The sequence below is a fragment of the Raphanus sativus genome, chromosome 4, assembly GCF_000801105.2.
Source record: "Raphanus sativus cultivar WK10039 chromosome 4, ASM80110v3, whole genome shotgun sequence".
NCBI lineage: Eukaryota > Viridiplantae > Streptophyta > Magnoliopsida > Brassicales > Brassicaceae > Raphanus > Raphanus sativus.
The window spans coordinates 1,067,574-1,138,074 of record NC_079514.1 but is presented as its reverse complement, the minus strand read 5'-3'; the positions used below and the strand labels follow the sequence as shown (position 1 = coordinate 1,138,074).

Sequence of the window (70,501 nt, the reverse complement as noted above, 5' to 3'; positions counted from 1 at the left end):
TATAGTAAGAAGTTGTGAAGAAATTTAGAGAAAATAAGAACATTTTAGTTTACTCTTTTCCTGACCAGTTAACTGACATTCTTGAGTCGCGATCTAGCAACTTTTTCTGACACATTCCAGATTATATTTTTCCAAAACAATCCTCTATAGAGTATTAGCTACACCGTCTTTTGGAATCCCTATCATCCTAAATTCCTAATCAAACATAAGAAGAAACATAAATGAAATAAGAAATCTAACGATTGGTGGGTCAGAGTCAGGACTACGTATAAGTTAAGGAGCCACACACCAACGTGTCATCTAACCATGAGAAGTCGTAGATGGTCGGTGTCCGCCGCCCATGTTCCACGGGCACTTAAGGGTTGAGAATTTAATAAAGTTTAATCAGAATCATTACCTGCAAAAAGAAAATGAAATTGATCCTGAATAGTAGTAACAGAAACGTTTAATCATATTTGTCTTTATTGTTCAAAACAAAATGTGAGCACTGGACAACTAATACTTGAATACGTGGTCATGACACATGCCGTATTGAGTCCGGTGAATATAGTATTTGTCGGAACGTGTACTTAGTTCTTCTCAGGTCTACTTACACACTGTGATCTTTTCGCATTAAAAATATATCAACTTAGGTCAATTATCAGAAGAATTTACTTCACATTTACATTCCAAGTCAATGCCTCACCTAAAGTAGTAGGGTGGAACATAAGTTTGGAATTGGGATCATTATGAATTGTTCAATGGGAAGTATATATACTGTTACCTAATATTAGACCACACTGCTGCAACCCGCTAATACAACTCGTTTATCTTATCACTATACATAATATATGTATTTGATTATCTGTACTTTATAAAATTAAGGAAAAAAATTTCTCAGCTACACCAAGTATGGTGTAATATGGTGCAAAACATTCGAAATATCAAAATATGTCAATAACATCACCAACTATATGATAATACATACCACATGTACCAACTAAATAATTATATGGTGTAAACTACATGAATGGTTTCAATTGATTTTATGACTTATTAATGGGGTCAATCTGTAATTAACAAAAATTCAATTAAAAACCTAAAAACCCAACCCAAAATAAGTCTACAAACCCGACCAAACAGAAAGAACATGGCTTAACCCGAAAATAAGAGGACTGACAATTTTAGGGTTTGTAAAAGACAATCGATTTGGGGATTTTGTGACACAGAGGGAGAGGAAGAGACGGGGAGACCAGGAGAAAGAGATCGACAAAGATTACTACTAAACATATATTCAACTCTTTGGAGTCCTTTGCTTAGTTCAACGTCTGGTTCGGTTAGGAAACAGAGAACACATGGCCTCACCATAACATAGTGACTATTTACCAATAATTAAAAAAAAAAGAAAGGAATTGATTGCACCGTGTATTAAAGAATCAAGGAAATGAAGTGAGTTAATGTTTCTTTTTGGTTTGAGAAACAGCGCCTCTGTTTTTCAATGGAGACGAGAGAGAGACAAACAAACACTCTTGTGTTCCAAGATTTTTTTATTATTCTAAAGAAAGAAATAAACATTTAAAACAACAAATGTAATAGATTAACAACGACCTCGGAAATTTTTAAGACTCTCTTTTTCGTATGCTTCTTGTTAATGGTGTTTCAAAACTTTGTTTCAAGCAAATGTATGTTCTGTCTTCTTGTTTCTCTGTCTCTACGAACAAGAAAACGAAATGATGTTGTTAGGGTTCGTAATCTCTGTCGATCTTTTTCTCTTGTTCTCTCTGACTCTTTTTCTCCCTCTGTGCTCGATTGAAATTATCAGTCCTCTCATTTTCTAGGTTAAGCCATGTTTTTTTATGTTTGGTCGGGTTTTTAGGTTTTTAATTGAGTTTTTGTTAATTACCGATTGACCCCCTTAATAAGTCATAAAATCAATTGAAACCATTCATGTAGTTTACACCATATAATTATTTAGTTGGTACATGTGGTATGTATTATCATACTAGGTGTTTCCTGCACCATGTGCAGTAAAAAAATTTTAAAATATTTTCTAACAGATAAATATAAATTATATTTATTTTTTTATTAATATTATAAATTTTCTTTTTCTTATTAATATTTTAATTTAAATTGATTTAACTGAACATTAAAATTAAGATAAAAACAATTTTGTTTATTTTGAAATATATTTAAGAATGTGCATGTATATATTTAAAATTATAATCTTAGGTAGATTTTTCAATCTATTTATTTTAATTAAATATGTAAAATTGCATAATTGTCAAATATTAAAATTAAACAATATTTATAAAATCTGTAGATATATATATAAGAAACTAATGATTTTACTATTTAATTTGATTTTATGATTTAATTTTTATAATTTTCTAAAAATATGTATATATTTTTGAAATATTTTTAATTTAAATGATATTTCAAAATTTGAAATGCCATAATTGAATATATTTATTTTAATGATGATTTATGAGTTATTACCGTATTTTTAAAAAGTCCAAAAATATAAATCGACAATAAATTTAATACATGAGTTATACCATATTTAAAAAGTTTACCAAAAATATAAATTAACATTAAATATAATTGTCCATGTCACATTAATCTATAAGACATGTCATCAATTTTAGTAGCCATGTCATATTATTTTTGTGAAAATGATTGTAGAAGACATGTGGCAAAATCACTTCTCAAATATAGTCTAGGGGATGAAAATTTCATAATTTTCAAAAATTAAAGTTAAAAAATATTTATAAAATCTGTAGATATATATAAGAAACTACTGATTTTACGATTTAATTTGATTTTATGATTTTAATTTTGTAATTTTCTAAAAATATGTATATATTTTTGAAATATTTTTAATTTAAATGATATTTCGAAATTTGAAATGCCATAATTGAATATATTTATTTTAATGATGATTTATGAGTTATTAACATATTTTAAAAAAGTCCAAAAATATAAATCGAAAATAAATGTAATATATGAGGTATTACCATATTTTAAAAAGTTTACCAAAAATATAAATTAACATTAAGTATAATTGTCCATGTCATATTAATCTATAAGACATGTCATCAATTTTATTAGTTATGTCATATTGTTTTTGTGAGAATGATTGTAGAGAAGACATGTGGCAAAAATTGTCCATGTCATATTAATCTATAAGACATATCATCAATTTTAGTAGCCATGTCATATTATTTTTGTGAGAATGATTGTAGAGAAGACATGTGGCAAAATCACTTCTCAAATATAGTCTAGGGGATAGTTGGTGATGTTATTGACATATATTTTGATACTTCAGATGTTTTACACCGTATTACACCATACTTGGTGTAGTTGAGAAACTTTTTTCCTAAAATTAATTATTCATTGTTTTGTACTGATTCTTTTTAAGTTTTAAACTAGTACCAATCGTTAATACTAATATATTGTTTTGGTAATCTATGTTTTTGTGGATTTATGTATCTTCTTTAGTGGTCTAGAAACAAAGTTACTGAAACATTTGTTATTCGAGTAAACAAAAAAAAATACATTTATTAGTCTCGTCGTATTTTTCCGACAGTGTTTGTGTTTAAATGATTTTTATAAAAATTCATTATGGTAAAAGAATAATAACAAAGAGGTTTCCATGTGCTCAGCCTAAGTCAAATAACGAGACCAAACTGTTTACATAAACGCCTAAGAGTCCAAATTCATACATGTTTTCCTTTTTGTCTTTCTATTATGAGGGTATGACGTGGGAGCATATAAAATTCTACAAAAAAATATCAGCAAATGATAAGTATTAAGATTGATCTTTACAAAAATGTAACAAATTTAACAAGGTTACAAGAAATGTAACAAATTTCCAAGGTTACAAGATTGATCTTCAAAAACAGGCTTAGACCGGTAACTGTAACTTGGATTTCGTCGAGCCTCTTTGGGCTTATCTCTTGAATGAATGGGTTAGAATTTGATATGGGTTTCGCCCAAGGTTTGGTCTTGTAATAGGAGACTCATTTGCTCTATTATGCCATGAAATGTTCAACCAAAATGTAACAATATATGAGTACTCTAGTTATTAAATTATAGAGAATTATTTAACTTACTCGTACAGAACGACTTGGTGTTTGCCAATAATTTTCTTTCATATTATTGTTGTTCTACTGTAGGATTATGAACGACTTCTGAACTCTTTCTTCAACTGATGAGCACATAAATGATAAACACACAGAAAAATAAAGAAAAATGGTTAAGTTATTAGTTATTACTATTGGACTATTTGGAACTTATTGAGTTACTGTGTATATATATTATGATTTGGATTGTATTATATTATGAATTATTGTATTGGAATTGACTAGAGGTTAATCAGCGAGTGCTTATAATAATTGAGATAAGTGGTTGTTATGGAGGTTTCAGATGAATAAACGAGTAATGATGTGTTAGATATATACACTCACTCACTATTGATGGTATATGAAAGCTGCGAGGGAAAACCAAATCACTTTTCATTTTCTAGTTTCATATACTGTACCCAGTTTGTTGGCTTTACTTAAGTGGATTCACAAAGTTAAGAAAAGTCTAATCATATAAGTAAATTAAAAAATAAATCTCTACAAAGTTAAAGAGACCGTATCCGAGGAATGAAATATTGAGGATGGGTCCAACTTTTATCGTTGCATTTGATATATATATATATAACCCAATCTAATACGCTAAAAGCATCTCCAACCGATTGCTATTTTCACTTTTATAATAACATTTACAGGTGAAATTACTCCAACCCACCTCTATTTCTTCCTCTATAATAAAGATCTCTATTTTTTTTGTTCAAACAAATCTCTATTTTTTCCTCTATTTATAAAGAAAGAAATAGCATTTTTCTATTTTTTACTCTATATTTTAGAAATTGCTACTTTAGAGGAATATATTGGAGCATATTTCACCTCTATTATAGAATTTCTCTATTTTAGAGGTGAAAATAGCAAAATACATTGGAGATGGTAGGCCTGGGCATTTTATCCAGACCCGAAGATCCGACCCGAAACCGACCCGAAAAATCACGGTTTTGGTAGGAACCGAACCAATCATTTTACCCGATTGAGTCTTGTTTTGGAAGATCTGCGGGTCTTAGACCCGACCCAAAACCCGATAGGGTATCCGAAATATCCGCAACTTCTAGTATATAATATATATATATAGGTATTGTAATATATTTTTGGTATCATGGATATTTTTTTAAGTTTTAGATTTGAGTTTTTAGGTAAAATTTTGGATTTTCAAAAATATAATTCGGATAATCAGATAAAATTTTGGTATTTTTCATGTATTCCGGTTAGATTTGGATAAAATTTAAGATATTTTCAAGAATTTTTGTGTTTTTGGATATTTTTTAAGCTAGATCCGACTCGAACCCGACTTAAAACCGAACCAAACCCGGACTAATTATTCTATTGGATCTAACTATCTAAGACCCGAACCGACTCGGATCCGGCAGGATTTGAACCGACTCGGATCCGGCAGGATTCGAACCGAATCTGAACCGATAAATTCTAAATACCCGATTGGGTCTAAATATCTAAGATCCGAAAAATCCGGACTCGACAAGATCTGATCCGAACCCGACCCGAGAATCCGAATGTCCAGGCCTAGGAGATGGTCTAAGAATCGCATTAAAATGATAATTGCACTTATGTCCAAGTTTTGTTTTTATTTATTTATCCACCAGATTTGGTCGGTGGTCAGAGCTCTCATAGAAAAAGCCAGTGTAATCTCTCACCGTCCATCTGACATAAGATCGGACGTCTCTCGTGATATCACGTAACGGAGTTAGATCACCAGCTAGACCCCATTCAAGAGATTAGCGTCTGCGACGTGTACCATTTTGACTTGTCTTTGAAGAAGACCGTTCTTTGGAGCCACTATGACTCAAAGCTTCCTCTCTTTTTCCTTTTCTTACACTGTTGTTTTTTTATCATACAAGTTTTATGGGTGAATTAATCAGTTTTGTCATGTTAACATGTATTATTTTATATTTTTCTAAAAATATATAAATGGTCTAAAAATATAAAAATGTTAATTAAACCAATTTTCTTGGGTTACTTGCATATTCATTTAACTTTTCTTTCACAAATTAAATCATTAATTTATTAGATTGTTTAGAAAAGAGTCCGTTTAGCAATGGTTGAATTAGTTCACGAGTTATGTTTGTTTCTTGTTTCTTCTCTTCATTTTTCATAAAGCCAAACCAGTTTTGTTGTTAAAAAGTTGTAACCGTAGTTTTAAAAAATTGAAACAGTGTCCACAATTTTGTTACAAGATTATATAAAAATAGTTTTGTTTAAACTAGATTTATTTTTTTGTTAAACTAGATTTATTTAGGCTCCGTTAGTATAGTTTTGCTTCTTCTTTTTTCATTTTTTGCCTATTTGATCTTTCACTCTACTCCAAGGGAAGTACACTGGCACATAAAACCTCGAAGTCGTGTGTTGTGCTGGAATGAGTTCCTGTTAAAGAACATTGTCCCACATATAATCCATCGGATGGATTAAGGTTAATGTGGTAGTAATGCTTATGAATGTATAATATCTGAGGTTAGAGTTTTTGTTGCTATCAAACATTCATTATGCTTTTATATGGACTATAATACATGGATCTATTCTATTAAAACAATATCAATGTCCAATTGATAAATATTTGGTACAATTGATAAATGTTTGGTCTAATTATTTATATTTTACGTATTTATTGCACAACATAAATTATATAACCGTAACTACCTTTTACTAATAAAATAATATTGTAACTTCCACTTTTCCATAAGTCGACAATTACAAAAATTAAATATTATTATTTTTGATGTCAAAAAAATATATTATTATTTCTTTTGGTGTATGTACCAAATGCAGATGGTTAACATATTATACTAAAAGTAATTAGTTAATCTTTGTGATTGGTATGTTACCTTCGGGTATAATTTTTAATATGTAAATATATTATATATACATAAATAAAATTAGTTAAGATATAAAAAATTTAGTCTAACCAAAATTTACCCAGTATATTTTTGGGATAAATTTATGATTATGAAATAAAATTTAAAAACAAAAAATATTTCCAAAAATGCGGGTCAGAATCTAGTTTCTAATAATATTGCAGATTTATAATAATAGAAAGGTAGATCTCAAGTTGAAGTTGACAAAAAATGAAAGAAATTTAGATCTGAAAAGTTAAAACATTTTCTTGAGTATGCAAGTAAATTGATAATTTTTCAAGATCTTCAATTGTATATTAATCTAATATGGTAAGTGATTTCACAATTATTGTATATATATTTTAATTATTGTAGTTTAATTGATTTATCTTCAATAAGTATTTTAATATAACTACACCACGCCCGTATATATAGGAATTTTGACTTCAAATGGTATAGTAGTATTGATATGTTTCCATATATGTTTGTTGTGAATATTTATTTTTGTGGTTCGCCGTCTATAAAAAAAACCGTCGAAGGAACCGTTACTTCTCAATCTCAACATTCCCCATCTTGTTTCTCTATCCTCTCTTCTCATCTCTCTCCATCTCTTTCTTTCCCCTCTTCTCTCTCAATATATTATTGAAACGAAACGAATCATTTGCGATCTCTTTGGTACATTTCAAGTTTGATCTTTTGCCTAATTTTCATTTGATCACCTTCGATAGATTTTGAATTAGTTCACTGTACGATCCATTTACAAAGATGTTCGTGAAGAAGCTGGTCGAGAAAGCAGCGAAGAAGGTGACATACTCGTCTCTTTTTATCGAACTGTTCATCTTCTTCTTCTTTAATTGGTCTTTTCAGATTCAGTGTGATAGGAAAAAAAATCGAAACTCTGAAAATATACAGAAATCGATGTTAGATCGACTGTTAGAATAATATTTTGTTTTTCTTATTAAAAAAGTAGAATTTTCCTTGGCTCCGTTATTATTACATATATTTTCTTTATGTCGATTAAGTTCGTACTTGTGTCGGATTAGTAACACAGATCATACTACTTGTGAACGTGACTGTTACTCTGTGTCCGTTCGTGGTTAGCCCAGATGTTAATCGATATTTTAATTAAAAAATAAAAAACATTTATGACGTAAGATGTTTTTGTCGACACGCATGTTTCGTGTCCTAAATTTTTGAAAAGTCGAATTAAATGCGTATCCAATCTAGTTACTAACTATCTGTTGACTTTTTGACTTATCCATACAATAAGAACCGAACCGATATATGTTTAGTGTCTCCCAACCGAACCAGCCGGTTTAGTTATAGCCAGAAAAAACAGAACACAATCATTCAATTTTTTTACCATTTTCCTCTCCATTGTTGCAGCCTGGAGGAAGCTCATCAGAAGGATTAAGAGCTAATGACGTTGAGCCACGTATCGTATTACACTATGGAATCCCATCAGCAGCTCACTTGTTTGCTTATGATCCGGTTCAGAAGATCCTCGCAGTCTCCACCAAGTAAAGAGCTGTAAAGAAAGTTTTTTTCCTTTTCAAGTTGTTTCACTTTGTTGTGACATCATATTGTTTTTGATTCTCAGGGATGGTAGAATCAAGTTGTTTGGGAAAGATCAGACTCAGGCTTTACTAGTGTCAGAAGAAGCATCCACAAGCAAGTTTCTTGAGGTGCTACTCACTTGCATTATCTTCTTCTTCTCTCTTTTTATTACATTGACATAGCTTGACACATTATTGTTTTTGATTCTCTAGTTTGTTCAGAACCAAGGAGTTCTTCTCAATGTGAACTCCAAATATCAGATTGAAGTAAGACATTTTCTTTAATCACCCAAGTAGTACTATAGTAGTAGCCATTTTGAGCTTTTGTCTGAAATCTAAAACTCACTCCAGGTTTGGGATTTAGAGAAGAAGCTTATATCTCATGTTCATGTTTTCAACGGCGAGATAACATCTCTGAGGGTTATGCAACAACATACACCTTACTTGTACGCTTTCATCCTCAAAATCTTCTTACCATAGTTTCTTGAGTTCTTGATAATGAAAGCAATTGTGGATTCTAATTTGCAGTTATGTCGGAGACTCTTCTGGTAATGTATCCGTAATGAAGATCGATCAAGACTCTAATCAAGTGATACAAATGGAGTACACTATACCTTATCTAGCATCAAATGGTAAAAAAAAAAAAATACTAAAAAAAATAAATAAAACAAATATCTCTTTGGATTCTTGAAACATCTTCTTGTTTTGTGTTAAGGCTCACCAGTTGAAGCCACTGAGGATACCTCAGTTGTGAGCATTCTACCACAGCCAACAGCCGAAACCAAAAGGATCCTACTGGTGTTTAGTAGCGGGTTCATCACGTTATGGGACATCAAAGAAAGCAAACCGGTTCTCAAAACAGGAGGCAACGGTATTATGGTAAAGCAGGAAGCAAAGAAAGCCACTTGTGCTTGTTGGGTTTGCCCTTCAGGAAGCAAAGTAGCGGTCGGCTACAGCAACGGAGACATTCTGATATGGAGCACGACAGAGACTTCTTCCACGGTCTGCAAGCTGAACCTCGGATACAAAGCCGAGAAGACACCTATAGCTTCTCTAAAATGGGTCTACGCTGAAGGGAAAGCAAGCAGAGTTTACGCCACCGGATCATCCTCAAACTCCTTGCAAGTGGTTTTGCTCAACGACCAAACCGAAGTAAAGATGGTTAAGCTGGGGCTTCACGTCTCTGAGACTTGTCTTACCATGGAGATGATTGTAGCTGATGGTAAACAGGACTCTCTACTGCTTGTTCTTGGAAAGTCTGGACGTTTGTATGCTTACGATGATCACATGATCGAGAAGTATCTAATCCAATCTCAATCAAAATCACCTCCTTCTCTCCCTAAGGAGAGTGTGGTCAAGCTTCCGTTTTCAGATTCTTGCGGTGGTGGTGTCACAGTAGGAAAGTTCCTCACAAACCCTTCACACCACCTGCTGAACCTCTCTGACGAGGATTATGCTCAGCTTGCGAGAGATGCTGGTGCAGTACCGTTTCTTCCTTCTCAGATATCTCCAAAGGAAGGTTACTTCCCTGGTTTCACAAAGGTTAAGAATGTTTACATCACTGGACATAGTGATGGAACCATTGGTGTGTGGGACATGTCCTGTCCTTTTCTCATTCCTCTCTTGTTCCTGAAAGAACAGGTAAAGAGTTTCATAGACTATTTAATAAATAGTAAATAGTATATATTAACACGTAACTAGTCTGGATCACTTCTGTACTTTCTGCTTCTGATGTTGTGAGATTAATTATTTAGCAGGCAGATACTGCTGCATTGACAGCTTTGCATTTCGACAGCAACGCAAGGCTTCTTGCCTCTGGTGATCAGAACGGAATGGTTCGTCTTTATAGGTTCAAACCTGAGCCATACGTAACAGAAAACAGTTTCATCCCTTTCCAAGGTAATGTTAGAAAGTTGTTCTTTTACTATTGTCTTCTTGTTGTTTGTTGTGTCTTCTCATACATTTGATTACTCTTTTTTTTTGTGTTGCTAGGAAGCTCAAAGAAAGGGAATAACCATATCGTTCATAGTGTTAAGCACATAAAGCTCACTGGCTCCATAACATGTATCCAGAAAAGCCAAAACCCCAAGCATCTTGTTGTTGGATCAGATCAAGGACATGTTTCTCTGGTTGACATTGAGGAAGCAGCTGTGTTGTACACGAAACACATTGCTAGCGAGATATGTCCAGGGATCATCTCCTTGCAGTTTGAGAGCTGCAGTGTGCAAGGCTTCGAGAAGAATGTGTTGGTGGTTGCTATGAAGGACTCGTCTGTTTTTGCTTTGGATAGTGACACAGGAAACATGATTGGAACCAACATGATTAAGCCCAAAAAGCCATTCAAAGCTCTGTTCATGCAGATTCTAGGTATATATATATATATACCTCTCTTTTAAAAAGTAGTTAAAAAGGATTAAAGATCTATTAAATGCAGATGGAAAACAAGACTCTTCAGCAAATGGGGAGAGCATAGTTGAGGATGTTTCGACAAGGCAGCCTTTGGTTTTGCTTTGTTCTGAGAAAGCTATATACATCTACTCATTGTCTCAAGTTGTCCAGGGAGTGAAGAAGGTTCTTCACAAGAAGAAGTTTAGTTCTCCATTTATTTGCTCAGCTTCTACCTTCTATGGAACCACCTCTGGTGTTGTTGGTCTAACACTTGTTTTCTCTGATGGAACTGTTGAGATAAGGTGAAAACATCTCTCTTGTATTTTTTTTGTTTCTTTCTTCATATTCAAGGTGGTCTCACTGATGCTTTTGAATTGTTTTCAGGTCTTTGCCAGAACTCTCTCTTCTAAAACAAATCTCTATCAGAGGCTTCACATACTCTTCACCAAAACAAAACTCATTACCAGAGATTACCATATCTGCCTCATGTGATGGAGATCTTGTCATGGTAACACACACTCTGCAAGTTACTAGTAGTGAGTATTTTAGTTGATCATCATCATCATCATCTTTATCTTGATGCAGGTGAATGGAGATAACGAACTTATTGTCAGCTCAGTCTTACCTCACAAGGAAACATTTAGGCTAGTGGAGTCTTTGAGCAGAGTTTACAAGAAAGATAACCCGGTTTCTCACGATGGAACCATTGCTGCATCAGCGGTTGCGTCATCTCCAAAGGAAAAGAAGGTGAAGAAGCAACATTTTTCTCTCTCTCTAAAGCTATATATAAACACACAAATGAGTTATAACTAATAATCCATGTTGGATTGTTAACAGGGTATGTTTGGTTCTGTGTTCAAGACTAAACCCAAGCGTGCAGCTGAGACAGAAACAACAGAAAGCACCAAGGAAACTATTGAGGAGATTTCTAAGATCTTCACCACAGCTAATTTCCCTTGGAACAACGACAACAACAACGTTGAGCATAGTAGTAGAGAGAGCAGTACGGTGGTTACTAGAGTTGACGATGAAGAAGAGTTGGACATAGGTAAATAATAGGTCTAACATATCCTTAGTGATGTAAATGAGTCTCTTGTGTATGTTTTCTGATCTTTTTTTCCTTGTAGATGACATTGACATCGAGGATGATGATCATCAGCAAGAGCAGCCTAAAGAACAAGGGATATTGTCAGGGATTAGTAAACAGAAGCTGGCGAGTAAGTTCACGAGCTTCAAAGGTAAGCTGAAGCAGATGACGGCTAAGAATAATGAGAAGAGTGTTGTGACCAATGAAGAGAAACATGAGGAGAAGAGTGGTGCCACGGTTGACCAGATCAAGAAGAAGTACGGTTTTGCTTCGTCCGAGGTAAGCTTCTCTAGTAGATAAATTTATGTAGCTTGGCTCGGTGGTTTTTTATATTGCGGTGGTGTTGTGTAGGAAATGGGTGCTGCCAAAATGGCTCAGAGCAAACTTCAAGACAACCTGAAGAAGCTACAGGTACTCACTCAACTAAATATGCATAAACTTGGATTGTTTTTCAGAGACTTAATATCTGTTTTGTAATCTGTGCAGGGAATCGGCATGAAGACGACAGAGATGGAAGATACTGCAAAGTCTTTCTCCTCTACGGCTAAGGAACTGTTGAATGCTGTGGAGTTCAACAAACAGAGCAGTTCAAAATCATAGCACTATGTTGATTTCTTTGTTTGAATTAATATTTGTTTCAACACAATTAATTATCTTAAAGAACTCAGAATGTGATTTGTTGTTGTAGATAGCTTCTCTAAAAGTTTTATACTGACACTTTCGATGAGCTTTTCAAACTTTCTTTCCTACTTAAACCCAAAAATTCAACCTGTAAGCCCGCAAAAGGATAACTAACTTTGTAGAAAAGTCTATTCGACTATTCACCAATCGATAGAGAGGAAAGATAGAGTTTGAAGCAAACACAGTGATACCATATCTCATAAAACTAGAAACAAAGTTCAAAGCTAAATCCAAAGTTATGATGAGGAGTTGAAGTAAGAGATGTGAATTAAATCCCAGTTAACAACATAAAAGAGGGGAAAACATAGAAATAGAGTAAAACTATTCTTCTCCCTAACACTAGTAGAGCTAACACATAAGAAGAGAAGATACTCCATTAAACAAACAGCTGCTGATCCATCTCTTAATCATCATCTTCCTCCTGTAACAACATAAATCAAGAAAAAAAATTCAACAATAGTATAAGAAGAAGAGAATGGAGGGAATTTTTTTAAAAATCGTAGTAGAAGAAGAAACAAACCTCATCACTAGCAGCATCATTCTCATCGTTGACTTCAGACTTGGACTTGTCAGAGTCATCATCTCCAGCTGTACTCGTTCCATTAGCCTTGCAAAAAAAATAAAAAAAAATATCGAGATTTTACATTTGTTGTCCAACAGTAGAAGAAAATGACAAAAAAAAAGTAAAAGAAAATACCAATTTCATGTTGTATTTTTGCATAGTCTTGGCGTATTCAGTCTTTTTGGTCTCAGCCTTTTCTACATAAGGAGCTTTATCCTGTTTCATTTGATTTTGAAAATTTTAAAAACAAAAACAATTGAGAGTAGTAACCAGATCTAAAGGTATTTAAAACTCACATCAGCAGTCATGGATTTCCATTTGGCTCCAGCAGCTTTACCAACCTTTACACATATATATATTCAATAAGAACCATATATATGCTGCTGCTATATAGTTTGTTAGTGGTTGTAGATAGATCTCAGATTACTACTACTACTTACAGCTCCGACGGATTTGTTGTTAGGGTTAGCTACATTGAACTCCTTCCGGAATCCCTCCCTTAATTCGTTCATCGATAGCAATAATCAGCAACAACACTGTTAAATAATCAATTAAGGAGAAAATCGATTGCGGAGACTTACAGGAAGACGAAGAAAGCACTTGGTGGCCTCTTTGGCTTGTTTGGATCCTTCACTTTCTTCCCCGCTTTCTTCCCTCTCGTTTTCAATCTGTTTTTTGAAAATCGGAGGTTTCAGATTCACGATAAGAGACATGCGAGTGTGTGCGATTTAGAAGGAAGATATAACCTCTCGTCGGTGCTCTTCGCTTGAGCCTTGGTTTCACCACCTTTCATCTCTCGAGATCTGCAATAGAGTAGAAAATGAGAACGAAGAGTGACTTGGGGGGACTCTCAGAAGAAGAAGACGCGGTGAGAGCAAAGCTTTTACCTGTGAACGAACGAACGTTAGGGTTTTCTTTTTTTCCTTCTTTTTGTTTTTTGACGACGATTCAGATCTTTTTCTCCGCTTCTTTGCTAAATCTGATGTGCTGTTTAATTTATTTATTTTAAATCAATTCCAGATTTCTTTTCCAAAAATAACTATATTTAGTGATGTGGCGGGGGATTTGCCGGGTAAGATAACTTTGATGCTGTTACTTTGGATCTTGACCGTCCATCTGATTATCTTTGGTAATCTGATTTCATTTTCTTTCCGCCACGCAAGTAACCATTGGCGCCAACCATTTAATATTCTCTTTTTTTTCTGACAGAATTGAGTTTTTTTCTATAAAAAAAAATACTACCCCCCCTATCCACCATTTGCATTTAATATATATATTACTCCCTCTGTTTTTTAAAGATCCATGTTCTAGAAAAAAAATTTGTTTTAAAAAGATACATTTTTTATTTTTTCAATGTATAATTTAATGAAAATCTGTTAACTTCAAGAAAATTAATTGTGTTTATTGGATTTTTATTAGTTAAATATTATGGAAAATTGTTATTCACAAAAATCAATGCATTTTTAATGTGATTTCTTAATATACGTGAAAAGTCTAGAATATGTATCTTAAAAAAACAGAAGGAGTAGTTAATAATTGATGACTCACTCCTATTTTCTACATACTATTTTAATCATTGATTATGCAGATGACCGTTTTCAATTTTCAGCTAAAATATCTATGCATGAATAGTTGAACAACTCACACTTACACTCACTCTCCTGATATTGATTACAAGAATTACTATTGTTTTCTCATTTCTGTAAACTTTTACACTTTTGTTTGGCCTGAATACACAAAAAATTATATATTTTTATCAAATATAATTGGTAGATCTAAAACAGTTTTTTACATAATCAAACAAACAATAGGAACAAGACAAAGTTCAAAAAAAAAAAGGAACAAAACAACAGAGCCTTTGACATTACAGCAAAATATGTCAAGGTCCCAGACTCCATCTTAATTATCTTCTTCTCTTACAAACGGGAAAGATTCGAACCTACTGGGAAATAAGACACTATAATCGGAGCTCTTGAAGAATCAGATTTTCTTTTTGGTTTCTCCAGAGACATGACTTTTGAGTTACTAGTACTACCATCGATTGAGCTAATCTTTGAGCCGGATTTTGGAACGAAGCAGCCAAAGAAGGACGCGAAGAGAGACATGATCGGAGTTTTTTTTTTAAGTATGTAGTCTTTAGGCGATGGCTAATTATGTTGTTTATATGTTTATGTTTAGTTTCAAGTTATACTATGGGAGAAGGCTACCTATGTATTTATAACACATATTAGCTTTGAATATTCTTGGACACGTTTCCTGGATGTTACCTCTTATTATCTTGCTAGGCAAGCTTTGCCCTGTTCTCAAGTAAATTTGACAATTTGTACATACTAGTGGCCAACGTGGAAAAGAATAGTGATATTCTCTTTTTGTCGAGATTCTATGATTGGGGTGTGTCTTCATGTCAAGATCCTATCATTTTTTCTAAAAATAATATCTTGACTCGACATTAATTTGGGCCTCATAAACTATAGAAAAAAATAAATCAAACCAGAATGCAACCCATCAATACTATTAATTTTGGAACATGACCTATTGATTTTAGTTGGATCTATTTAAAAAAATATGAAACCTAAAAAAAATCCTTACATGCGTGTGTTATATAACTGTTATAATCTAAACTAGATCTTGACCCGCCCAACCGGGCGGGTATTTATTTTATGTTTTTAGTTTTTTTATTTATAAATGATATATTTGTAATATTTAAACATAAATTTAGATTTAAAATTAACATTTGTAGTTATAATAAAAATTAAAAGTTAAAAAAAATATTTTGATATAAATTTTAAATTCCTAATTAAAATAATATAGAGATGGGTCATAATTTTTTTCAATTCCAAAATCTTAGCATTATTAATAAAAAATAAAATAATTTATAAATAAATAAAATATGTAAACATATTTGAAATTAAAATAAATTTGTTAAAAAAAAAATCTTACGCCATTGTTATTTATTTCTATAGTTTGACCCGTGGCCGTAAAATATTTGCTTTCACTTCAATGTTTTTCTTTGTTTTAATGATATATATATATATATATATATATATATATGTATTTCTATGTGTGTAAATTAATATGTATTACATAACTGTTAGTATAACATTTTAAAACAAAATTTTTATTTATTACTTTAAATAATTATATTATGTGATTTAAATCGTCTATTATATCAGATTGTATCATATAAAATCTAATATTTATAACTAATTGGACTTATATTATAAAAGTTTTATACTAACAATTTATAAATAAAATATTTTATATTTTATTTATATGATATATAAATTGATTTTGATGTGTGATTTTTATTTTATTATTTTATTAATAAATATTGAAAAATATTTAATGTTAACAAAAAATCTATAAGGAAATTTATTTTGGTTAAGGAAATCTATTATTTAAATTAGGAAAAGACATTAAATACTTAAATGTATCATTTAAATAAGGAAAATACAAAATTCTCTACTATCTTTGTTACCAAACAAAAGTAATTTTTTTTAAAGACTCCTATCTCTATTACCAAACAAAAGCTTAAAGTACTTCTACTTTAATAAGATAGATAACTGCTTATGTTCTATGCGTGTATACCATGGGTGTTTCACTGTTTGTCGGGATTATAGCAGTTATAGAGAGAAAACCTTAGATCAGGGAATCATTACAAAAAAATATTAATTTTTGAATATTAGTTTTTAAAAGTTAATTCTTCAAATATCTACACAAACAATCTAACAAAATTTTGAAAATTGATTCATTTTCTTTCAAATATGTATCTAAACAAACTATATCTATACTACTAAAAGAAAATCATTAAAAAAAATCTGCTTAAAAAAATTGTTGGACCCTTTCACTAACTAATTATTTTTGATCCAAGTATTTTAAAATACAGAAATTGAAAAATAATAATTTAAAATTTAAATCATGTATAATTTTTTATTATATATACTTTATAGTAATTAAATTAAATAATGATTATTAAAATATGTATATAACCCGAGGATAACCACAAAATTAAGCGGAACGGATGCGGATACAAAATTATTTGTTTGCGGGTTGTACGGGTCATATTTTTTAACCAAAAACAAAATTTAAACCCCGTGGATTGGCGGGTCAGTGGGCGAGTTCGACCCGTAATCCAGCCTTAACCGTGTGTATAACAGATTAATTTTTAAATTGCTATTATTTAATAAAATATATTTTGATTAAAATTTATACACAAATAAAATTACAAAAATACAAATATAATCAGAAAGAAAAACAAATATCAAAAGTTAAATTTAAAATAAAAAATATACCCGCCCTTAAAAAGGCGGATCAAAATCTAGTTGGTAATTATTTTCCATTAAAAACTATTTTGGGTTCGGCCTAGCAAAAGTCATATGAACCACCGCAAAACATAAAACTAGCGCAGCGCATGACTTTAGAAGCAGAAAAGAAAAGCCCAAATACGGAAAGCGAAAAGCACGTCGTATCGACAGTATATGGGTATCCGTCGGTGTTCAACAAGGAAAATTCCATTTTCTGCTTGAAGCAGTGGCTAACTCGGTTTGATTATTTTGGACTACGAAGACCTCGGTCGTGCTTCTGGTTTCCATTCCCATTAGAACATTGATGCCGGATCAGATTTTTTTGGATTTTGCTTCTATTCTACACAGTGCCGTGCGAACACTTAAAAAGGCCTAAGGCGAATGATAAAAAGTAATTTTTTTTTATAAATTTTAAGCTAATACTAGTTTAAAGTTTTATAACACATACTTTGTAGTAAAACTATAGATAAAAACTCTTATGTAAATGTTATTTTTCTTCATACACAAATTTTCTTATAAATTTTAGAACAAATCAAAAAATCATAGAAAAAATTGTGGCATGAAAACATAAACTGAAAGAAGCTAATACTCCCTCCGTTTCATAATACTTGATGTTTTACCATAATGCACAAAGATTAAGAAAATTGTATTTTTTAATAAAAAATATTTTAAAGATATAATTTTAAAATCAATTAACCAATAATAAAAAAGATTGTGAAAACTAATTGGTTAAACAGTTTCCTATAAAATTAAAGTAACCTTAAAATCTCAAAATTTCAACTAATTTGAAACAAAATTATATTTCTAAAACATCAAGTATTATGAAACGGAGGGAGTATATAAAAATAGCAAAGTCTTAATGATAGCACATAGGAGAGTCAAACTAATGTACATAAACGTAACTAGAAGAACACTGTAACCACTATGCCATAAGGTAATTGATGTATTTTGGAGGCTCTAAAATTAATATATTTTAGGGGGCCTGAGGCAAATGTCTTTTTAATAACACCATAAGCACGGCTCTGATTCTACAATCCCTCGTAGATTTTATTCTAACAATTTGCATGTATAGATCATGTTCAGATTTAACACATAGGTTTATATCGGTTTTCTGTCACATCCTATTATCCGTATAGTAATCATATATCATTCGAGTTATATAGGATCGTTCTGATATACCCCGAGATAAAATCTAAAATTTAAAAGCAAAATCTAAAAATATATACTTATTTATAAGTAATTGAGTATTTATGGTATTTATTTAAATTTTAAATATTTATTGTTAAATATCATATAAATTTAAATATGAAATTGAATATTTAAAATATATATTTATGTTACATATATTTAAATTATATATTAATTTGGAAGTTCAAATCGGTTTCTTTGGATATTTTTCATATTTTTTGGATTTTTGGATTTTCGAATTTTTCGGATTATCAATTCGGATTCGATCAATAACACTTCGGAGACAGATATGTTTAATACCACCTTACAAAATCTATTCAGTATTTTTTACATTTCAGATCGAATACATATTAGATTTTTCGGTTGAGGTTTAGTTTGAATTACGGTTATGGATTTTATGTCCAGTCCTACATGTATCAGAATTTTCCAGAAGCCTAATATTTCTCTAATTAATTTATCAAATTCAACCTCTAGGAAACCAAAAGATTCAGACAACTTCAAAGAAGGACAGATAATTTCCAGAGCTAGGAAGAACAAGAATCTCTTATATCTCTCTCTTCCACTTAAATATTTTAGGTCTTTTTCTTAAAGGAGATTCAAAGTCTTTAATCAAACATAATGTTATTTAGGACTTATGTTAAGTCTTTTGGTATCTAGAAACATATTTTAAATGATACAGATAAATATTTGGTATATTCCAAATATTTATTATTCATTTATTAGTTATTTTTATAATTATATTTATTATTTTAAGTTTTTACGATTTTCTTATATATAGTTTCTTATGTCTAAGTTTGTATTCAGTTGATTGATTATTAATAAAATATTTTTTTTCTAAAAATACTTTTGTAAAACACTGAGAAGAAAATTTTTGAACCTAAATAATTTTTAATTAAACACTGAAAAAGTATTTTTAAACCTAATTTTTTAGTATTATTAGAACCAACGGATATAGTTTCATCTCTTAAAAATTTCCACTACATCACTAAGTTATGTTGGGTTTGAGTAATTTTTGTGATGGGAAATCGGAAATAATTCTTCTTTTTGGGATAGTGCATGTAGGTAAAAGATCGAGTTCATTTCAAAAAGCTTGGCTTCTTAACTGATCCAGATCAATCTGTAGTCAAGATTCAAAATTTTCAAATAAGTGATGATAATTTAGTACATTTAGGATTGACAGAAGCAATGAACTTAAATTTAGATAAGATTTATGTCGGGTCTTTTGGTATCTAGAAATATTAGTCACAAGACTAACAGATTCTAGGCCATGTTGGTTTGAGTATTTTTGTGAAGGGAAATCGGAAATTATTCTTTTTATTCTTGGGTTTAGGTATAAGATCAAATTCATTTCAAACGCTTGGTTTCTTAACTGACCCAGACGATCAATCTGTACTCAAGATTCAAAACTTTCAAATGTGTGATGATAATTTAGTTAATGCAACTTAGCTAGTGTATGTGTGTCAATAAGTGGTCCCTTTTGTTAGCTCGTGCTTTGAAAATCTACACCGACTGTCCACACAGCAAAGACCAGATTAAATTAAGGAACGTGTACCGTATAATGAGGTTCCAAACTTGATAGACCACTTCAAGTGTGTGTATGTGTGAGTGTCCGTTTACAATGAGGAAAAACATGTTTTTGTTAAATTTCTCACCCTTTATTTTGTGGACCAAAATTTAGTATTTACCTAATCTGGAAAAAATCAATGTTTTTCATATATAATTTTGTTTTAATATGGAAACGTTCCGAGTAATTACATAATGGAAATCTATTTTATCCAAAGCAAATAAAATTGAAAATTAATGTCAAATCTTATTAACCCATATGGAAGGAAATTCCTATATGAAATTACTCGGAAACTCTTTTATATGTAAAGTTTATGATCATTTGAATGTTTATTTTTATTTTGATAAAAGGCTAGCATATGACAAATTTCTTATTTTTATAGCAACTTGTTTGAGAATAATGGATACCGAATGATTACTAAGGTTTGTGGAAAATAAATGAATAAATTTAACAAAGACGCTTTTAAGCATTTTGCTTGGACAAAGAAACGCCTTTTTTACTTTATAAAGGTTCCAATTCACATTACTGTACACAAGAGTATTTTATTATTTCAATATATATATGTATATATATATATATATATATATATATATATATATATATATGTAATCATATTACATGAAATAGCTTATGTTACAGTGTTCGTAGATCAAATGGTTACGAGATCATTCAAAGGGAATAGTACTGAGCGTTACAAGAACATAAACGAAAAGATTGGGTTAAATAAAATCCAGAGTTCTTGGTTATTTATATAGTTTTAAAAATCGAAATTTTCATCCTGTTTCCAATTTACTATGATGTGAACATGAGTTCTAAATAGTTACAAAAAAAAAAAAACATGAGTTCTAAATATGTGGAATATAGTGAAACTATTTATAAATCTCCGAAGTAAAACAAAGTTCTAACAACTTTTTTTCCCAGTCACACGTTCATATTGAAATTGGTCTAGCTAGGATATTTTGTCTATTTTGTTTGGTCGATCTTTTTGGCATTTTCTTATATAATTTTAATTTATTTTAATTCAAAAATAGAAATGCAAAATCGACAAACAAGACCATAGCATGGAAAATGTAATAAAGAATGGTGGGTTCCTTCCTCAGACCTTCTCTTCCACAATCTAAAAAAAGAACTCTAATCTTCTTATATTATCCCCTATAACCCCCTCAAATATCCTCCCCCTTTTTTTGTTTGGTTTTCACTAAATCAAGATTATATTGCAAAACCCCTCTTTAATTAATTCGAAACTCAAACAATGAATGCTTCATAGCTACTTGATCATCCACTAGCTCTTGTCTGAAACAAGACATAGAAGAATCAGACACCTGATCAAATGGGCCATTGCATTTCATCACTCTTCTCTTCCTCTCCTTCCAAAACTGGTCTCCACCATAGTAGTCATGGTAATTAATTACGAATCTCTAATCATGAAACTCTTCTGCATGTTCTTGTGTGTGTGTTTTTTTTAATCTCTAGGTTCTCATCTCTTTGTCCTTGTGAATGATCAATCAGCCTCAACGAACAACCACAGTAACGGAACAGAGTTCTCGTCATCAACAACCACCACCCCCGCGACGACAAACAGCAGCGCCGGACTACGGAGCCAATTCTCCGAGGCGATAAGCGAGAGTTCCGGTGGGATTGTGACTGATTCCGGTCAACTACTGGAATCGCCACATCTCAGAGTCTACACCTTTCTTGAACTATCGACGGCGACCAAGAATTTCAGACCGGACTCTATGTTGGGTCAAGGAGGTTTTGGGAAAGTTTACAGAGGTTGGATCGATGCCAAGAGTCTTGCTCCTTCTAAAGCAGGCTCCGGTATGATCGTGGCCGTTAAAAGATTGAACTCCGAGAGTGTCCAAGGATATTCAGAGTGGCGAGTAAGATCTCCAACTCTCTAATTTTTACCAATAATAACATGATTTATTTTCACATTTTGATTACTTTCTTTAACGGGAAAACATACAAAGAACCAATAATTACGGTTTTCGATCAAGATGAAAGAGTTGACTATTACAATCAAGAAACGACGAAGACTTTCTGTTGCAATCTTGCAAAATGGTTTAAAGAAATATTATATCATAATAATATAAAACATTTTGGTGCTAAGATTTAGGAGATTAATAGTTTTAAATTCAGGCGGCTAGAAGTCTTAGGTTATTTAACAATGACAACAAATTCGCTTTTAGATTCCTCCTTCTGGACTTTGACTTGGGGACACGTAGTAACATGTTATTAGCTTATATAATATCATCACTAAAGTATTACTCGTATGTAACATTATAAATTAGTATTGGTAAATGTTTAGAAATTATAAACTATATTTACTTTTAAAAAAATTCTTTAGCACGGTCAGTTTAGATATATTTAGGTCCAAGATCTTTCAGCTGGTTTATTGTATATTTTGACGGAACTAGATTTAATCTTTAGGTTAATTAAGCTAAATGAGATTTTGTGGGTTTGTTTTTGATGACAGTCAGAGATTAACTTCTTGGGGACGCTTTCACATCCAAATCTGGTGAAGTTATTAGGATACTGCCGGGAAGACAAGGAGCTTCTCCTTGTCTACGAGTTCATGCCTAAAGGAAGCCTTGAGAACCACCTTTTCAGACGTAATTAAGATCTTTGAATCCACAAAACACCATCCATATGATTGGGCGGTTTTGTTTTTATTCACTTTGCATGATTTTTATTTGATTCAGGAGGCGAGCCTTTTCCTTGGGACCTAAGGATCAAGATTGTGATCGGTGCAGCTCGTGGTCTTGCGTTTCTACATGGCTTACCAAGAGAAGTCATATATAGAGACTTCAAAACCTCCAATATACTTCTCGATTACGTTAGTCTAATCAAAAACCCATTACATGATAGTCATGGCAATTAGTAGAATCTTTAATTGTTTGCTTTGCTAATGAGATTTTGTTTTGAAATTTTTCATCTGCGCAGAATTATGAAGCAAAGCTTTCAGATTTCGGTTTAGCAAAGTTAGGACCAGCACAAGAGAAGTCACACGTTACGACTAGGATCATGGGCACGTATGGTTACGCTGCTCCTGAATATATGGCAACAGGTACACTTAGAAAAACATATATATTACATATATAGTTTAGTTTATAGCAAAAACATTATGGACTTTAAGTCTATGATATTTTATAACCGTTTAATTAGGTTATTTTGCTCATCCTCAGGACATTTATACGTCAAAAGTGACGTCTATGCCTTCGGTGTAGTACTATTAGAAATAATGACCGGACTAAGAGCACACAACACAAAACGGCCCAACGGACAAGAGAGTCTAGTCGACTGGTTAAGACCAGATCTCTTAAACAAACATGGAGTGAAACAGATAATGGACAAAGGAATCAAAGGTCAATACTCATCCAAAGCCGCAGCAGAAATGGCACGCATCACACTCTCTTGCACCGAGCTAGACCCAAAAAACCGACCAGACATGAAGGAAGTAGTCGACGTACTCGAAAACATCCAACGCATCAACGTTGTTCCAGACCGTTCTTCCACCAAACCTGCTGTTGCTAGTTCTTCTCGTTCCTCGCCACTTCACTATCAGTATGGATATCGAGCTGGCGCGGCGGGGGCTGAACGGAGGAGGCCGTCAAGACCGTCGCCTGGAAGGGTTGGAGCACAGAAAGAAATGGTTGCTTGATGTTATTTATTTATCGGCCATACTGATACGATATTGTTTCAAAGTCCTTTTGATTCTATTCTATTCTATTTTTTAACTCTATTTATCTTTAAATCAGAGTAACTAAAATTTATTTTGATACCATATTATTGGTGTGATTTGTATAAAATACCGTTTTCTTGTGCTGTTGTATGAGATACTAATACTAGAGTTGCTCAGCCGTTGCAAGATGAAAAAATGTAAAATTTAATCAAATATCATGTAAATACCTCTTTATAGTTTAAATGCACAATATGAAAATAGTCGAGAATCACAGTTTCCACTAGAAATCGTCAGTGCTTCTGAATTGTCATACATATTAGAATTTGGTTTTATTGCATTATATTATTCAACCAGGTGTTTAAATAAAAATATTTTATTACAAAATAGTTGATGTTTACATTATTTTAGATATGATTTAATATTATTTGCATTTTGTGGCAGTTAGAAAATATTGTCTTTATTTCTTATTGATTGAATTAATTTTATTTAATGATATTTATATGTAACCGAAATAAATTGTATAGAAAATGTATTTTGTGAGAAAATCTTAAACACGGCTTATTAAAACAGAGAGATTGTTAAAATATTTATCAGTTCACTAACTTGAAACCAAGATCAACATGCTATTGCTTAAATGATTTCATATACGAGTACAAATCAAATCTAATACTACATCACAAAATAGTTAATATTCGGTATCTAAAAGGGTGTATTATGAGATCATTTAAAGGGAATAGTACTGAACGTCACAAGTTCATAGACAAATACTAAATTTTGTGGTCTCCATCCCCAACAGACTATGTTACGTATAGTTTTTTTTTTAAATCTAAAATTTAACACTATTTTATAAATAAACGAATTATTACAATGATGATGTGCACATGAGCACTGAATAAATGAAATTAAAATTAAACAATTTAAAGATTTCCAAACTAAAATCCAAATTCACAAATATATTTTTCAAATCACACGATCAAAGAGTCAAAAAGCTTTGGCTAGGATTGATCTTCTTGGCAATTTCGTATTTATATTTTCTCGTGGAAAAAAATAACCGACCTAAACATGGAAATGGTCAAATAGATAATGGTGGGTTACCCCCTTCCTCACTCTCAATCTTCTTTATATGCCCCCAAGTTTCCGTCATTTTCTTTTTCCATGATAAAAAAAGAATATTACTAGTTGATCATCCCATAGCTATTTTCTGAATCGGTAAACAAGAAAAACAAGAAGAAAACTACTGAAATGGGTCTTTGTATATCATCCCTTTGCTCTTCCTCACCTTCCAAAACAGGTCTCCATAGTCATGGTAATTAATTAATCTATTTGAATCCAAATACATAAAACTCTTCTGCATGTTCTTGTTTTTATCTCTTGCATGGTTATTACAATATTCTCTTCGCAATTTTTTTCCGACGTCACACAAATCTCTTTCACTTTCTGATCTCTCTCTTTCTCTCTTGACTTTGTGACATGGTAACTCAGCCTCGACGAACAACCACAGTAATGGAACAAACAACAGCGTCGGAGGAGGAAGCCAATTCGTGGAGGCTGCGAGCGAGAGTTCCCGTGTGTTTATGAGTGATTCAGGGCAGATATTAGAATCGCCAAATCTCAAAGTCTACAGCTTTCTTGAACTCAAGACGGCGACGAAGGGGTTCAAACGGGATTTGATGGTAGGTGAAGGAGGTTTTGGTCAAGTTTACAGAGGTTGGATCCATGCCGAGACTCTTGCTCCTTCTGTAACCGGCTCCGGTATGACTGTAGCCGTCAAAAGATTGAACTCCGAGAGTTTCCAAGGGTTTGAAGAGTGGCGAGTAAGTCAACAGACGACCTTGACTATTTTGTTTGTTTCTTCATTGCCGTAATGCTTACGTAATTTCAACAAACACTTTGACTATTCCAAACAACAGACGACCTTGACTTTTCATTGGACATTTGGACTCTTGCAAAATGATTAAAAATAATATTAAAATTAAACTATAATAAATAAAACATTTTTAACACATCGTTTAGGATTTTAACAGTGTTAAAAACTCAGGCATTTATTCAAAATATTATGTTACTTACCAGTTGTTTAATACCCAATTTGAAATGGTTTATTGTATATTTTGAAGAAAACAAAAAATAGTGTTCAAGTTACAAAGCTAAATTTTAGAATTTGTGGTTTTGATTCTGGGCAGACAGCAGTTAACTTCTTGGGGGTGCTTTCACACCCAAATCTGGTGAAGTTACTAGGACACTGCCGTGAAGACAAAGAGCACCTGCTTGTCTACGAGTTCATGCCCAAAGGAAGCCTTGAATATCATCTTTTTCAACGTAATGAATACTTTTTACTGTTCATCGTTATATATCAAAGACTGATTCATAAAAACTTCGATTTGGTTTCAGTAAAGGAGTCTTTTCCTTGGGATCTAAGGATCAAGATTATGATCGGTGCAGCACGTGGCCTTGCATTTCTACACGGCACACAGAGACCAGTCATCTACAGAGACTTCAAACCTTCGCAAATACTTCTCGACTCGGTTAGTCTAATTAAATTATCATTATATATATGATAGTCACGTTAATTAAAAGTGAATCTGTACTTTTTGTATTCTTATTGAGATTGTCGTTTGATATTATATCCGCGCAGAATTATGAAGCAAAGATTTCAGGTTTTGGACTAGCAAGGTTAGGACCATGACCATCACAAGGGAATTCACACGTTACGACTAGGGTCATGGGAACATATGGTTACGCTGCTCCAGAATATATGGCAACAGGTATATAAATAAGGGAAAACATATACAGTAGTTTTTAATATAAGAAAAACTTATGGACTTTGATAAACCCTTATAGTTTCATATAGTTTAAGATGACCTAGTCACCAGTAGCACATGTAAAGTAGCAATGCTTTGCTTAGAAATATACACAAAAAGGGAAAATTCCTATGGACTTCCCAACGAACTTACGAAAAATATTTATTTAATTCTGTGGAGAACTTTTTCTAAAGATTTTTTTTTTGAGTAACAGTATTCTAGCTGACTACCCGATGTTGGATCACATAATAAACGGTTAGCTTGTTTTCTTCATTCTCAGGCCATTTATACGTTAAAAGTGATGTATACGCCTTTGGTGTGGTCTTGCTGGAAGTAATGACCGGACTAAGAGCGCATGACCCAAAACGACCTCACGGACAAGAAAATCTAATCGACTGGTTAAGACCAAAACTCTCAAGCAAACACAAAGTGAAACAAATAATGGACAAAAGAATCAAAGGTCAATACTCATCCAAAGTGGCAACCGAAATGGGTCGGATCACACTCTCTTGCATCGAGCTAGACCTGAAAAACCGACCCCACATGAAAGAAGTACTTGACGTACTCGAAAACATCCAACACATTAATGTTGTTTCAGGCGGTTCTTCCCACTAATTCGACCGGTGCTAGTTCTTCTCATTCCTCCCCACATCAATGTTATATTGGTATCGACTTGGCGCAGTTGAACGTCAGCGTGGACGGTTGGAACAAAGAAATAAATGGTTGCTTGATGTTGTTTTTTTTTGCCGCACAATAAGGATTTAGGGAGTGTTATTGGATTATGTAGTTATCTAGATCGATTTAGTTTTCCTAATAATTCTAGTGTTCTTTTTGGTTCTATTATGTTTGAAGTAGGAATTTAATTGCTTGTGCCCATTTTCTTAGTGCTTTGTGTACAATACAGTTTCTTTGTGTTGCTGTATTACATACTAGAGTTATTCAAACATTGCTACTTTAACAATGTAAATGTTTAAAATTAAAATTGATTTACATATAAAATAAACACTCTTTATTACAACATTCCCAGAATGTTGCAAACACTAAATATAAAGTACTGAAAAACGAAATATTCAATCCTCTATTGCAAATGTTACTAGGCAGTATCATCAGCAGAAACCTACTCCAAAATGAAAACAAATGTGTTTTGAATGTCAAACTAAGTAAGTTTATAGATAGTATCTTCACTTGGCTTTAATCATCTTCCTCCCTCATCTTTTGGTGGAGACTTATTATTAAGTCAAACTTGGCAATAGATCCAGATTCAGTCACCTCCTGGTCATCGTCCTCCACAGGATCCACACTCAAATTAACCCCTAAACCTCTACCACCTTCACCTTCCGGAGCACAACCACCACCTGCGGCAACACCACCACCGGAGCTTCCTCCTCCGTCAGAGAAAATAACAAAAGCAGAGTTTGGTACCCGGAATCATAACCCCCCAGCCACCGAAGAGGATTTATTACGATTTGGCAGAAACACTTGATAATTCCTATCTCTATGACATATCAAATGTCCAAACACAGTTAACGGTGTCTTGATCTTAACAATGTACAAACGTATATATACAACGCCAATGTATCGGAAGCCCTAGACAAATTAGGAACTTTAATATAACGATACTATAAGATATATGGAAACATAAGGCAATCCTTATCTATAGGATTCCCTTTCCTAATACACAGCCTTCCACGAGCGGAATGGTCTTCCACATCACATGACTAAAATCGCCTAAACTCAGCGGGCTTAACGACGAAATAAGCTCGGATATAGCTTACATAAGACTTGGGGACTTCGTAGGTTGCTTCAGTGACTTCATTTTATAATTTAAATTACTTCAATAAAAATTCTTGTACTTTTAAAAAATTGGAGGACTCGATTATGACATAATGTATACAAATATTCTAAAGGTTGAAGGATTTTTAAAAGTTTTAATCATTTGCATGAAAACAGTACTTTCTTTAACTAATTGTTGTCGAAACACATATATGCTATAATTTGAATACACACAAATCTGTTACAATGCGTATTGGTTCAAAAGGTGTTAATACAATTGATTTAGAACAGTAACCATAAGTCCATAACCATTTATGATTGATGATTCATACAACCATTTATGATTTGATGATTCATACACTACCTTAACGAGACACAAGATTTTTTTTCTTTGCCAGAGATCTAACGTCTAACGAACGTACGAGACTTGTTTTTTTGGAACTGTTTCTCTTTTCCAGTGTGTTTTTGATCTGACCGGAGATGGAGATTGCAATTATCGTTGCTCTAAATAACAAAATTTAAATATTTCTATATTACATGCATGTGATAGGAGACATCTGACAATGACGTGACTTGTAAAGTGTTTTATCGTCATATTATTTATTATTACAATACTATTGCTATTTTTTTTTTTCAATAGTCTAATACTATTGCTATTCTTCGCTGGTGATATTTATTACATTTTCCATATGCTTTCTATTTAAAATTTGAACACTAATGTGTACTACAATTTAAACATTTTCTATATCGCTCTTTAGTTTTCATTGTCAGAAATGAAGCTTTTGAAGGTATATGCAATGATATATCACATACTAATTGTCATACCATATTGTACTATCTATCTGAAAATTTGTTTTTCTTGGTTTAATTGTTACCGAATAATAACCTGCGAAAAGTATTATAACCACTGTATCAATGATTAACTAAAGCTAGTTTGTAAATGCAGATCGACTAAGAAAATGATTCAGAGTTGTACTAAACAAGTTAATAATTTACTGTTAATGTCGACGTGTACACCATATGTGTTAAGATGTAAAAGTGATACTACTGAAATAACTAATCTGAATTAAATACTATATGCTAAATGCAATACATATTTACTAGTTCTTCTCTTGAGTCAATACTCAGCAGTACACATATCTTCAACTACTGATTTTTAAATACTATTTTTTACTCTACCGCTTAAAATTTATTTATTTACAACTTCTGGAAAATAAAATTATTTATTTTTAATCAGCACCAATAAACCATTGATCATACTTATGACCAAAGATTACCAAATGTCCAAAAAAATCAACAAATCTGAATAGATTTCACTTTCACTACCGAAATTGCTTTCACTTAAGAACTTGTTCAACCCTAACGTTTCCACCCTAAATCTTGCATTTATAAACAGCCAAAGCATGAATTGAATGAGTAAACGTTCTCTAAAAGGAACTTCTATTTTTTTTATAGACGAAAACATTATAAGTCAAAGTAGTGTTTGCATGATAAATGTTAAATAATTGGAACGTTGAAATGTTGACAAAATAAACCATTGCAGAAAAAACAGAATTCAATCCCATTACACCCTCGAGATTATGTTTACAGACTATTGAGTATTGACATATCAAATGTTTATATTATGGTAAAATATTTACTTGTTGGTTTCTTGCCAGGTTTATGAATATATGTAAAACAAAAGTTTTGATAACTCTTTTAAGGCTTATCTTAGATTATAATCCAACTTCAATAGTTTTCTAAAAAATACAGATACAAAATATCTAAAATTCAAATATGAAAGATATGTCATTACTCATTGAATAACAAAATGGAAACCTAATAACTTTCTACATGATATTATTCTATGGAGAGCAAAATTCAATTGAAATATTAATGATCAGAACTCATCTAGCTTAAATTTCAGATATCTTGAATATTAAAAATTCCACTAAAATGAAATGGTTATTTACAAATGGCAAAACACTTACTACACAGTCTACAGGCAAGGTCAGCATAATTCTGGGTAACAATAATTCTTTGGAAAGAGAGCAACTCTTTAGCTCTATAAATAATTAATAGTACATATTAATAAGCTAAGATTATGAATTCATAATTGAATATGTTGACTTTCAAGTGTGTTACAAACGCGCCTAGGGGAGGCTAGTGGCAACGAGCCTTCTTTGTCTGAAAAAGGCAAAGAAAACAAAAGGAGAATAAATAAATTTGAAATGAGAAGAGCCACATGTGCCTCTTCTCTAACCCAAAAAAAGTTACCGTTAGCCTAGACAGAGTTAGAAGCAAATCGTTTCCTTCATGATCCAACGGTCATCTTAATCACCTAGCCGTTGCTATTTTCTTTTATAATAATAAAAAATAGAAAATTAAAGTTTCCGGTCAGTGTTTTGTACCGGACTACATAATCCGGTTCGACTGACCAGACCAGGCTTTCTATTTTCATATATCTAACTTTGAAAAAATAATTTGATGGTTCATTATTTGTTCTCTTTGATTGATTAGAAAAATAAATAGCAATGTAATAATCATAGCTATACATACAACATAAATGTCAAATTTTATGATTGTGATAAAGTGAAAAACATACATAAGAGCTAAAAAAGAGATAGTATCTTTCTTTATAAAATGTAAAATAAATTAAAAATAATTAGTTGGTGGTGATTATCGTTTTATAATGAAATATAAAAAAATTATACAATTAAATTTTATTGAGTAATATAATATGTTGATTTTAGAATCAGTTTTCAAGATAAACGCAAACCATTGTTTTTAATCGTTTTTTTTAACTTAGCCGGTTCAACCGCCGGTCTGGTTTTCTATTTTTTTAAAAAATTTAATTTATCTTTATTTCCTTTGAAATCTTCTCTTATATCATGGCTTGCTCTCTGACTCGCCAGAATCCAATTGCATCAGACGCGAACAGAGAGAGAGAGACATCCTCTTCGTTTGATGCTCTTCTTCATCTTCTTCCTCTAGAGAATTCTGTAGTGGGTTTTGAGCTTTCATCTCAAACCAATATCAAACAATGATTAATCAAGAACCCATTACAGCGACTCTTCAAGGTAGTTTAGCTATAACAAACACGTTTTAAAAAGATCTGGTCTTACACAGAGAATCTGACAGAGTATGGTGTTTTGCTTTCTTTTTTTTTTCTCTCAGATGAAACGAGAAGCACAAAGTTCGGTTTAGAGATGAAAAGACAGAACAGGAGAGCATTGTCTGTGATTAACCATAATCTCGTTGGTTCAAAAGTTTATCCCTGCGTTGTTAACAAGAGAAGAGGCTTGTCTGTGTAATAATCACTCAACTCTCTCAATCACAACGCTCATCTCTGTTTTATTATTATTATTATTTTTGAAAAAAGATCTGAGATTCTTTTTTGAATTTGAGCAGATCTCAAGAAGAGACAAAGAAGCTGAAACCATCTGTTCCGAGTGGGAACGCGTTTGGTGATTGTATATTCATCGATGAAGACGAAGAAAATGAAGAGAAGAAGGAAGCAGCTACATTGGACCAACCTATGCCAATGTCATTAGAGGAACCTTACATAGAAGAATCTGATCCAATGGTAGTCAAAAATTTAAAAGATTTATTTAGCCCCTCGAGTTCGTTCTAAATGAACTTTCAATTTCGGACAGGAGGAAGAGGATGAACAAGAACCAGTTTTGGACATTGATGGAGACGATGTAAACAACCCTCTTGCCGTTGTTGAATATGTCGAAGATCTACACGAGTTCTACAGAAAAAACGAGGTATGAGTTTCGGGCCTAGTGGATTATGAATGAGTTTTGGGCCTGGTGGATTATGAGCTTCGGCCCAAAACCCCTTAGTATTTTTTTTTTCTTTTTTAAGTTTGAATTCTTGTCTGAGACTTTGGTAAAAATCTTCTGCAGAGGTTTAGTTGTGTTCCTCAAGATTACATGGGGCAACAGTTTGACATAACAGATAAAATGAGAGCTATACTTATCGATTGGCTCATCGAGGTACATGACAAGTTCGAGCTAATGAACGAGACACTGTATCTAACGGTGAACCTTATAGATAGATTCTTATCCAAGCAAGCTGTTGTTAGAAAGAAGCTTCAGCTTGTTGGTTTAGTCGCCTTGCTTTTAGCTTGCAAGTACGAAGAGGTTTCTGTACCTATTGTCGAAGATTTAGTGGTCATCTCTGACAAGGCTTATACTAGGAACGATGTTTTAGAAATGGTAATGCCCTCTCTAATACTATAATATTATCTCTGGTTAAAAAGATTATGATTTTAACAAACTTATGTGTGTGTGTGTGTGTGTGCAGGAGAAGATAATGCTTAATACTTTGCAATTCAACATGTCGTTACCGACACAATACCCTTTCTTGAAGAGGTTCCTCAAGGCAGCTAAATCAGACAAGAAGGTACCATTGAAACTGCTTTGTGAACCTATCAAAATATTTATGAATTATAGCTAATAACTTGTTTGTTGATAACAGCTTGAGACGTTGGCATCTTTCTTGATCGAGCTTGCTCTTGTGGACTACGAAATGCTTCGGTATCAACCATCGCTACTAGCAGCCAGTGCAGTGTACACAGCTCAGTGTACAATCCATGGCTTCAGCGAATGGAACAGCACCTGTGAGTTCCACAGTCACTACTCTGAGAACCAACTCAGAGAGTGTAGTAGAAGAATGGTGAGTCTGCATCAGAAGGCAGCGACTGATAAACTAACAGGAGTACGTAGAAAATACAGCTCGTCTAAGTTCGGATACATAGCTACAAAGTATGAAGCTGCTGCAGCACACTTTCTTCTTGTGTCGGATTCGGAAACGCTATAGCAAAGCAAGAGAGAGACCTGACATTTTTCATTCTCGATTTTTAATTTTAAAAAGAAACAACAATAAAAACAAAATTCAATTTCTCCTCTGAATATGATCTGTGATTTGTATTTTTTTTTTCTTTTCTTTATTGATATCTCAGCAATAAAAACTCTAATTTTCTGATCACAATCTCCTATCTTTTTTCTCGCAAGTTAAGAGACTTTTGTCAGTAGACACATAATAGTTCAGAACTTCAGATATTAAGAATGATTCTGCAAAAAAAAAAAAATTGATCACATTGGAAATAAGTTTAAATCAAACATAAACCACACATACTAAAGTTTAGAGAATTGTTTACAAATTGTATTTATATGTTTTGTTACAATTATTACTGCACAGCAGTTGTTCCCCACGTTATTAACACCCTAAATACCACCAAACATTCAAAACACTGTCGTTTTAGTCTATATTAGTAATATATATCCTACCAAACTTTGCTTTTGCATTTCTTTTTCCGACACGCGGAGTTAATTACATTCAAAATGTTGCAGAGAAGAGAAAATGGATCAGCCTCTTGTATATTTTGTTTGATGTTTGTGTCATTTGTAGTTTAATACAAGATTTGGACTAGTTTCTTGCTCAAATTTAGACAAAAAGAAACTCTGTTTGCCTAAAAAGTATTCATGACCTTCTCTGCGGACAAAAAGTTTCTTCTCAACCTTAATTAATTACATATGAAGAGATACTTGTGTAACAAGAAACGATCCTTTGCACCAGAGTGAATGAATCTGAATTCAATTATCAATTTATATATATTAAAAATCTCACCTTAAAGTCTGAAATTTGATATGTCCTTCGGTAAATCAGACAAGAGTGTCTGATCAAATATTGTTCTGTTGTTTTCTCTTTGTACATGGAAAGATGGAAACGATACCGTAATCTCCATTAAGTACCCTCTCAAAAGTAAAGAACAATATTTGTTTTAACACTAAGTAGCCAAGTGCAGAGTATTGTGATGTTTTAGTGTAATTTAGATTGCTAATAATTGAGAGCCTAAAGTGAGGACAACGTTCAACGGATCAATTAGAGAAGATTTACATAGGACAAGTGGTCAACATTGTGATAATACTTTATTCATTTTGATAACTCCCTTCAAATGTCAAAACTAAAATTCCTTTGCTTTGTTTATTTCTTCTCTTTTCTGTCATATTCTCTTTATATTTTTCTATCCACCTTGTGTCTCCTTGTCTCCTATTAAGATAATAGTAAGTCTACGTAGATAAACACACAGATGAGTAGGAAATGAATCGTTCCACGACCTTATTGCACAAGATTCTCCTACTACTCTTATTGTTTAAAATAACCCTAGATTCTTGGACCTATAATGGCCTTAGCTTTCTTATTTGTGTCAATATTTATTTTAACGTAAATATCTCCTTGGAAAACGTTTCTCTGTGCTGTCGTGTTTTTTCCTGATGCAACAGAGTTTTGAGTTTGCCAGCGATGATGGAGGAGGCAAAAGGAGACAAGATAATCATAATAATCAAGAGAGCTTGACGTTGCTGGCTTCATGACCACAAAGAGATAATTAAACTAATCAAAAAGGAGATAATTATGCAGAGATCCTCACTTTATTATAAGGTTTTAACGCATGCCTATTTGCTCTTTCATTAAAATTTTATAAAGTTATTTTTGGATTTATCTGTTGAATTTTCATCTGTTATATATATCTTTTGGAGTCTCTGAACCTTCACACCAAAAGTTGTTTTAAACTTCCATCTTCTTTTGAAGCTAAAACAAGATGGCAGCATCAACTTCCTATGCAAAGTCTAGGTCTATTAGTTTGCCTACAAGACTAATCCATCCAAAAGCAAAGAGAGTCGAGGAAGAGCTGAAAAAGATTCAAGCCTTGAACTCTTCCTCATCAGCTTCTTCTCGAATCCAACTTGGACTTGCCAGGCTCGTCTCTACGACTTTGTTAATCAACAAGTCATATGTTCTCCTCAAGGCCAACAAGCTCTTTGCCTTCCTCACAACGCAAAACTGGTTGAAGAATCTCTTGATGAATCCATCTTGTTACTTGATGTTGCTGACTTCACAAGAGACTTGATAGGAACATTCTTGGAGCAAATCCAAGATCTTCAGTCCACTCTGCGTAGACGTGGAGGGGATCTCTCCATAGTTCAGTCTGAGATCCAAGCTTATATTAGCTTCCAGAAGAAGTTCAAGAACTCAGCGTCTAGACAACTTAAATCACTTGCAAGAACACAACAAGCAAAGAAGAAGTGTCCGGTGATCAAACAGTTCAAAACTCTTGATCAACATGCTTCTATGGTGTCCAACATTCTAAGTCAGTCCCACACATCGACTATCTCTATCTTCAAGTCTCTCTTGCAGTTTCTTTCTTCTTCGGGTGAGAACGAGAAGAAGAATGGTGAAGTTGGATGTGTAGATAACTCAATGATCCGTTCCTTCTATGGAAGAATCATCGGTAAGAAGACTGCACAAGTCATTGATGTGAAAACGATTCTGGGGAGATTAGCTATGCTTAATGTGAGCCTTGAAGCTATTATGGATGAGTTAAGTTATTTGTCAAGACGACTTATTCAACATAGAGCGTCTCTTTTGAATATTATTACTCCATGAAACAATGGCAAAAGAGTTTTGTATATTTTTGTGTAAAAACATTTTTTGTAGAGATGAAATTATTATAGAAAAGAGTTAAATCGCATTTTGACTATCATCTTCCCTGCAAAAGTTTTGTATAGTTACAAATTAATTTAAATCTTACCAAACAGGATATCAAAAGAATAATAATAAAATAAAACTGGAGCATGTGAATATATTCATAAACCTATATGGTGCATATTCATCATCATCCCCGGAATTGGAGCATGTGTATACTTTTCTGTGTACGATGATATTCCACGGAAACACAACTCAGAAATTATTATTTGTTTTGTCCCGGGAAAACTAATCCAATTAAAGAATGTAGAAGAGATTCTTTATATATTGGTTCATGTCATGCCAACGAGCAATTTGCCATGTTATATGGTTTTAAATATAAAAGTTGTAGAAATTTTGTGAATACGAATAGTATTGATTTAATCCTCTTCACGACCGTATATCGATATGTCATCTCTACTCGAGTCATCCATGAATTGTTGTTACAAAAAAAAAAAAGTCATCCATGAATTGTTGTTATGTATAAATGCATTAAGCAAAAAGAAAAATTCTAAGAACATTAAACAACCTTCTTGAAAAAAAAAGGAGGCAAGTTTCAAAAAAGTTTCAAAAAAGAAAGAAGAAGAAACAAATATAGGAGAGAGAAATATCTAATGTTTCAAAAGTTATATCATTATCCAAATATTAAATACAATATTTATCTATTTATAATTCTATGCATTACATGATTTTCTCATATTCATACACAAATACAATATTTGTAAAATAATAAAATCATAATAATTTGTTAATAATCACTTTCATTTGGTAAAAGTTTTAATTTTGTTTATAATTCATATATATGAAAGAGAAACTAAATCAAAATTACTAAATAAAAAATTATTAAAGATAATAAGGTATAAATATTATTGTAATTAGGTTGCAAAAAATAAATTGAACACAATATATATGAAATTAAGTTTTACATAATATTATAGAGATATACTAAAATAATAGAAAAGTATTTTATGAGGCACTTGTAAGCAACTGATAAACTAAAGTGAAACCTCTATAAATTAATAATGTTGGGACTACATCAAAACTATATTTTTATTAATTTATAGAGATTATTAATTTATCGATATACTACCTGAACCAAAAACTCTATTTGAGACTATAAAATTATACTTCCTCTGTTTTTTAAAGATTCATGTTCTAGGAAAAAAAATTGTTTTAAAAAAATACATTTTTTACTTTTTCAATATATTATTTAATGAAAATCTGTTAACTTCAAGAAAATTAATTGTGTTTATTGGATTTTTATTGGTTAAAGATTATGGAAAATTGTTATTCACAAAAATCAATGCATTTTTAATGTGATTTCTTAATATATATGAAAAGTCTAGAATATGTATCTTTAAAAAACAGAGGGAGTGAAATTTCCCCAAGGCACCGGGGGTTCGACTCCACCTTCAAGGATTCCTGGGTGTGAAATTTCCCCAAGTGACAAAAAAAAAAAAAAAAACAAAAACAGAGGGAGTATTATTTTATAAAAAAAATTAGTATATATTAATTTATAGAGTATTAATTTAAAGAGGTTATACTGTAAATGGAATTCAGCACGTACGGATATTATGAAGCAAGTTCAACTATGCACTTTATCATTGGAATGGTATTCAAATTTTGAGGAAAAGGGTTTATGTAATTGAGACCTTAGATTATGTAAATATAGTTATTATCACTGACGTATATCTTAGTGTTACTTATAGCAACAACTTGGCACTTGATTAATGTTTAAAACCAGCTTTCAAATTGGTTCAAGCTCCAAATTACAAAAAAGACACAATGAACTAATAAGGCATCTATGACTCTGCTTTACTGCCATTGTCTCCAAATAATAACACGGAACTACAATATCATGGCTGGCAACTTTTATTATATGTTTAATAACAGATTATTGTGTGATGGCTTATTTAATACTTTCATTACATAAACATAGGAACAACTTACTTTCATTGGACATTTTATAGAAACTTGTTAAAACTGTTTCACGTTTCCTTGTCAAACTTCCTATTCCACCTTAAAGCGATTAGAACAACAACAGAGAAGCTAATATTACATTGCATTAATAAAATGTCTTATTATTATTATTGTTATTTTTATGTTAACATTTTCAGAACACTTGTATACACGATATAATCTAGTGAAACATACTTCTTTTGCTCTTTTTCCAAAAAAAATATACTTCTTTTGCTAAGAAAATGTGGAAAGATATTTTTTTACGTTTTTAATGTATTATTTAATACTAGTAAAAAAATTCAAAAATGTGTTTGCTGAAGTTCTTTTTTTTTATAACGTCTCTTTATTAATTAGAATGAGTTTACATAATCATTATGCAAATCCAACATAATGGCCTCAGGAACATAATAATGAAACCAGAAAGTATTATCAAGAGGAATATGTTGCTTTGCCATCTTATCTGCTGGTTTGTTGCTTTCTCTAGACGTCCAATGAAACTCCACATCGTTGAACTTGTTCTTCCACCATAAAACATCTCTGATCCAGTTGTGCCCATCAAAATGTAAGCATCTCCGGTTCAAAATATCAATCACCTTCTTGCAGTCACTCTCAAAAATAACAAATCTATAACCTTTACTCCATAAATGTTGCATAGCCATTAATATCCCTTGAACTTCACTCTCAAAAGAATTATTGACCCTTCTTCCGATACCTTGTGCAGCACCTTTATAAAATCCATCTTCATCTCTAATGATCCAACCTGATGTACTAGATGTATGGGAGTTAATAAATGAACTATCAACATTACATTTCACCCATCCCCTCCTTGGCCGTTCCCAATGATTTACTCGTGTTCTTGTATTATTCCTTTGTTGAGAGCTTCCCATGGGTTCATGATTGTGCTCCATCCATTCCTGAGCATCTTTCCGTGCCTGTTGCAACACTAGTCTCCAATCCATTTGTTTTCTTTGGAAAATGAGATAGTTACGACTCTTCCATATTCTCCACAAAATCCAGAATGGTAGATTTTGAAAATGAGCTAAGCGAGTATGAGTGCAGACTTGGAGACACGCAGCAATTTTATCTTCAAAAGAGGCTAAAGGGTCAGTAATGATCCTGTTATCAATTCCTGACTCACGCCATATAGCTTGAGCATAAGAGCAATCGAATAACAAGTGTTTCTCTGTTTCTGAGTCTTGACAACATCTCCTACAGAGATCATCAGTAATAATGTGTCGCCTCTTCAAATTACTACCAGTGGCTAAACTCTTTGACAATGCTTTCCAAAGGAAATGATGTAGTTTTGACAGCATCTTTGTCTTCCATAATCTACCTTTAAGCGCAATGTTACCATATATTGGTTGGATATCTCCTCCCATTGGTAGATGGGTACCATGTTTGCTGAAGTTCTATTAGTCAAAAATTACTGGAAATGATTATTTTTTAAAAATAATTTATTAATATTTAAAATTTAATACATAACTTATTAATATATGTGAAAATTTTAAAACTTGCATCATTTGGAAAATAGAGAGTATTAGTTTTAAATATCACTAGTAATGCACACAAAAACCATAATGTTGTTTATGGTACTCGAAAATCAGAATACCACTATAATTACAATTAAGTAAATTGAAAACAGAAAATTTCCACGAATGATTCCACTATTTTCTGTTGTTCCTATCACCACCATTTATTCCGGGCCGGAATCTCTGGCAAAAGAACACTGAAAGCGACACCTCTAGACTATTTTTGCAAATATGTACCATATAAGACAGAAAGCTTTCTGCCATTTAAATTATATTTTAAATTTTCAAAATCGTCGATTAAGTGAATCTTTTTTTCCCAATTTCCCAAGGATTTATTTCTGTTTTTGGACCTTTTTTGTAACTTACGTTTTTGGATTTTTAGTTACTCACTAATAGTGAGGTTAAAAAAACTCATTCTTGTTAAAGATGTGAAATGTTTGTGAAATTTCATTTTTTGGAAATTTTTGATACTCACTCACTTTAAATCAGTTTTATGAGATTTCGTTATATGTTCTTCTATTTTTTTCTTTAGTTTTTGTATGATTTATAAGATTATAAACAAATTACATCCTGCGTCATCTTGTGAGACACAGCCACATAGAATCTTGTATCATAAATAAAACGTGTCTTTTAATTTATAAATATTGGATTTACGATCCAAACTATAATAAGACGGAGATGTATATCACAATTTATATACATGCACTGGCAAAATACTAGGCACGGTTCAGATATACGTAGACAAAAAGCATCGTGTATATATGTACCTGATGAATAACACATATACATTCAAATATTATCGTCACCACTTCACCATGGTACATATCAAATTAAATATTTTTTTGAATGTTTCTCTTACTACTTGTTTATTCTAACATTTTGCCTTGTTTTTTATAGGGAATTATACGCCTTTTGGTCTTACTAAATGTTCTCTGTTTTGGTCTTGTAAACGGTCAAATTCAAAATTACAACGTACTCGATTTTGATGCCACCGGAGATGGTCAAACTGATGATTCAAACGTAAATTATATTTTAGAGCTTCTTTTACTGTAGCAAAAATATATGGCTGATATTTTATCAGACACTTTTTTATAAAACTGAATAGGACTGGTATCTTTTACGACGTTTTTGCTGTTTATTTATCTTTATAAAATTGCTTGTGTCAAGGCTTTTGTGAAAACGTGGAACGCTGCATGTGGGGGAGGAGGAGATATTCATATAAGCATACTTCTTATTCCTGCTGGGAGAACATTTTTAATTCAACCTGTTGTGTTCAATGGTCCATGTAGATCTAGCAATACAAAAGTTCAGGTGTGTAGTGTAGATAACTAATTTTTAAATTAGTTTGATATATACAATTACGTATATATTATAAATAAGAATAAAAGTTTTTTACTATATTTGAAGTTGGAAGGCGTCATTGTCGCGCCTAGCAACAAAGAAGCATGGTCCAACCCAAATTCTCGAATGTGGATCAAATTTTCAGCGGTGATTGGTCTAGTGATTGTTGGTTCAGGAACGATTAATGGTCGTGGTTCATCCTTTTGGGAAGTGAGAGTTTGCTAAATCACAATCTCTTGTTCCTAGTATATTACAATCATCATAACTTTAAATTCATGGACATTCTCTTGTTTTTCAGCAACATTTGAAAGCTTCTCAACGACCTACAGTGAGTATATCTACTATATAATTCTGCATCGTCATTGCTACAAACTGGCTATTAAAAATTATATTATTTCTTGCAGTCATTGCATATTAGCAAATGTGACAACTTAATTATAAGCGGAATAACCTCGATTGATAGTCCAAAAAATCATATATCAATCGCCACATGCACAAATGTTGCAGTGTCGAATATCGGCCTATTTGCACCCGAGGATAGTCCCAACACAGATGGGATTGATATAAGTCGCTCGACTAACGTCAACATATTTGACTCTACGATTCAAACTGGTACGTATCTAACTCATATATGGTTTTCTTTACTTACTACTTGCATATAAATAGAGTTAGTTTAATGCATTTTCTATTTCCTGTGGATATCTTTTAATGATATTCCCTCTGTTTTATTCTAACATTTTTTCTTATTATATAATAAAATGTCATTTTACCATTCAATACAAGTTATACTTAATTTCAGCTGAAAATTAATTGCAAATTGCATTAATTTTATAAATAATTTTATTTATCTCAAATGTTATTGATCAAAGAGGTGTAATTAATAATAACTTACATATATTTCCGACACTTTTTTAATTTGCGTGAAAAATGACAAAATAACATTTATATAGAAATGGATGGAGTAGTATATAAATATCATAAAATAGCACAAGAGTCATTTGAATTTCAATCACCAAATCATCAGGAGATGATTGTATAGCAATCAACACTGGGAATACAAATATCAACATTACAAGGATTAATTGTGGACCTGGTCACGGAATAAGGTAACTCATGGTATTAATTCAGTCATTAAGATTACATCACTATCTATTGTGAATAGAGAGAGAGAGAGAGTCTTTCTTGCTAAATGGAGTATATACTGGAAAGAGTTTACTGATTTTCAAAAAAATTGGATAACAGTGTGGGAAGTTTAGGAGTCAATGGAGGCAACGCTGCAGTTAGTGATGTTCAAGTGACTCAGTGCACTTTCAATCAGACAATGAATGGAGCTAGAATCAAGACATGGCCGGTATACTCATTTTTATCTCTTGTTTCACCTAAACTAGTGATATTGATAAGTATGCATTTAATTTATACCTAAACTAGTGATATTGATAAGTATGCATTTAATTTATAGCTAAACTAGTAATATTGATATGCATTTAATTTATATTTTGTTTTTGTTTTTAGGGTGGGCAAGGATATGCAAGAAACATAAGTTTTGAAAACATCACACTCATTAACGCAAAAAATCCAATTATAATTGATCAACAGTATATAGATAAAGGGCGTGTTTACTCTGCAGAGGTAAATAATTTATACTATGTATGTACTTTGGATGTGTGTATAGCTAAATGTATATTGTTTATCTTCATCAGAGATCAGCTGTGGCAATTAGCAATATAAAATTTATTGATTTTCGTGGAACGACGTCGAAAAAGAATGCTATAAAGATTGATTGTAGTGCAACCACACGTTGTAAAGATGTCCTCATGAATGGAATCAATATTACCATGGCGGATGGGAAACAACCTAGAGTTGATTGCAAAAATGTCGATGGGAAATCTGAAGACACTATTTTGACGCATGACTGTTTTGACAATGTTTAACTTTTTATTATATTAATTTAGATGTCATTTGAAATCTACCGTAAACTTGAATTTTAGATATTTGGAAGTAAAGAGACTTTAGTTTTAGAAAGTAAAAATTATTAGAATCGTATTTAGTATATTGTATTATCTATTTTTTCTTGTAATATTAATGAGTTTAATATATTTACATACAATTATGAAAATAATATTATCATTTTAAAAATGGTAATATTAGCATAATTGCTTTGTTAGTGCCATTCTTATAATGTAATTTACATCTGTGAGTGTAGCTAAAAAACAAAGTAGACCAGCCTTGGTTCTTTGAAGCTAGACCTTTTTAGATCTCTCAACTAAAATCTAACCTGACAAGAAAGATGGTCCTTTGTTAATCTAAAAAAAACAGGTAATTGACAAATAAACAACGAACTGACTAGAAAAAAATAGTATGTAGCCAAAGTTGAATGATGCATAGGAAGAAGACAAAGAGGAACATGAGTTACAAGAGTCACTGACCATAACTGATGATGTAGTCATGTTAGAAACAAACAGATCAGACTAAGTGACCCATGTTCGTCTCACATGTTCCCACGTCGTCTAACCCGAGGATTCCTCTGTTCATGAGCTCTCTGATGCAGTATATATAGTAACGGTTAAGAACCTTAATAGAGCATCTCAACCCAATTCAGAGTTCTAAATAAAATATATTCATGGAGGGTTTAGATTTAGTTTTGTTGTCTGATAAAACCAAACACCAGCCGGTTCGATCTGTGAGTCTTCCTTCAAGAATCCATCCGCTCTCTGTTAAACTCAGAGCAGCCTTGAACCGGCTCAGTATCTGGCATCGATCTTCTTCCTCAGTCTGTGTTTCCACTTCTTTAGGGTTCGCGACGCTTCTCATTGGACTCGTGAACCTCACCGAGCTCTACGGTTGCATCCACGAGCTACTTGAGTCCCCTTACGTGAGACACACTCTTCTTCATCACCAGAAGGGGAAACTTCTAGACGATTCTTTAAATGGATCTGTTGTGCTGCTCGACGTGTGTGAGGCCGCAAGGGATATCATAGTCACAACGAGAGAGCACGTGATGAATCTCAAATCAGCTCTTCGTAGGCAAGGTAGCGTAGAGAAGGAGGTTACAGCATATATTGACTTGAGGAAGAAGGCAAAGAAAGAACTCTCTAAACACATCATTGCACTTAAGAAAATGGAAACCCTAGATATTTCCACGAACATAGATCAAGATCCAGCGATAGCATCTACAAGTACTCTGAGAGAGACAATCAAAATCTCTGTCTCGATTCTCAGACATCTTTTGTTGTTCCTATCGACAATACCACCGTCTCAAGCAAGGAAAATCAAGAACAACATTGGGTTCTTCTCGATTCCTATTGCATCGACGTCATTATCAGATACATATCTGGAACTGATCAAAGAAACGAAAACTCTTGATGATGTCTTTTTGGGTTCGAGAAGAACCTTTGTTGAAGTCGAGACGATGCAGAACGAGAAGATGGAGAGGAGAGATGTTGTTGAAGAGGGTTTTCGTGATCTGGAGACAGAACTGGACTCTGTTTTCAAGTGCTTAGTTAAAAACAGAGTTTTGTTCCTTAATATCCTGAGTAACTGTTGAAACAGTGTCTTTTTTTTTGTTTGTTTCGTGCTTTTTCTTATCAATCAGATGTATACATCTATCTTTGTCCTCAAATTGTTTTGCTTGCAAGAAAAGAAAAAAAACATATTAATCTATTAGTAACACAAGAAGCTCATAAGAAAATGTTAAAAAAAAAAAAAAAAAAAACACAAGAAGCTCACTTTTGCACTAGTGTAAACCGGGTTTGACCTAATAAGAAAACCGGTTTTGTATTACCTAACCTTGTGTTAGTACACTAAGAGCATCAATAACGCGGAAGGTTTTTTTTTGTTTTGTTTTTGTCTGATTTAAAAAAAAAAATTAAAAACGAATTAATCGCGAACCGGCACGTATCAGTAGGGTCTTCTAACATTTCAAAAACCCAACTACAAATGTCTTCTATTTGGAGACTTCTGTCCATGATTCCAGCGAAATTGTGATCCCCCTTCCTTCTAAAATCCCTCTGCATACCCGCGTTGAGGGCCTCAACTTAAGGCTACTCTAAATGTAAAGTAAAATTTTAATCATTTATTTATATTAAATTTTAATTTGAAGGATTAATTTTGGGTATAACAAAGTATTATGACTTGTTAGTTTCATCTGTTAGATGTGACTATATAGGGTTTTACATCCAACCTAATTTCTGAATATTTACTTCGACTGTTAAACTGGTGACTTGCATGTAGTAGATTGATCTACCATATATTATTACATAATTGGGATCCACATTTTAAAAAACCATGCGCATAATAATGTCCATTACTTTATAAATCAAAATATAATAGTAAGACTTGAGTGACAGATTCAGCGTTCAATAACATCACAACTTAAATAGTTTGTATAAAAGAAAAAAAGAAAACTTAAGAGTTTGTAGAACATCATTTTCTAAAACACACTTTAATTTAGACACCTCTTTTTCTAGCTAGATCTTATCCGAGTGATAATTGGTGTAAGATTCTGATAATTTTTGCAAAGATCATTGACAACTTTCTTCTAGCAGCTTCTTCTGCAATTGATAATTGGTGTACAATTCTTATAATTATATAGCAAGATCATTGGCAATGACGTGGAACCTTTATTATACTCTTGAGCGGGTGCACGAAAAAAAAAAGGTACTCTTGAGCTAGTACTAAAATCATGTTTTCAGATATTTATATTAATAAGAACAGTAAGCGTAACGTGATGGAAAATGTAATAATTGGTGCCTACAAATCACTAAGCAAAAACAGTTTTTGAAAAATGTCTTTCTACACGTCTACCAGGAGTGTGACAAAAATACGATGGGCTAATCATATTGGAGTGGTTCATACTTTATCATATGAATCTACAAATTAAACAAAAGATTATTGGAAGATTTACTTTTATCACATGTGACCACGTGGATATAAGCTCATTGCTTATGACCTATTTAAATATCTGGAAAATAATTTATATGTGAGATGCATTCTCTTTTCTGGAGTTATGTATGTATTTTTAATAGATCAAGATTTAACCACTTTTTTAATAAAAATATTTAGTTTTGTTGGTAATTTTTTCGTTACGTCTCACTTATCAGAGAAATATGTTACTGTTGAACGAGTACTGCTTTGCTCTATTTGGTTTCACTATAAAAATATGATATTTTTCCTCAATAACATGGGTCATCGTAAGTGTTACAAAAAAAAAAAAAAACATGGGTCATCGTATATACGAATTCAGATTGTACGTAAAGCGATATGATTGCCAAATTTGCGACTGAATTTAGCCCAAAAAATGGAGTCTTCGTCATGTAGACTTTTATCTTGAAGAGTATACACGTCAAAAAGATCAATCAGATAAAAAGAAGTCAACGCAATCTTTCTTGCAAGCAAAATAAACTCAAAACCAGTGCACCTATATGGCTATATACGTGTCGTATAATGTGATCGGAAGTCATGCAGAGGAAGTTACTTTATAAAAACTTTATTTATTTTTATGTAAGAAGTATATTCGTAATTAATAAGCAACCCACATAAAATGATCGGATAATAGAGGTGCGTATATAATTTACAGATGTGGAAGATCTGGATTTAGTTACCTACCGATACAATGTCAAGACCGTCGATGCTTTTTAATTTTATTTTTTTTTAACATCTCTTTTCTAAAAAATTAAATAGTCGAAAAAGTCACAGATAATGTGGCGAAACCGGAGGCATCACATACGATGACTCATCAGGCTTTATCTCTGTGGCCAAATAATTTGGCCAATATAATAGCCCGACAGCTCAGAGAGTCACATATTTGCCAGTAATAATCGGACCAATGAAATTTAACAATTCAATTATTGTTGAAGTTTTGTTTGTTGATGCGTGGCAATTCTTGTTGTATAAATATGCTTGTGTAGTATGTCAAGTTAAATAAAGCAGATCGATCAAAGAAGAAAGAACAAAAAATAACTCAAAACACCTTGCTCAAATATACACAAAAGGATTCAAAAAGAATGTCGAATACGATCATCAAAAATCAACTAAGATCTATAAGTTTACCTTCAAGATCTCATCCTAGCACGACAGGGATTGAGGAAGCTCTTAGAAAGGTTAAAGCGATTAACACCACGACGGGTTCGTCAGAATCAATCTTGATGACATTGGCTGGTTTGGAAGAACTCTATGATTGTACGGAGGAGTTTCTGAAAATGGGTTCGACTCAGCGTGTTATGTCGTCTGATGATGGATCGGAGTTTATGGAGGAGATGCTTGATGGGTCTTTGAGGCTGATGGATACATGCAGCGTCTCTAGAGATCTCATGGTGGAGACTCACGAACATGTTCGTGGCGTTCAGTCATGCGTTAGACGCAAGAAAGTAGCCGGAGGAGGAGGAACTGATCAACTCGATGTAGCTATCTCTGGATATGTCGGATTTAGAAAGAACATGAGAAAAGAAGCTAAGAAGCTTCTTGGATCCTTGAAGAAAATCGGTGGAGGGTCGTGTCCATCGTCAGGGGTAGATAATGGCCAACAAGATGAACATCGTGTGGCGGTCATTGATGCGATGAGACGAGTAGTTTCCGTTAGTGTCTCCGTGTTGAAGTCGTTCTTGGAGTTCTTGTCGGGACGACAAAGTAACATTAAAAGCAAGCTGGCTTATGTACTAAACAAAAAGAAGGATCATCATGATGAGGAGACCAAGAACGAGTTGGAGAGTTTGGATTCGGCTATATGCTGCTCTCGTGATGACCTACAAAATGAACTTGAGGAGGTCGACATGAGCATTGATGGATTCGAGAAGCATCTGGAAGGCTTATTTCGAAGGTTGATAAGAACACGAGCCTCGCTTCTCAACATAATCTCTCATTAAGTTCTAAATTATGCATGAAATGTAACTTTCTAGGGCATTCGAAGTTAGAGAATTTGCCTGAGGGATACATTATATATAGACGCATAGATAAGATTTTGTACACTAATCAAACATAAAATGTAGAGATAGCCAAATTTGTAAAAATAGATACAATATTGCAGTTACATGCACACAAGCTTTTGTGTGAAAAATGTTGGTTTAGGCTTGACTAGCCATTGATTGGTTAATCAGCAGTTTTTAAACGAGAGAGAGTCTGAATTCACTGACCGAGAACGTGCATATTATCGCTGCTGCCGAAACAAAAAAGTTATCGCTGCTGAATTTTATGCGTGATACTACCATTAATAGTATCAAGCATGAATGATTTTAACTTGTTGATACTAATAGTAGCTAATAAAATTCAGAGTTATTCTTAGGTTCACCCCCTAGGGTGAACCTCGAGGTTCACCAACCAATAGTATTTGAGTATTTGATATTTGACATCTTTTAAAAAAGAAACAAAATTTAATTTCTAAACTATATTGTATTTTAAAAATAAAAAATATAAATACATAAAAAATAGTAATAGTTACAAAAAAAAATAAATTAATATTATTAAGCTTTTAGTAAAATATTAAATCCTATACCCTAAATCCTAAACCCTAAAATCTTAGGTAAATCCTAAACCCAAAATTTTTAGATAAACCTAAACCTTTTAATAAATCCTAAACCCTAAATCACATATATTAAAAACTAAATCATAAAACACTAAACCCTAAATCCTAATCACTAAACCTTAAACCCTTGGGTAAACCCCGAACCCTTGGATAAATCATAAACTCAAACATTATATATTGGTCGGTGAACCTACAGATTCATGAATTATCCAAGGGTTCGGGGTTTACCAAGGGTTTAGGGTTTAGTGATTAGAATTTATGGTTTACTGTTTTTATGATTTAGGTTTTAATATTTATGATTTAGGGTTTAAGATTTATCAAAAGGCTTAGGGTTTACCTAAAATTGTTGGGTTTAGGATTTAGGGTATATGTTTTAGGATTTAGGGTATATAATTTAGTATTTTAGTGAATGCTTAATAATATTAATTTATTTATTTTTTGTAACTATTATTATTTTTTGATGTATTTATGATTTTTTAAATTTTAATCTAATTTGAAAATTCAATTATGTTTCCTTTTTTAAAAGATATCAAATATCAAATACTTAAAGACTATTGGTTAGTGAATCTAAAGGTTCACCCTAGGGAGTGAACCCAAGAATAAGTCTAAAATTCAGGGTGGGACAGACCTGGATATCCAAAAAAATTAAGGTATTCGAATTTGTCGGATCCGTGAATTTAGTACCGGATTCCGAATCTGGATTCGGTAGTTTTCATCTGTTTACTTGCAGATATCCGGATCCGAATTTAGATTCGTAAAAATAATAGAAAAACTAAAAATTATTTATTAAAATACTAAAACTCTAACATAAATTAAATATTTATACAAGCTTTATAGATATATATATAATATTTTAAATATTTAAATATAATATTAGAAAATTATTTTATGCATAAATATTAATATATGTTAGAATTATTATTAATATATCAAATATAATTATTAATAAAACTAAAAATTTAATATATTTTAAAAATATGTATCCGGATATCCAAACTTAAAAATCAAGTAATCTGGATTCAGATTCGGTTTTGACGGATTCGAGATTTTGTTATCCGAATCCAAATTTGATTGTTTCGGATATTTTATTTGCGAAGCGGATCCAAATTGTATTTTGGATCAATTTTAGATCCCGAATAATAAATTTCATGCCTATAGTAAATACTCAAATCGTAGTGAATATTGCTCCATTTGATATTTGCGTATTTAGTTGGGCCTAGTTTGTAATAGACATGAACACTAATGGCATAGTCCAACTCCAAATCTTCGTGCACCATGACACTTATTATCTTGAACAATTTCTCTAGCTTCTCAATCTTAAAACTAGCTTTTGATCCGCGCGCCCGCGCGGGTGTTCATTCATGTATTTAACTGTTAAGAAATTTATTTACATAATTGTTTATGTTTTTGTTATATATTACTTATTTTGACCATTTTGTGTAGGTTTTGATATATTTAGTGTCCATTTCGATCTCTATGACATTGTGTTCTTACTCCATTGTGTTGTAAATTATTCGATTTTGTAAAGTAAAAGTAAAGTGTAAAAAAAGTTTAAAGTATATTTTGTTGGTTTTATGAAATTATAATATTAATATTCGGATTGAAAGTTTAATATGCTCAATAAAATTTTACACTGATAATTTTTAAAATAAATACATTATTAAGAGAGAAACATTAAAAATTTGATTGAAAATAACAAAAAAGCAACATAGAAAATTAACTAAACATGTTTGGTAATTTTATTAATCAAGACTAATTTAAATAAAACAACTGGGCCATTTTGTTATAATGAAGAATTAGGTCGTTAATAACTTTACAATATGGATCATCTTGTATATTAAACATTAAACAACAACCATTTACAATATGGATCGTCTTGTATAGATATCAATATTTATATTGATATTTAGCTGAGTAGTAGCATTGAATGAGTTAACAAATTAGCTTCATTGTATATGGTCTGATTAAATTAGAAGAACATATAGTTTTTAGTTACATATAGTGTTCAGTTCATTGACTTAGCCCTATTTAATATTTTCATATAATTATAAATATTATTGTCTCAGAACATAATAAATATTTGATATCTTAATTGCTTTCCAGGAATAGAATATTAGTAATAGAGACCGAGAACTCTTTATGGAAAAGCAGAGGGACATGAGACAGAAGTGAATCATAGAAAAGTTCTAGGTGGATACATGGGGAAGGATTTAAAGATGATAATAAGTTGTAACATCACATAGCAAAGGGAAGCCACACAAGTCAGTTTGTCCCACTTAAATGTACGTGTTCTTCAACTGGATATGATTGTCTCATAAAATGTGGTGATCTTTTTATACAATCAATCATCATGTAATGATATTTAATTTTTATAATGTTTTGCATGATATTGGACATTCTGAGGAATAAATTCCGAAGATAGAGCTGCAGGAGAAGACAACAACTTATAAACGGAAAGGTGATTACTTCTCTATAATAACTATTTCGTAAAGCACAAGAGGAAGGATCTCTTAAAGGGATCCGGGTAGCTCGGGGGTGTCCTCGACTAAACCATCTCCTCTTTGCGGATGACACAATGTTCTTCCTTAGAGCAGATAAGAAGAACAGTGAAACCCTTAGCCGCATATTGCAGCAATATGAGTCAGCATCTGGTCAATCCATCAATGTCTCAAAATCGTCCATAACCTTCTCTCACAAAATCCCACTGGCGCTAAAGAACACTGCTAAAGCGATCCTCAAGATTGATAAAGAAGGGGGAGTTGGCAAATATCTCGGGCTTCCGGAGTTATTTGGCAGAAAGAAACGGGATCTATTCTCATCTATTGTGGACAGGATTGTGCAAAAAGCAAAAGGATGGTCAAACCGTTTCCTATCTACAGCTGGAAAAATGACTATGCTTAAGAGTGTCCTCTCAGCGATACCATCTCATGCAATGTCTTGTTTCCAACTACCGGTCTCATTGTGTAAGAGAATCCAATCGGCTCTGACACGATTTTGGTGGGACGGCAGCAGCAGTAGCAAAAAGATGGCTTGGATAGCTTGGTCCAAACTCATCCGCCCAAAAGATCAAGGAGGCTTATAATTCAAAGATATCCAAAGCTTCAATGAAGCCTACCTAGCCAAACTCAGTTGGCGGATCATCAACCATCCTGATAGCCTCCTAGGAAGAACCCTTATTGGCAAGTACTGCCCCACGGAGGATTTCCTCACTGTCTCAGCTAAAAGTGCCATCTCGCATGGTTGGAGAGGAATATTAGTGGGAAGAGACGTCATAGTTAATAACTCTGGTTGGAAAGTGGGTAATGGACAGAGCATCAATATCTGGGAGAAACCATGGCTTGACTGCACTCAACAACTACGACCCATGGGACCTGTTCCGGAGTCACTGCTCAACATAACGGTATCAGACTTGTTCTTGGAGGACCGAAATGAATGGGATGTAGAGAAAATTCGACAAATCCTACCTTTTGAAGAACAGAGGATCCTGGCAATTAAACCGAGTTTATCTGGAGCTCCAGACAAGCTAATCTGGCTGAACACTGAATCAGGAGAGTTTACAACGAAGACGGGATATGCTGCAGCGCTTTACAATCGTGCCTTAGACATTGAACAGCAAGTGGATCAAAACTTCGACTGGAAGAAAAACGTTTGGAAGCTCCAAACCTTACCAAAGATTAAACTGTTTGTCTGGAAGACTTTTCATGGGGCTCTTCCAGTGGGAGAAGCACTATTAGCAAGACATATACAAGTTGATGGTTTGTGCAAAAGATGCAATTTACCTGAATCTATAGATCACCTCTTCCTTCACTGTGGGTTTGCTATACAGGTTTGGAACTCTGTCCCTGTATTTCCTGCAATTGAAATTAGTGGATCTCTAGATTTAGAGCTAAAGGACATTTGGAGTGATCTCTGCTCGAGGAAATGCCTACCTCCCACCGGAGTTTCCATAGGACCTCTTGCCCCCTGGATTTTATGGCAATTATGGACAGCAAGAAATAACCTGATCTTCAATAACAGAAGCTTCTCAGCATCTGAAGTTGTCTCCAAAGCGATAATGGCAGCTCGCGAATGGGCCACTAGCCAAGGACTGAAGTCCCAAACGCCAAAACCTCTGAACCGTCCTCCTCCAACGGCTACATCCGATGTCTGTCTGCTCAAATCCGACGCTGCTTGGAATGAAACTCAAAAGAGTGCAGGTTTTGGCTGGACAATCGAAGATAACAATGGAGTTGTTCCATACTCATCGTCTCTGCGCCATGTTGCATCGCCTTTAGCGGCGGAAGCTCTTGCTCTCCGTGAAGCCATCCTCAAATGTAGAGAACGTGGACTGTCAAAGATCAGATGTGAATCGGATTCAGCAATCCTGGTGAAGGCACTCAATGCTGGAAAATCTCTTGCTGGCCTTTATGGCATCATTTCAGACATTTATTTTCTAGCTTCCTCTTTTGAATCTGTTTCATTTAACTGGATCTCGCGTGAGAGAAATACAGTTGCAGATGGTTTGGCAAAACAGAGCCTGGTTGTTGAACTAGCCATTATGGCTTCACCTAACTTCGGTTAAGGTTTTTTAATAGAAATGTGTTTCAAAAAAAAAAAACTATTTCGTAAAGCCTGATATGTTTAGATTGAATAGTAAATTATTAGATTGAAGAGGCTGCCTTAAGTTTAGATGTTTGGTTTTACTTGCTTCAGTGTTGTATATCAGGCTCTATGTTAATGATAGTCTTATCAAACAACATATTTAATTCAACATAGCTTCGAAAGACTATAATTTAGGAATCATTTTTGAAAATCGTCTTATATAATTGGGATGTTGATTTGTTTTTGAACCAACGTAAAGTTAGGAAAAAAGTGGGATGTTGATTTGTTTTTGAATTAACGAAAATTTAGGAATCATTTTTGAAGTCGTCTTGTATAATTAGGTTTGATTTTCTACGCAGACAAAATCTAGTCACATCTCTTTTATAATACTAAGCTACATAAATAATTATTTGAAACAAATAGCTAAACCATACATTCATTCATAAAATTAATATACTCATGATTGGTATGCATAGTCAAAACGATATAATCTTACCTTTAGCTACTTAATATTAAATTATGAATAAGTAATCATCGCCAATGTAAATATTGTCGTCTAGATATGTTAACAAAAAAAGATATGTTTTGCTATGAAAATTTTTTGTAAACTTATTATCAATAGTTTGGTTTGTAGTGGGTCAGCTAATTTTTAAACAATTAGTTGTAGATTTTTCGTGTTTTTGGATTTGAAAAATATAAAATGTTATAGTGATATAGACCATGAAGATAGTAAGCCCAATACAATATAACACAAGACTCAGAAACAAACCCAGCGAATGTTGGGTATAGAGAACGTAAAGTGAGCAAATTTTACGTTGGAAAAAAATAAGGTAAAACGACAGTATATAAATTCAATGGCATAGACTTGTAATTATTGAGGAAAACTTAGGGATAATTACTATTTGTACTTCAGTTTTAATAGATTAGATGTTTTCATGGTCACATTGTTGAATTCTTGAGGACTCCCAAATTAATTTCGGAATTCTTTTTAGTGAGACTAGATGCGATGTCCGCGCTACGCGCGGAAAATGCTTGATGTTTAATGATTTATGATGAAAAAATGGTGAAAATATAATTTTTTGGTCAGTTTAACTAATTTTTCATGGATGAGTCAAGAAAAAAAAAACGATTGACATATCAATATTTGTTATTTTTATTTATATTGGGTAACCTAATACATTTTATTATGCCACAAACAACACCAACAGTTATTACAGTCCACAAAAAAAACTAATTTTACCTGGAAATTTTTTTTATCCATAACTAATTATATATTATTTAAAATTTATTTAAAGTTTTCTTTGATTTTTGAACAATATATTTTATGTTATTAGAATACTTTAGCAAATTATAAAGTTTAACAACATTATGGCTCTACACGCAACCAAAATCAGTCGGGTAAGGTACACACATAAATATATGAACATTAATATAGATACACACATTTTTTTAATTAGAACAACATACAAATGCAAACAATACATATTTTAATTAATAAATTATATTGTATGTTTTTCTTAAGCTGGATTAATCTTTGTGAATACTAATACAAACGCGATACCTATATACTATGTAAACTATGGTTTTATTTTCTCAACAACCGTAAACACAACCTCCATTTATCATACCAAAACCAATGACTCCTTCGCTCTAATTCATTAGCTTCGTTCCCTCCATATATTGACTTAACGCTCCTTCTTCCTCACTCACTCATCACATTTCTATTACAATTTTTCAGAAGGAGAAAGCACAAAAAGAAACTCTCTATTTCATGTTATTTCGTGGAACTCTATTTAAAAATGTTGTTATTTTAAAAAAATATAATTTAATTAATGAATTCAACCAATTATAAAAAACTTAACATTATTTCATTGGTCACACAATATCCAATAAATGAAAAAGTGCATTGAAATATGTAAAATACTTATATTGTGAAACAAATTCTTTTTGCTAAAACTATTTACATTTGGAAATAGAGGGAGTATTTTGTAATGTTTATATACTTTCTAACTCAATTTTTTTCCTTATATTTTTTCACAATATTAAGGATTAATGCATCTGTTTAATTTTTAGGAGAATTTAGAATATATTTTCAGTCCAAATTATGATCCAAAACCATTATTTTCATATTTTTCATTTTTGTAAATTCATTTCACTGTTTTGTATTAATATCACATTTTAATTTGATATTGCATCATTGATTTTTATTTCTGATTACATTTTTTAATCATTTGGAGGATTAATTTTTTTTTTGTTACTTGTAGTTAACTTTAATATTTTATTGTATTTGTTAAACTTAATAGATTATTTTGTTTTTGACTTTTCATTATTTTGTTTGAACAGAAATAAAAAAATGTTTGTTGCCATGTTGTTGCTTAATGTGGTATTAGTTTGTTTACTCTTATGGTTTCCTCATATTTTCTTACTTTTCTTGTGAGGTCTCAACAACATATAGTAAAAAGATTTGATACCAACAGTTCTCATTAGACTGACACCCACCGTGACCTTGTTTTGAACATGAGATGGTAAAGAAAACGCTAGAACCTCTTCTCTAAGCTTCTGTTCATCAAAGAGTCGTCATGAACAGGAGCATCACCACAGTTGTGGCAAATGGTGTGTTTGTGAGCTTTTCGAATGACAATGTTTTCGCAATGAATCCAATCATTCTCTTCCTTGGGTGCACAACTATCAACTCTTTCGTGTTGTGCCTGCAAGAAGAGACGACGTTGAAGCAAAACTAAGGACTTATCTTTCTTTTTTTATTGGAGAAGAGACAAAGCGAGGAAGAGAGAAAGTAAGACATTGAAAACCTTATTCTGTATTCTTCAGTTCTGAAACCAAAACTTGATCCGTCTTGGACCTAAACCCAGTTCTCTGTTTCTCATGTGGAGGTTGACATTCACTGAAAGAACTGCAAACAAAAGCTTAAGTGAACAGAAAGCATGAGCTGGTGAAAATTTTTGAATAGAGAAAAAGAGAATAATATTTCTTAAAATATATTTCACCTGAAGTACCTCAAACCACCTTTGATTTTCGTGAAACACATGTCTCAGTTGACTAAAAGACAATCTACCTAACGAAAACAAAAAGAAGAATTGGGTAAGTTGAATACACATATATAATCACTTCCTAACGAAAACAATGATATGAGAATATGTAATGAAAATGAATTTTAATCAGCCTTCGCAAAGAGGAAAAACTCCATTACCATGTAATTCTACCAGTACAGAACACCTCATCAGATTTTATAACAATAAATGGAGTTACGGCCATATACTTATCTTGTGACTGAATTTAGGTACATAGGTAGATAAGCTTTATATAGTAAGCCAAAAAATGATCTCAGGCCCATGAAAATACTTTCATTTACAACTCTGTAATCTAGGTTTTTGCACTCAGCCATATCTTCTCGACATTATGTTTTTTTTTCTGTTGCAGTGAGGAATATAAAGATCTAACTTCGATGGGTTCGAGGAAAGTACCAAATCAGATGACTCAATCAACAGTTTAAAACCAAAACGTCAATGGTGAAAGAGTTGTAACTTACTTCCAGCCAAGTTCTTTCTCAGCTCTCTCTGTTGAAGCATAAACTGCAGTTGCATCTCCTGGCCTTCTCGGACAAAGTTTGATAGGTATTTTCTGCAAAATATGTTATTTGTTTCAACCAAATTTATAGCACAGAAACATTCAAGAGATATTTTAATTTCACTCAGCGCTATGTTTACCTTGCCAGAAGCTTTTTTATACAGACGTTCTAACACAGACGTTCCTCGTCCAGTCCCTTGATTGTAAGCATTACAGCCTGTTGATAATTGCAATAAACACACACATATGTCTGAGCAAGTATCCATCAAACCAAAACTAAACAGTGAAGTTTCTGAGATAGTTTACCTATCTCCGAATCAGCAAATAGCTTCCTTAGCACAGCAATATGCCCATCTGCCAAATCCATCACATGGATGTAGTCCCTGACCTGTTTTCAAATAAAATCATGTTCCACTACTCTTACAAACCAAACGGAAAGCCGGATTCTGGGATGAGACTGGTATTTACCGCACTACCATCCTTGGTAGGATAGTCATGTCCACTTAAGCCACCTGTTCGCAAACTTTATATACCTTCTTATATTAAAGGCATCGCCTTTGCTTGGCATCCAACCAGCAACGCAACACCCCAGCCCTGAAACAACATTACATACCATAAGTTCAGATACAATGTAGTTAGTTATGAATGGTTTGATCTGAATACCGAAGCATCACATCTTGAACAAATTCAAATGATTGAATCATGGCTTGAATGCTTCCAAGAATTTATAAATTCAAATGATTGAAACATGGCTTTTATGACCATAAAAACACATTGAATATAATTTTAAGAGCAGATTTACCTGTAAATCCAATAACCAGAGTTTGAGCAACCTCACTTGAATGGTGGTGGAGCAGTGACCATATCTCTGATTCAGAAAGAAGATTGAGCAGAGTAGAAGTCCTAACGTCTCGAGTGGAGACAAACATATAGATTCTTCATCTCGGTATAAGGTCGCCGGAGATGGAGATAGCGCAATAGCTACCGGAACCGCCGGTACGTCTGGTCGGATTGTCGGAGGAGTCAACGGATCGCCGTTTGGTTTGTTCGTCTTAGGATCGCTGGAGACAACGTCTTTTCCATTTGGTTTCTTCGCGGTAAGATCGCCGGAAACAGGAGATTTACTGTTGGAATTCATCGCCTGTGAATTTTTTTTTTTTGTAACAAATCTGTGAGAAGAAGATCAATACTGTTGGGTAGTGATGGTTTGTGTGTATGGCCCTAAATTTATAGCAACTGGTTGATAGAATCATGAAACGTCTGGATTTGGAAGATAAAGAATCATAGGGAGGTCGAACGAAAAGGAGAGAGTAAAGAACATCATTGATTATTGAAGTAACGGTTACGGTGATTACAGAGGAAAATATTGGTGGAGAAGACGTTCATAGGGTTTAGGCTTATTGTGTTTAAACTGGGCCATTAACAAAAATTTAAAGCCCACACGAAATCCAATTTCACTCTTCCAGTCAAACGCAGTGGTGACATGGCAAAAGAAAACTATTTCATTGGCTGATTTTTAAGTGTGACGTGGACATTCTAAGGGAGCTTCATATTCTCCTTTTAGTAGTGTTATAGATTGCACTTCCTAATTGGATTTCTCTTAATCTTTCACTTGCATGCCTCTCAAATATTAAAACCGTTAAAAAAAAATTATCTACGCACTTGGAAACAGAGATTTAATGAAATCCTTAAAGCGGAAAGGTGCAAAATTCAAACCAGTAAGGACTAAACCTAATCAGTGGGAAACGTAATGGACTCCTAAATTCAAGGTAACATAATTGCTTACGTGTGCCGGTATTATTTAAGGGAGGCATCGTCCCGTTGCGTTGGACCAAATCATCCGTGAATATCTCATATACATCTCATTTAAATAATGTAACAAAATCTTCAAAATCTTTTAGTTTAATTCAATCGAGGTTGAGGTACCCACACACAAAAGAAAAGTAATAAAAAGAGCATTGTATTTGTAACCTTGAGAAGAAATAAATAGGATAAAAGTAATTAAACAATGACAATAATATTAAACTAACGTATATGGACGGTGGCTTCGGTGCATGAGAATTGTGTGAAATAAAGTTTTGGTTTTAGTAACCGAAACCGAAACATCGAACTTCGACAACGATATCAACTAAAATTCAAACACAAAGCATTAAATGAGCTTTACGTGTTACGCTTCTGCTTCGTGAAGTACCCACACTCACTTCACATGGTCTTCACGTCTTACGCTAGCTATAGGCCCTACTCATTGACATTTATTATCATTATGTGTGTTTATATAAACCCTAGAGCTAAAAACCCAAACAAAGCATAACTCGAAAACCCCAAATTTCATCATCATTACTTGAGATGTACATGTCTTCATTGTCTCCAAGACTCCACAAATCATACAAAGCTAGATGTGCTAGCTTACCGGTTCGGTCTCATCCGAGTGTTAGGAGGATTCAAGAAGTGGTCTCCAAGGTCAGAGCTCTGGGGTCGTCTTCGCTAGAGTCGAGGACCATGGTCCGTGACGGTCTATCTGGTCTCACCGAACTTTATAGATGTTTAAGTGAAGATCTTTTCAAGTCTTCTTCTGAAACTCAACAAACTCTTCTAAACAGTGGCTTGATGGATGAGTTTCTTGAAGTGTCGCTGAAGTACTTAGAGGTTTGCGGAGGAGCTAAGGACGGTGCGTCGAGGATCAAAAAGAGTGTTGTTGAGCTTCAGTCTGCTTTGAGAAGGAGCAAGAAGGGTGGTGAGTTTAGCCTCGAGAATGACATGGATGCTTACTTGGCGTCACGTAAAGAGATCAAGAAGGATATCAAGAAGTATATGGTAATGTCGAAAGAGACAGACGCGTGTTTGGAGAGTAGTGTTTGCCGTGGTGGTGATGATCAAGAGATGAGTTCTTTGGTGAGAGTGATGCAAGAAACAAGCGTGATCACTTGTTTCGTCTTGCGCACGGTTTTGTCGTTCTTGTCGTCGCCAAAAGGGTTAAGGAGTAAGAGTCATCATCAACACAAAGGTTGGGGCATTGTTATGAAGCTTGTGAAGAAAGGGATAGATCATCACAATCAGGAGAAGAGAGATCATGAGAAAGGCTTCTCCTGTCTGGAGCTTGAAGCTATGGAAACTGAAATCGGGAAGCTTGTTACAAAGGAAGATCAAGAAGAGGAGAAAGAGATTAGTGAGGAAATAAATGAAAGGATTCAGTGTTCATTGGTTAGATCCAAAGAAGTAGAGGCAACCATGGAAGAGCTTGAAGAGGGACTCCAAGGATTGTTCAAGGTGATGATACAAGCTAGAGTCTCTCTTCTGAACATCCTATCCACATAAATAATATGTGACCAGATCCGAGTTTATTGTTCTGAATCAAGATGGATCGTTTTGTTTTGAAGTCTTGATTTGTCTTTGTTTTTCATCTGTGTGTTGAGAGTTTAAACATGCATCCATATATTAGAGGATGTGTGTTTGTTGTAAGTTCAAACTCATCCAGGTTTGAACAACTCTTGTAAAGTTATATGTAATAAATATCTATAATTTGACGCAGAAAGAGGGATGTAAAGAGATAGACAAACGCATAAGCACTAGTTTTAAATATTCAAAGTAGGAAATAATGATAATTAGTATATTTTCCATATAAAGCAATTTAGTAGTGTCATAATCTTTTGAAATAATCAAAAGTGTTAAAAGCAATGTTAAAACAAACTTTTTTATTCATATTAGTTGATCATAGTTTATGGTTTGGTGGCTGAGGGCATACACAATAAAAACTGAAAGCAAAACATAAGTCTTTGAAAGATCCTGACAAAATTTAACCATATGTAGCCAGCTTTGAAACTTCAAGATCCAACAACGGCAGATGTTTTTCTTCATGTAACATACGTTTCGCCTCAACAATCTGAACTGTTAACGAATATTATCACTACAACATATGATGTAGCAAACATAAGTAACTCAATCTAGTTGTTTATGACCATAAATAAGAAAAAAGAATTGATAAAGTTTAGAGCTAAAGCTTTTGAGTTTCCACATTATATAAAATAAATAAATAAAAACTCTGAATTTACTAGTAAAAGCTAAAAGGAGGACGATGAACGCAGATTTGAATGAACTTTTCCCTATCACTATAGAAAATTGTGTATTTTTAGTTCCTGATAATCTTGTAGAATTACAAAGACGTCAAGGTGAATTTACATGTTGTGGACAATTGTATACGCTTTTAAGAAATAAATTTACGTATGGCAAGAAGTAAAATTAATTGGACGATTAAAGATCAAATCACCTTATAGAAAATTGTTGACTACATAATCAGTGCCGTGCCAAGGCTTTAAGGGGCTTGAGGCAAAATTTAAAATACTTGTTCTTGTAGTGTCAACAAAACCTATGAAGATTTTGTCAAAAAAAAAAAAAAAAACCTATGAAGAAAACAAAAATTATTTAAGTATAGATGTTGGTTTTGAACTCGGGATTAGAAACTCAAAAACATAATACAACTTCATTTTAACCATTACACTATAGTAGAATTGTGAAATAGGAAACCCTAAAATTATAGATTATATTAGGGGTCCTAAAGCAAATGCCTTTTTCACAACATAGTAGACACGGCTCTGTACATAATAAACAGTCAAATCTATTACGCAGTGTTCCTAAAATAGTCTAGAGAGATTTGTAAGGAAGAACGTCAAAATGTTGGCAGACAAGGTTTGTATGTTTTACTCTTCTTTTTTTCTGAACAACTGTTTGTATGTTTTACTCATTATGCACAAGAGAACATTTTAGGCTATTAAATCAAGACCCGTTATATAATCGGTGAAACTAAATGATCAGGTTTTGTTTAGGATGCTCGTCAGGTGCGAGATTAATGGGTTCGCCAATCTACCACTTTTCTTTTCCGGGTTCCAACCATCTCGGCACTTATTTAACTACTGAGCCCAAGGCTAAATACTGAATTTAGTTGGATCCAATTAAAGTCATATCTGGGCCTACTTACCATCCATATGACACCAAGTTGGACTTATCATATGATCCATTCCACGCGTGGCTTACATTTTGGAATCAACTACAACTTCATTCCACTAAGTCTTAACCCAAGTAAATAAAGTGACAACATTCGCAAAATTAAGATATGATGGCGACAAGAAATCACGTGAACAAATCCTGTGAACACATAACCATATCAATATCAATATCTTGGTTCGGTAACTAAAATCACAGAATGGATATGTAATCAAAATATATTATTCGACATCTAAAGTAATAGATATATATATATATATATATATATATTTGAAGAAATTTTAGCAAAAAAAAAAAAAAAAAAAAAAAGTAATAGTATTTTTTGTCACGAAAAAAAACAATAGGAGGAATATTACACAGCTACGAAAGAAGCTTGCTGACGTGACAAACACCAATCAACTATTCAATGATTGATCACTGATTTCCCTTCCACCAGTTCATGATGACGTTGTTTTTTTGCGCTCGCGACGCCGCTCTTTTAACTAACTAACAAACAAATTAAAAAAAAAATCATAAAGTCATTAGTCCTATGAATTAATTTAAAATAGTAAAACTAGAATTAAAAGTAATTTGCTCAAGTGATATTGACTTGGTTAACAAACGTCTCTACAATTTAACCTCAAAAACTTACAAGTCTTATTACATGTGTGGATTATGATATGCTTACATCTTATTTGTTAAAATTTTAATAAAAACCATTTGTCCAAGAACTTAACTTATCTACAGATCGAATTAGAAGACAAAACAGAAGATTAACGCAAAATCATGTCGAACAGAGGATGACATGTGTAAGCAAGACATGAGCAGTTGTCTTGTCTGGTACGCTTAAACCACCTGAGACGCGTTTTTCGATAGGTTGATCAAATATGATACAATAAACAACAACACAAGCCGACTGTTATAAGTTTTCTTGCATTATATCTGTATTTTCATCCATATTTGAGCCGTAAAGACAATTATTCTACTATTAATAATAAGATTTTATTTCTCAAAGAAAATAATAATAAGATTTTAAATAACCAATGATCGGGTGAGTACACAAGCAAAAGGAACAAATGGATCTTTCTTGGAGGAGACGTGAATTTTTTTTCAAAAAAGAGATGTTAATGACATTCAACGTCATCGCATCATCATTGCTCCACCACTTCTCTATTTATAGTCCTTTTATCATTTATCTTGTTTCATCTCCACTCTTTTGATATTTGGGTCCCTTTCATTTTGCTCCTTCTTCCATTTTTCTTTATAGGGAAAAATCACCTCTCTAGAAAAAACCTAAGTGTGAAGAAACAGTACAGAGACGAAGACAACAAAAAATGAAGGGCAATGTTCATCGACGACAAAGATGACGAGAAAAATGTAAGTGCAAAGACGACACAAACAATAGTACTGCAGAAGGTAAATCAGAGAGACAAAATACACAAGCACACACCAATAGCTTTATTAGAAATCGCTTTGTAAACCCTATTACAATCTGCTTAATCAGCTTTACACGTCTAGTGTTACACCCTAACACACGTCACTGAACAATTCCTAAGCTACCCGCTTATGTCTCTCCACCGTCAAGTACTTCAGTCCCTGCTTCAGCACGACCCATAACACTTCCAAGCGCTTCTCTCTCTCTATAAGATCAGCCTCTGTGTCTCTGTCCCTCTACAGACGACCCATAGCTATCTTATATAGTTCTCCACGTTCCTGAAACCCTAGTCTCCAAGGAACCACAATATGGACATCTTCCATATCAATAAGTGCAACTTTCCTTTTCTTGGAATGCACTTATTCCTCTTTCTTTAAGTCATAAACTTGCTCCTCAAGTTTATTCCTCTTTGCCTTTTCTTCAAGATACTCCCTTGCTCTCCAAGTCTACACGACTCTAGCTCAGCATCTCGACTCCACATGGTCTTTACCACTCACTACGACGTCTGCTTCAGCAACTACGTCAGCGACTACTTCAGGGCGGACATCTTTACATCAACAATCTCCCCCTTTTAGCTTTGTGTGCCGATCAAGCACAACCTTCTTCTGGTTCAATAACCACGTTCCCCACCTGGAAACTTCCACGCTTATTGTGCTCTTCTCCCCCACGAGATGTGCACCACACCATGCTTTTCTCCCCCATGAGACAAGCATCATCTACTTCAGGACGTCCATCACTATGCTCTTCTCCCCCATGAGATATGTACTCCTTGGACCAGAACGTCACCATTCTCCCCCTGCTTGATTGCATACTAAGCTAAAACAGATGCTTAGATGTTAAGCCTTACAGACAAACCCGTCTGCTACTCCATGCGTAATCATGATACAGCCTCTGCTGCAGCGGAATAGATTACACTTACTGCATCACGATCTGACGCACCTGTCGAGCTACCTCTCGACTCACTTCTGTTGAGGACCAGGCTTCCTTCATGCGTCGTCTCCTTGACCATGAGCCTCTTCTCAACCACCCCGAGTGCCCTCTGCACTCGTTGCTATTGTCTTGGAGTGATTTCGCTATCACCCTCCTGAAGATCCTCTCGCATCACTTCCTGACGCACTTCGATCTCCTTCCCCTTTGTGCTACGGACAACTCCGTGTCCTAGCTCCAGACTTGATGCTTCTTGATCTTCCTCAAGATCACTCCTACCAGAGCTGCATCCCTCTTCTGTTGTCTCATCCTTGATCTCATCAAGTAAGCCACTCTTGGCTAACAACACCTCTTCAACCCTCTTGGGTTTAGTGAACGTCTTGTTCACCCTCTTGGCCATGTTTCTGCTCTTCTCACGAGCAAAACACTCCACCTTCTTGTGTCCAACCTTTCCACAGAACCAACAGCACACCCGATGTGGTTTCTTGGTTCGCTTGACACAGTTGCTAATGCACCGATCAGCCTCCTTCCTCGTACCAGCTGCACACCCATGCTTCAGACCCTCCTGTCTGGACTTCATGTTGCTGCACTGACGTACCACTTTCGGCTTGTTACTCACAGCCCCGCGCTGTAGAACTTCCTGCCGTACTCCTTGTCGCACGTCCCGACGTACTTCCTGACAAGCTTCTTTAGCTCCACTTTTTGATGTGCTCCCATGCACGAAATGTGACAGCCCCTTCTGTTGTACTTCTCCAGTAGCAACTTTCTTCACCTTGCTAACCTTCTGCTCAAGAGACTCATATTTCTCATTCACAGCCGCAAGTTCTTCACGAAGTTCTTCAAGCAGCTCGTTCTGCTTCAGAACCATATCCTCCAATCTCAGGTTCTGATCCTTGACCCTCAACCACTCGTTAAGCAGCACGTGATACTCCTCATCATCTGTGCTGAGATCTGAACCAGAGGATTCACTAGATCCCTCCTTGCTTGCACCAAATGCAACAAGGTTCACCTTTCCATCTTCTTCAGACTCTGACTCATCAGACGACTGCAATGGACTACCTTTTCTCTTCTTTGAGTTTGGACATTCACGCCGTGTGTGTCCAACACCTCTACACTCAGAGCACTTGAGCTCTCTTCGTTGTACCAACGGACAGTTAGCCCTTATATGACCAACTCCTTCACACTCGTAGCACTTGAGACCTTCTCTTCTTCTGCTACTGTCACGATCACCTCCCTGGCGACCAACCTGATTTCTCCCACCTGAGAAATTCATTCTCTTGCCAAAATTCCTAGCCAACATGCCCACGGCATCTTCAAGCTCCTGAATTTTCTCTGCATCCTTGTCAACTACAAGGGCTATACTCCCTGGCGTACCTCCTGATGTAGACACCGAGCCACTGCATGTCTCCATCTCTTCCGCCTTCAGCATACCCACAACCTTGTCAAACTTGAGCTCATCCGTGTTTGCAGTCATATTCAGGACCGCCTTCTGAGCTCCAAACCTTGCTGGAAGACAGCGTAGCAACTTCTTCACCAGCTTCTTCTCCTTGTACTTCTTTCCAAGTACACATGCTTCATGCGCCATAGCACTGAGTTTGGCACTGAAGCTCGCCACCGTATCCGCATCTGACCACCTCAGATTCTCAAACTGTGACCCAAGATGATCCAGACGTGTCCTCTTGACACTATCATCTCCTTCAAACGAATTCAGCAGGATCTCCCACGCCTCTTTAGCTGAAGTACTCCCCTGAATCAGCTGGAACTGCTCTACTTCAACAGCTCAGAAAATCGTCGAAAGCGCCTTTGCATTAAACTTTGATGCATTGCGCTCTGCCTCTGACCAATCCTTCTTTGGCTTAGGCTTCTTCCCATCTGCTGTGACTATGGTAGGCTCCTCCCAACCAGTCTCCACAGCTGTCCACGCATCTTCATTGATTCCTCGAATCAACTGCTTCATGCGAGCCTTCCAATGACCATATTGGTCCGCCTTCAACACGATTGCCTTCTGCACAGAAATAACCGTGTCCATCTTCACCTCTAGGATCACACCAGTAACTTAGGTGACCCGCTCTGATACCACTTGTAAGTGCAAAGACGACACAAACAATAGTACTGCAGAAGGTAAATCAGAGAGACAAAATACACAAGCACACACCAATAGCTTTATTAGAAATCGCTTTGTAAACCCTATTACAAGTTCTGCTTAATCAGCTTTACACGTCTAGTGTTACACCCTAACACACGTCACTGAACAATTCCTAAGCTACCCGCTTATGTCTCTCCACCGTCAAGTACTTCAGTCCCTGCTTCAGCACGACCCAGAACACTTCCAAGCGCTTCTCTCTCTCTATAAGATCAGCCTCTGTGTCTCTGTCCCTCTACAGACGACCCATAGCTATCTTATATAGTTCTCCACGTTCCTGAAACCCTAGTCTCCAAGGAACCACAATATGGACATCTTCCATATCAATAAGTGCAACTTTCCTTTTTTTGGAATGCACTTATTCCTCTTTCTTTAAGTCATAAACTTGCTCCTCAAGTTTATTCCTCTTTGCCTTTTCTTCAAGATACTCCCTTGCTTTCCAAGTCTACACGACTCCAGCTCAGCATCTCGACTCCACATGGTCTTTACCACTCACTACGACGTCTGCTTCAGCAACTACGTCAGCGACTACTTCAGGGCGGACATCTTTACATCAACAAAAAAGTAAGAGGGAAAATAAAGAAGGTTGCAGAGAATCAACGGAAAGGAATAGAGGATGTTTAATGATGGTGAAGGAAAAGCGTTCCAGGTTTTATATCGCCAGGAGATGTATTCTTATGTTGCTTTGTTGGCACAAATACGCCAACTCTTGATCATGAGGTTTGTGTTATTATTACTACAAGTAAAAAAATATAACCACGTATGTATATAATTATATTCGATAGTGATAACGCTTTTTCTTTGTCTCTGCTGCCTAGTTTTTTCTTCTTTTTGAGTTTGGTAGTTTCAACTTTCTCTTTGTTCGGTTTATTCAGGTCGGGTAATTTTAAGTTTCACTTAGTACGGTTTGGCCACAATCTAACCGAAGTAAACTGTTTTTTTTATTTGGTTCAGTTAGATTTTGGTTTTTTTTTTTTGAAAACCTAAATATTTCGATGAAATTAAGTTATTTGGTTAAATTTAATTTTTTGATTAGTTCTGTTAGTTATTTTAATTAATTTGGATAATTTAGTTTCAAAAGAAAAAACCGAACTAACAAGAAACCAAAATATTTTCAAATGATTTTGGAACTAAACCGATTTTCTTTTTGGGCAAACTTTATTTTTTTGGCAAACTAACTAAACCGAAATTAAAACTGGAACTGACACAAAAAAAAACTGAAAATTTTGATTCAGTTCACATCTGCAGGGCTAGTTTCAAGCTTCACTTTTGTATATCTACCTTTTGTTTCAAACAATTATGTAAAATCAACCTCAAAATTACGATCACAAGAGAAGATTCATTCACTGAAAGACGACAAAAGGTAGCACAAAGAAGCCATTAAAAAACATATAAAAACTGAATATCCTTATTATCATTTTGCCTCCATAGTCCACACTCTCCACTTTTGGCACCCCAAACAAATACAAGTTTGACAAACAAATCATAAAAGAATAAATAAAACAACAAAAGTTACAATGTACAACTTCACACAGCATTTGGGAACATTACAATATTATTAAGTGGTTAGAGTATCATGGAGAGCACGGAATGAGGAGCTCCAATGATCTTACCACCGACATCTGGGAAACTGTCGTAATGTGGAAGCGAGCTCACTTTACCATCAACGTCTACTTGTAGTGGATATTTAATCAAGTGACCTTAGGCCTGTTCGTTTGGTTACCGCCGGTTTCAGCGTCAGCGTCGGCGTCAGCGTCGGCGTCAGCGGCTGCGTCAAACTCGTTTAATCTGATGTTCGTTTCATAGACGCCGACGCTGACGCTGACGCCGACGCCGATGCCAATTGTTGTTCGTTTCGAAGACGCAGGAAATTGACGCAGCCGCAGGACGCCGACGCATGACGCTGTTTTGGGTTGTTCGTTTGGTTGACGCTGCAACTATTTTCATTTATTCATATTTTATTTTTAAAAATTTGTAAAATTGTATATTAAATAAATAAAATGTAGTTTAAATATATTTACATCCATAAGAATATTATGTTTAATTGGTAATAAATTTTTGGTCAAATATAAAAATATTTGATGTCATAAATCATAAGCTAAATAAAAACAAAAATAATACATCAAACTACTTTTTTTTTTTGGATAAACATCAAACTACTTTATAATCATAATCAATCATATTAAAAAAATTATACTGAAGTAAATATGATAAAATTTAATTTTCGAAATTATCACTTCAAACAAATAAGACAAATATGTTTTACAGATAAAAGAAACATGAAATTAAGTTGATTGATAAAAAAAATATTACAACAAGTCTTAAAAAAATCAAATCATTAACTAAAACATGATTTAATCAAATCATTAACTAAAACATGATTTAATACGGTAAACGTCGACTGCTTAGACCCATCAGCCTCGTCAAATTGTTTTTCATTGGCATCATCATCTGACTGCTTCTCCTCATCCTCTTCCTAAATAAGTCATCATATCAACTTAAGAATCAAGATTCCATGTTATAGTGAGAAAAATGTACAGACAAAACAATTAATGACGAAACACATACTTCCTCATCGGCATCACTGCTCTCCAGTGACTTGTTGTACTCTGCCTTTAGTTCAGCAGCCTTATCCAAATAAACTTTCTTTTCCTAAATGATCAAAAGAATACAGAGTAAGATCACAATAAGCAAATCACCATGAAACTAAGGGAAGAAGCAAAGGACAGAGCAACTCACTTCCTCAGTCAAAGACTTCCATTTTTCACCACCCTGCTTTGCAACCTACGATAATATAAGAAAGCATACTAATCATGTAAAGTAACAAACTTGGTTACGACCTAGACCTACGATCACGTAGAAAGCATAGTCACTTAAATCATCACAAACACTAGCAGACCAATTCATGTAAAGTAACAAACTTTGTTACAACTTACATCCTTAACGTTAGAAGAAGGATTCTCTTCTTTGAAAGTTTTGCGGAAATCATTCCTGCAAAATAGACAGACAATGCCAGCTTAATCTCAGTACATAAGCGCCAGCAAACAAAACCAAAACAAGACGACTATGCAAGGATGAAGATTACATGAAAATGAAGAAAGCAGTAAGAGGACGCTTGGGCTTGTTGTTAGAGGCAGAGCTCTTCTTCTCATCCTTGGCCTTCCTGACTCTCTTTGCCTTGGGTTCATCAGATGTTGACTTCTTCCTGAAGAAGTCCAAAACAATACCAAGAAGGAACAAACTCAATATCAACATATAGAAGAAGAAGTAAGTAAGTCTAACGAGTGTTGTTACCTCTCTACAGGTTTCTTCTTCTTCGCCTCAGCTTTCGTCTCAACAACTTGCGCCTCTGATAAAGAAAAAAACAGATAAGCTAAGTCACAACAAACTCAAGTCACCTACGAGAGACGATCAAACACTCACGGAGATTGACTCGAATCTTCGCATCAGCATCTGTGTTGTTGACCTGAAAACATCATTGACAACAATTAGTATCGCCATAGGATATAAATAAACAGCAAGAGTCTCAAACCTGAATTTTTTAAAAAAATCATCTGATTACCTTACAAGACAGTGAAAGACAGACAAAGCTTAGGAGAGCTTGAGACACACACAGAAAGCTATGGAGAAGCCTGAGAGAACGAGAGAGAGAGAGAGAGAGCTGGTTCGAGAGAGAGAGCTGGGTTCGAGAGAGAGAGAGAGAGAGAGAGAGAGAGAGAGAGCTGGTTTGAGATCGAGAGAGATGGGTCTGAGATCGAGATTCGAGAGAGATGGAGAAGAAAAGGCAGTGGCGTCAATGGAGAAGATAAGGCGTCTGCGTCAAAAATAGCTTAGGTATTTTTGTAATTAGTGAATTAGGTTAAGGGTAAAATAGTAAATAGGTTAAATAGACGCTGGCTATTAGTCGCAGCCGCGGGATTTTTGGGCGTCTGACGCAGGTCCTGGCGTTTAGACGCAGACGCAGACGCACGTACCGGCGTCAATAAAACGAACAAGCTTGCTGCGAAAATCATTGCCGCAGACGCAGACGCCGGACCTGCGGCAACCAAACGAACAGCACTCTTGCAACTCTGAAAATTCAGAATCTATGAACTTCTTCCAGTTCCCTTCAGCGATTTCGTTCACGTTCTTGACACATTCTAAATCACCAGGCTCCACAAACTCATCTCCTGTTATGAAGCTTGTGAAGAAAGGAATAGATCATCACACTCACGAGAAGAGAGATCATGAGAAAGTTTTTTTTTGTCTCGAGCTTGAAGCTATGGAAACTGAAATCGGGAAGCTCGTTACAAGGGAAAATCAAGAAGAGGAGAAAGATATTATAGTGAGGAAGTAAGTGAAAGGATTCAGTGTTCATTGGTTAGATCCAAAGATGTAGAGGCAGCCATGGAAGAGGTTGAAGAGGGACTCGAAGGATTGTTCAAGGTGATGATACAAGCTAGAGTCTCTCTTCTG

General features: G+C 33.8%; 10 protein-coding genes, 1 long non-coding RNA gene and 1 pseudogene across 12 annotated transcripts; 9 read left to right on the top strand and 3 right to left on the bottom strand.

The window, feature by feature from the left end:
* The first annotated feature begins 7,505 nt into the window (after positions 1-7,505).
* LOC130511752 (uncharacterized) lies at positions 7,506-12,708 on the top strand. 2 transcript variants are annotated; one of them, XM_057009301.1, is made up of 16 exons: positions 7,506-7,762; positions 8,345-8,478; positions 8,559-8,643; positions 8,728-8,781; positions 8,866-8,960; positions 9,043-9,146; positions 9,230-10,155; positions 10,272-10,413; positions 10,507-10,881; positions 10,949-11,204; positions 11,287-11,410; positions 11,488-11,649; positions 11,740-11,950; positions 12,030-12,268; positions 12,341-12,400; positions 12,476-12,708. In XM_057009301.1, exons 1-16 carry the CDS (start codon positions 7,724-7,726, stop codon positions 12,587-12,589), a joined length of 3,120 nt encoding a protein of 1,039 aa, XP_056865281.1. In that variant the 5' UTR covers positions 7,506-7,723; the 3' UTR covers positions 12,590-12,708. The 2 variants fall into 2 exon arrangements, with proteins under 2 accessions (XP_056865281.1, XP_056865280.1); XM_057009300.1 differs by having other exon boundaries at positions 10,269-10,413.
* A 131-nt stretch (positions 12,709-12,839) lies between these two features.
* On the bottom strand, positions 12,840-14,277 carry LOC130511754 (high mobility group B protein 4-like). Its single transcript, XM_057009302.1, has 8 exons — positions 14,120-14,277; positions 13,979-14,035; positions 13,814-13,900; positions 13,673-13,730; positions 13,529-13,573; positions 13,368-13,448; positions 13,191-13,277; positions 12,840-13,091 (listed from the first exon to the last, which is right to left on the bottom strand). The coding sequence occupies exons 2-8, from the start codon at positions 14,023-14,025 to the stop codon at positions 13,074-13,076; spliced, it is 423 nt and encodes a 140-aa protein (XP_056865282.1). The 5' UTR covers positions 14,026-14,035; positions 14,120-14,277; the 3' UTR covers positions 12,840-13,073.
* Positions 14,278-14,903: 626 nt separating this feature from the next.
* LOC130511755 (uncharacterized) lies at positions 14,904-15,422 on the bottom strand. The gene has a single exon (XM_057009303.1). The coding sequence runs from the start codon at positions 15,335-15,337 to the stop codon at positions 15,149-15,151; it is 189 nt and encodes a 62-aa protein (XP_056865283.1). The 5' UTR covers positions 15,338-15,422; the 3' UTR covers positions 14,904-15,148.
* Positions 15,423-21,375: 5,953 nt separating this feature from the next.
* LOC108848350 (probable serine/threonine-protein kinase CST) lies at positions 21,376-24,118 on the top strand. The gene is made up of 6 exons (XM_018621687.2): positions 21,376-21,688; positions 21,798-22,168; positions 22,765-22,900; positions 22,991-23,124; positions 23,232-23,355; positions 23,474-24,118. Exons 1-6 carry the CDS (start codon positions 21,619-21,621, stop codon positions 23,947-23,949), a joined length of 1,311 nt encoding a protein of 436 aa, XP_018477189.1. The 5' UTR covers positions 21,376-21,618; the 3' UTR covers positions 23,950-24,118.
* Positions 24,119-25,095: 977 nt separating this feature from the next.
* Positions 25,096-27,720, top strand: LOC130511753 (probable serine/threonine-protein kinase CST; annotated as a pseudogene).
* Positions 27,721-31,427: 3,707 nt separating this feature from the next.
* On the top strand, positions 31,428-33,518 carry LOC108851387 (cyclin-B2-2). Its single transcript, XM_018624809.2, has 7 exons — positions 31,428-31,600; positions 31,698-31,830; positions 31,932-32,106; positions 32,177-32,290; positions 32,432-32,743; positions 32,832-32,930; positions 33,006-33,518. Exons 1-7 carry the CDS (start codon positions 31,564-31,566, stop codon positions 33,345-33,347), a joined length of 1,212 nt encoding a protein of 403 aa, XP_018480311.1. The 5' UTR covers positions 31,428-31,563; the 3' UTR covers positions 33,348-33,518.
* A 1,583-nt stretch (positions 33,519-35,101) lies between these two features.
* LOC108849924 (uncharacterized) lies at positions 35,102-36,053 on the top strand. Its single transcript, XM_018623526.2, is given in 2 exon segments — positions 35,102-35,290; positions 35,293-36,053. Coding segments are annotated over 2 exon segments (843 nt in total). The 5' UTR covers positions 35,102-35,130; the 3' UTR covers positions 35,976-36,053.
* Positions 36,054-40,311: 4,258 nt separating this feature from the next.
* Positions 40,312-42,813, top strand: LOC108849922 (probable polygalacturonase At3g15720). The gene is made up of 10 exons (XM_018623525.2): positions 40,312-40,359; positions 40,439-40,561; positions 40,709-40,852; positions 40,949-41,092; positions 41,181-41,210; positions 41,287-41,494; positions 41,907-41,988; positions 42,125-42,233; positions 42,395-42,511; positions 42,583-42,813. The coding sequence occupies exons 1-10, from the start codon at positions 40,312-40,314 to the stop codon at positions 42,811-42,813; spliced, it is 1,236 nt and encodes a 411-aa protein (XP_018479027.2).
* A 214-nt stretch (positions 42,814-43,027) lies between these two features.
* LOC108835525 (uncharacterized) lies at positions 43,028-44,596 on the top strand. The gene has a single exon (XM_018608768.2). It carries the CDS (start codon positions 43,503-43,505, stop codon positions 44,424-44,426), a length of 924 nt encoding a protein of 307 aa, XP_018464270.1. The 5' UTR covers positions 43,028-43,502; the 3' UTR covers positions 44,427-44,596.
* A 2,288-nt stretch (positions 44,597-46,884) lies between these two features.
* LOC108835526 (uncharacterized) lies at positions 46,885-47,742 on the top strand. Its single transcript, XM_018608770.1, has one exon. The coding sequence runs from the start codon at positions 46,885-46,887 to the stop codon at positions 47,740-47,742; it is 858 nt and encodes a 285-aa protein (XP_018464272.1).
* A 7,605-nt stretch (positions 47,743-55,347) lies between these two features.
* Positions 55,348-57,944, bottom strand: LOC108852702 (uncharacterized). The gene is made up of 8 exons (XR_001949575.2): positions 57,367-57,944; positions 57,033-57,158; positions 56,871-56,952; positions 56,705-56,781; positions 56,527-56,618; positions 55,985-56,052; positions 55,790-55,890; positions 55,348-55,687 (listed from the first exon to the last, which is right to left on the bottom strand). It is a non-coding gene; the product is annotated as an uncharacterized LOC108852702 (long non-coding RNA).
* Positions 57,945-58,910: 966 nt separating this feature from the next.
* LOC108853621 (uncharacterized) lies at positions 58,911-59,906 on the top strand. The gene has a single exon (XM_018627027.2). It carries the CDS (start codon positions 58,911-58,913, stop codon positions 59,877-59,879), a length of 969 nt encoding a protein of 322 aa, XP_018482529.1. The 3' UTR covers positions 59,880-59,906.
* The last annotated feature ends 10,595 nt before the right edge of the window (positions 59,907-70,501 follow it).

Coding starts and splice junctions, on each gene's coding strand:
- LOC108849922 (XM_018623525.2), top strand. CDS start 40,312: ATGAATAACACATATACATTCAAATATTATCGTCACCACTTCACCATG. Junction 40,360..40,438: donor ATCGTCACCACTTCACCATG/GTACATATCAAA, acceptor TGTTTTTTATAG/GGAATTATACGCCTTTTGGT. Junction 41,989..42,124: donor GGACCTGGTCACGGAATAAG/GTAACTCATGGT, acceptor ATTGGATAACAG/TGTGGGAAGTTTAGGAGTCA.
- LOC108848350 (XM_018621687.2), top strand. CDS start 21,619: ATGGGCCATTGCATTTCATCACTCTTCTCTTCCTCTCCTTCCAAAACT. Junction 22,169..22,764: donor AAGGATATTCAGAGTGGCGA/GTAAGATCTCCA, acceptor TTTTGATGACAG/TCAGAGATTAACTTCTTGGG. Junction 23,356..23,473: donor TCCTGAATATATGGCAACAG/GTACACTTAGAA, acceptor GCTCATCCTCAG/GACATTTATACGTCAAAAGT.
- LOC130511754 (XM_057009302.1), bottom strand. CDS start 14,025: ATGAAAGGTGGTGAAACCAAGGCTCAAGCGAAGAGCACCGACGAGAG. Junction 13,901..13,978: donor GCGAAGAGCACCGACGAGAG/GTTATATCTTCC, acceptor TTCAAAAAACAG/ATTGAAAACGAGAGGGAAGA. Junction 13,278..13,367: donor AAAAATACAACATGAAATTG/GTATTTTCTTTT, acceptor TTTTTTTGCAAG/GCTAATGGAACGAGTACAGC.
- LOC108835525 (XM_018608768.2), top strand. CDS start 43,503: ATGGAGGGTTTAGATTTAGTTTTGTTGTCTGATAAAACCAAACACCAG.
- LOC130511752 (XM_057009300.1), top strand. CDS start 7,724: ATGTTCGTGAAGAAGCTGGTCGAGAAAGCAGCGAAGAAG. Junction 9,147..9,229: donor ACCTTATCTAGCATCAAATG/GTAAAAAAAAAA, acceptor TTTTGTGTTAAG/GCTCACCAGTTGAAGCCACT. Junction 12,401..12,475: donor ACAACCTGAAGAAGCTACAG/GTACTCACTCAA, acceptor TAATCTGTGCAG/GGAATCGGCATGAAGACGAC.
- LOC108851387 (XM_018624809.2), top strand. CDS start 31,564: ATGATTAATCAAGAACCCATTACAGCGACTCTTCAAG. Junction 32,107..32,176: donor TAGAAGAATCTGATCCAATG/GTAGTCAAAAAT, acceptor AATTTCGGACAG/GAGGAAGAGGATGAACAAGA. Junction 32,291..32,431: donor AGTTCTACAGAAAAAACGAG/GTATGAGTTTCG, acceptor AATCTTCTGCAG/AGGTTTAGTTGTGTTCCTCA.
- LOC108853621 (XM_018627027.2), top strand. CDS start 58,911: ATGTACATGTCTTCATTGTCTCCAAGACTCCACAAATCATACAAAGCT.
- LOC130511755 (XM_057009303.1), bottom strand. CDS start 15,337: ATGTCTCTCTTCGCGTCCTTCTTTGGCTGCTTCGTTCCAAAATCCGGC.
- LOC108835526 (XM_018608770.1), top strand. CDS start 46,885: ATGTCGAATACGATCATCAAAAATCAACTAAGATCTATAAGTTTACCT.